General features: G+C 43.0%; 2 protein-coding genes across 2 annotated transcripts; both read right to left on the bottom strand.

The window, feature by feature from the left end:
- Nucleotides 1–5,344: 5,344 nt before the first annotated feature.
- Nucleotides 5,345–8,790, bottom strand: SPMIP10 (sperm microtubule inner protein 10). Its single transcript, XM_068422943.1, is given in 3 exon segments — nucleotides 5,345–5,488; nucleotides 5,490–5,600; nucleotides 8,735–8,790. Coding segments are annotated over 3 exon segments (297 nt in total). The 5' UTR covers nucleotides 8,777–8,790.
- Nucleotides 8,791–11,250: 2,460 nt separating this feature from the next.
- PHAX (phosphorylated adaptor for RNA export) lies at nucleotides 11,251–23,585 on the bottom strand. The gene is made up of 5 exons (XM_068423623.1): nucleotides 23,467–23,585; nucleotides 20,538–21,154; nucleotides 15,904–16,024; nucleotides 13,901–13,984; nucleotides 11,251–12,243 (listed from the first exon to the last, which is right to left on the bottom strand). The coding sequence occupies exons 1-5, from the start codon at nucleotides 23,569–23,571 to the stop codon at nucleotides 11,974–11,976; spliced, it is 1,197 nt and encodes a 398-aa protein (XP_068279724.1). The 5' UTR covers nucleotides 23,572–23,585; the 3' UTR covers nucleotides 11,251–11,973.
- Nucleotides 23,586–63,086: the final 39,501 nt, after the last annotated feature.

Genomic DNA, 63,086 nt, shown 5'->3' with positions numbered 1-63,086 from the left:
TCCGGGAGCACCCAGCGCTCCTGCAGCCCCTTCTGCCCTGGGTGTCTCGGGAGCTGGGGCTGATATTTGGGAGATGGCGTTCACTGGCAGCCATAGTGGAGGACCTCGTCATGACCCTCCTGCGCCTCTTTGGGCTGGATGAAGACCTCCTGGTCCAGCTGCTGGGGGCCTTCCTCCAAAACCACGCGGCGACATTTGTGCAGCAGCTTATTGACGTCGCCGTGCAACGGTGTAGCGGGGAGGCCCACCGTCTGCTGTGGCTGGAGGACGGCCTTGCTACCTCCCAAGGAGGGTCTCCCACACATGGCCCAGCCCCCTCCGGCAGCCCTGAAGGAGCCAATGCGGACGGCCTCCCCAGCACCTCAGCAGCTGCCCTTCGTGGGGGTCCTGGCAGCCCTCCCTCTGCCCCCGTTCCTACCCCTGCAGTGCAAGAGCCACCCCAGGAGGAGCCCGAGGAGGCCGCAGCATCTCCATCTACTTCCAGCCAGGGCAGGGAATGCTCCCATGGGGGGCCACGGTGACCCCCGAAGAGGAGGTGCAGCAGCCCCGGGGCCTCTTCTCCACCCAAGATGAGGCCACCCCGCCGGCAGCACTAGAAGAACGCCCCAGCTGCTGCCAAAACCAGGTCTGGGCCAGCAGCTGGGGCATGCGCCGGCCCTCAAGGGCTCCCGGCCCTCTGAGTCTCAGGATCAGACAGTGAAAGAAAATAAAGGCCTGAAAACCTCAGAATAAGTGTCGGTGTTACTAACAGTGCAGGTGGCCTTGCTATCCCCACCCGTGCTGCTTTCTCCCCCTTGTCCCGGGGCTGTGCCCACCGTTTCCTCTTGCTGTCCTTAGCAGAGTGCCATGGGCCTTCTCCCTCTGGTCTTACACAGCCTCGTTGCCCTGCTTTGACTATTACAGGGCTGGACCCCTGCTCTCTGGGTGCATCTCTCCCCAGAGCACAGTGCCGTGGGTCTTGGTAATTTCACAGAGATGATTTAGCAGTAGTATTAGTTCCAGTTCACGGCTGGAAGGCTTAAGATTCCCTACACAAAACTGGCAGCTCCCAAAATCTCCAGAAAGGCCAAAGGAGTATTGTGTGCCATTCTGTGTGCAGTTCTGGGCCTCACAATTTAAGAAGGATGTTAAGGTACTTGAATGCATCCAGAGGAGGGCAACAAAGCTGGTGGAAGGGCTGGAAAGCATGTCCTGTTAGGAGCATCTGAGTACCCTGGGTCTGCCTGGTTTGGAGAAAAGGAGGGGTAACCTCATGGCTCTCTACAGCTTCCTGAGGAGGGGAAGTAGAGAGGGAGCCGCTGATCTCTTATCCCTTGTATCCAGTGACAGGACGTGTGGGAATGGTTCTAAAGCTGTGTCAGGGGAGGTTCAGACTTGACAAGAGGAATTAGTTCTTTACCATGAGGGTGGTCAAACATGAACAGGCTCCCTAGAAACTGGTCGATGCCCTGTGCCTATCAGTGTTTCAGAGGCATTTGGACAATGCCCTTTTTAATAGGCTTTAACATTTGGTCGGCCCTGGAGTGGTCAGGCAGTCGGACTAGATTATTGTTTTAGGTCTCTTCCAACTGGAAGCATTCTATTCTATGCTATGCTATGCTATGCTATGCTATGCTATGCTATGCTATGCTATGCTATGCTATGCTATTCTATTTCCCACTTTTTTTAGGGCTTGCTGGAGGAGCCTATTGATTTCACTTTTAGAAATTTCTTGGACAGGGACTATGATTTCTTAGATATCAGCAGAGTGATATATTAATTACATCAATAACTTCTTTCATATCTGCTTTAATCTCATCTGTTTAACTGCTCACATAATTGTTAAGGTGAACTCACTCTTAGAATTACTTTAAAGATTATGTCATATACACATTCCTCTATTCTCTGTGGGGTTGCTGTACAGAGAAAATTGCAGCAGGCCTATGTCCCTTCCACATGTGAAATAATTTCTCTGCTAAGGATTCATGTGCCTGGGGGCTGCTGGAAAAAAGGTAAACCAAACTGCAGCAGGGAGCAAGGAAGATAAGGAGGAAAGAAAATGTTTTGCCGGGAGGCAAGGCTACTTGGCATGCTGTTTATCCCATATATGCTTTTGTATCTATCTACAGGAAACTCACGGGGGTGTTAACACTGCCAGAGATAGCTGCTGAGCACAGAAAATTCTTGAGAGCGGAGGCAGACTGCTAGGGCAGGGAGAGTAATGCAAGAAACAAATCATTTATTCATTTACCTGACTATGATGGATAGGGAATCCTAAAGCCCCCTCTTTTCCTTCTTGCTTGGCACCCTCTTCTTTTTATTCAACATTCTGAAACGTGCAAAGATTATTACAGCTTCGTAACTGTAATGCTCAGGTATTAATCTGCTCTATACTCTTTTGGTTAAAGGGGGAGCATAGAAACTTGCAATTGCATCAGAAATTGAAGAGAACCCAAGAACATCTTCAACTTGTAACCCTCAGAGGAAAGAGACTGAGATATTAAATTGTGTTTGCAGATACTGTCAGACAATTTCTGTGGGAAATTTCACACAAGGGTGCTCAGTATTCTCTCACTTCCGGTTATAAGTATTTTGACAAAAGAGTAGGTATAATTAATCCTTAAAAAACCAAAGGAGTGTGACACTATTATTCTCCTTCCACACGTATGCATTCTGATTTCTGTAGACATAGTCATCCCACATTGATAACACTGAAATAGAGCACTATATAATCAATAATGCATTGCAAAATGACAACCTAATCACGTAAAAGGTTCAGTTTATCTCCAAAGATTCTGTTAAAATTAACAAATGACTTCACTGAAGCATCAGTCTTTTGAGACATATTGTAGATGTTCTTGCACAGAAACTAATCTTGAATGCCTTTCATTGGGGAAAATCTGGACAGCGTAAGAAAATAAGTAGTTTGCAGAAAATAGCTCAGAGGAATAGCATTAAAAATCAAAACAAAAAAAAACCATAACAAAAGAACATGTTACAAGTTTTCAGAGCAGGGAAATAGACTCACTTAGCATTAATGGCAATGATGCATTAGCTCATTTTTATTGCCTTCTATAGAAAAGAAGGTTGTATCAACCATAGATTTTTATCCACTGTGACAGAAGTTCTGCAGGGAGAAACAATAAGGTGCAAGACATATTCTATATATTTTCCTAAGTAAATATAAGTGCAACTTAGATTTGAGACCATTTAAGGAAAAACTAAACAGACAGTAATTATGTAGAAATCTTCAAAGTCTTTCTCATTTATTTCCACAGCAATTTTGTATTTCTATAAATAAGTACCTACAGCTTTGAATCCAGGTTCTGTCCATTGGATTTAATAGAGTTATTCTACCACAAAAAAGAATATGAAGATATAGTAACTTGGAATAAACTACATTTTTCAAGAGAGTAACCTAAAATAAAACCTTAGGGTATCATATTTTAAAAGACAATAATAAAGTGTCTAGACAAACATAGCAATAGACAAACTTAGTTTCACCATGTAAGGCAAAAGTCGAACAGGTATCCAGGACATTAAAAACACTTTATAGAAAACTTAGAAAATACTCAAATCCTTGCAAAATTAAAGTTTTTTCCTTTATATTTCCCACTTGCCACTCTCCAGCTTGACAATTTGGTTTTTACAGAATGAGGAGGTTGCAAGAGAATTGCAAGACAAAATTGAATGACAGCTCTTCATAGACATATGCATCTGCTTTGGGCTGACATCTCTACAGGGAAGGCAACAGGATGCTGAAACCAACTGCTGTCATTTGTGGAGTTTATTTATTTTGTACCTTCATTTACTTCAGCTTATTCTTCACTTAGATCTTCAGCACATTTTCCCTGATGGCCTGTGAGAATCTTTCTGCATTTGCCTCCTTTTCTTTTAAAAGGTGTTGGGGACTGTAGATCAGAAATCCTTCCTTCAGAAAATCTTAGTTTGCTGTAGTAGGCTTGGGAATAATTTATCCCTGCTCCAGAGGAGCTGAGTGTTTTATTTATGTTTCAGTTAGGCAGAGAAACAGAAGTACTGATTAAAGTTTAAAAAAAAAAAAAAAGGTAAGATGGGTCACAGAATATCTCCAGGAGGACAAGAAAAAAAATGAACAGGGCCACTGTGGTGGTGCACTGCCCCTTTCAACCCCTGGGCCACTCTGAGATCTCAGAACAAGCCCCATTGTGTTGTTATCTCAGCTACAAGTGCAGTGACTTGGGCATCAGGCACCCTCTGGCCACACCTGGGCCAGCTGATGCCCGAATGGTACATCACGACTGCCCTGAGGTCCCAGGATGAGCTATGTATGCTTTGGGAAAACCTCCCAGGTGTGCTGTTACCTTGGCTGCAAGTACTGTAGCCTGGGGCTGGGGTGGCCAGGCACCCCCTGGCCCCACCTGGGCCATCTGCAGCCTCAACTGTATACCAGAATGACTCAGCATGAATTGCGGTCAGAATGGAAAATACTGACCAAAGCCAATCAACTTGAGAACCTATAAAGAGCGATGCAAGGTGAGACCTTTTGAGCTCTCGGGGAACACAGCAGGCTGTGTGACCCAGTGTCTCCCCCTGAGCTGGGACACGTCTCGGGGTGGATTTTATGAGGATTGAAAGATCGTCTGTTGACGTTCGCAAGGACTCAGAGGCCTGATTTCATGAGGCTCACCAACTGCCCGTTGATGAATGCCAGCACATAAAAGTGAGCAATTCATTAAACTCACAAAAAGGGAAATTTTAATCATAGGTTAACCTCTATGTGTGTGCGTGCGTGTGTAATTTGATTCAGAACTATTTGCCCGTCTGTGTGTGCCTGTGCAATTTGGTTCAGAACTGTTTGTCTGTCTGCCCATATGTGTGGTTTGATTTAACCTCTGTGTGTGCAACCCTGCTGTAAGTTTCGGATGACCCTTGCCATTTTTGGCTAAGTCAGTCATTATTTTGATTGTAACAAATTCCATTAAATCACTCTATTAAGCTGGCTGATAAGATTAAGTGCTGTTAAAAATTACACAACCTAATCTTCTGATCTATCTCAAAAATATTAATAAACCCTAAATTGCTGTTAAACCAAAGCTGTGTAACAAAATCTCATTCATGACAGTCAATTCCAGCAGATGTAGGAGGAATAGAAGGAAGTCATCACGACTTTACAAGAAGGAGACAACATAGGATTGGTCTCCTGCCTATCTCCTGTACATCTACATGGACATTCTGCTTTTCCACCAAAATCTTCAGTCCAAAATATTTTGGGTTCTCATATTCTTTATGATGGACAGCAGGTCAAGTTTTAGGCAAGTTTTTCTGACTTTTCTCTATAAAGAAAATAGTCCACACAACAGTTTGGTGCAATTTTGTATGCCATTTAAACATACATATCATTCCAGCTTGTTTGTAAGAGGAAAAAGCAGGTCACGAGTTTTCTGCCTGCAAGAGCAATCACAGTTGCCCACTATCTGGAAACATGGGAATGTATGAGGATATCAGCAATTAACATTTCCCAAGGCATCTGTTTTTTCTTGGAGGCTTTTTCTTTCATCTCTATGACAAAGCCTTTCCTGGTGCTCCAAGAACAAACTGTCTTCCAGAGCCCCAGTATATATTTCAGTAAGTTCTGCATGCTGAATAAAGACATTCCAGTGGTTGAAGGCTGTCAATGCAAAACTCGTCAGTGGTAACTAAACAACAAATACAAAATAATTACTGTAAATAGCTGTACTATTCTTTGAATACACCTTTATAGAACAAATAAAAAATTCAGGAGGCAAATTAAAGAAGTGCAACTTCTGGGGAAAAATGAGAATACCTTTCAAAAGGATGATGTTTTAAACAAGAATGCTGATATACTGAATCACGAATGATCTTTCAAGGGGAAAAAAAAATTCTTTCCAGGGAAAAGTTTTAAAGATAAGAAAGATTTTTCTGCATTTATTTAATGATACAAAAATGTAGGTTTGCCTTTTTTTAATAACTGAAAAATTAACCTCTCTGCTCAAGGAAAAAAAAAAATAACTTAAAAGGTAGTATCTAGAATACCTAACTTCTGTGCAGAGTCTCCTGTTATAACTTCAGATATCTGTTTCTCACTTTCATCAGTATTTAGGTGTGGATGTTTATGATTCTAGAAATGTGTTTGGCTTGGCCATATTAAATCTGTCACAGCTGAGTGTTCCTTCCTCCTTCCACAGCTCTGAAAAAGTGGCATCTATCAGTACTGCAGATAAGGAGATAAGAAAGCTTCAAAAATTCCACTCTCACCTCGGTGCCTGGCAAGATCATGGAGCAGATCCTCCTGGAAACTATACTTAGGCACACGGAAATCAAGGAGGTGATTGGTGACAGCCAACATGGCTTCACTAAGGGCAAATCATGCCTGACAAATTTGGTGTCCTTCTACAACAGGGTTACAGCACTGGTGGATAGGGGAAGAGCAACTGATGCCATCTACCTGGACTTGTGCAAAGCATTTGACACTGTCCCACATGACATCCTTGTCTCTAAATTGGAGAGACATGGACTTGACGGATGGACCACTAAGTGGATAAAGAATTGGCTGGATGGTCTCACTCAAAGAGTTATGGTCAATGGCTCAATGTCCAAGTGGACACCAGTGACGATTGGCTTTCGTCAGGGGTCGGTATTGGGACCGGTCCCGTTTAACATCTTTGTTGGCTACACGGACAGTGGGATTGAGTGCGCCTTCAGCAAGTTTGCTGACAACACCAAGCTGTGCGGTGAGGTCAACACACTGGAGGGAAGGGATGCCATCCAGAGGGACCTTGACAGGCTTGAGAGGTGAGCCTGTGCAAACCGCATGAAGTTCAACAAGGCCAAGTGCAAGGTCCCGCATGTGGGTCGGGGAAATCCCAAGCACAAATACAGGCTCGGCGGAGTACGGATTGAGAGTAGCCCTGAGGAGAATGGCTTGGGGGTGATGGTTGATGAGAAGCTCAACATGAGCCAGTAATGTGCACTTGCAGCCCAGAAGGCCAACGGTATCCTGGGCTGCATCAAAAGCAGCGTGGCCAGCAGGTTGAGGGAGGTGATTCTGCCCCTTTACTCCACTCTCTTGAGACCCCACCTGGAGTACTGCGTTCAGCTCTGGGGCCCCCAACATAAGAAGGACATGGAGCTGTTGGAGCAAGTCCAGAGGAGGGCCATGAAGATGATCAGAGGGCTGGAGCACCTCTCCTATGAAGACAGGCTGAGAGAGTTGGGGCTCTTCAGCCTGGAGAAGGCTCCAGGGAGACCTCATAGCAGCCTCCCAGTACCTGAAGGGGGCCTACAGGAAAGCGGGAGAGGGACTTTTTACAAGGGCATGTAGTGACAGGATGAGGGGGAACGGTTTTAAACTGAAAGAGGGTAGATTTAGATTAGATCTTAGGAAGAAATTCTTTCCTATGAGGGCAGTGAGACACTGCAAGAGGTTCCCCAGGGAAGCTGTGGATGGCCCCTCCCTGGCAGTGTTTAAGGCCAGGTTGGATGAGGCTTTGAGCAACCTGGTCTAGTGGAAAAGTGTCTCTGCCTGTGGCAGCGGGCTTGGAACTAGATGATCTTTAAGGTCCCTTCCAACCCAAACCATTCTATGATTCTATGATTCTATGATTCTATGATTCTATGAAATATGTCCTTTCTAAATATTGGGAAGCTTCGTTCTGCAAGAACTTCCTAGGGCCTGGCTGGTCACATGAGATAGGATGCAGTAGGTCCAAAGTATCAAGAGGCCACAGTTGCTGCAAAGGTTGCCACTGTGTAAGGTTGCCACTGTGCAACATGCTCTCCAGCTGCCTGCTGAACCAAGAGGTGGTCCTAGGAAAGTGCAATCATTGTCTCTGCCAGGTTATTGAAGCCCTTAAACAAATTATGATGCAAAGGTGCTAAGACTGGTTATTCCCAGAATCACAGGGAAAATCACTGAACAGTAGTTCAGAAATAACTTGTATCTTTGTCATGCTGCTGACCAGTAAGAATTAGGAACTAGAGTGGGGTACCAAGACCATATTCACTGGAGTCATGAATACAATTCTCCTCTGTACATTGAAATAAACTGAGCTTTAAAAAAGTGCCTCTGGCAGACTTTTCTGTGACAACAGCAGCAGCAGAGGATGGCTTCATTTAAGGGGATATATAATGAGAGTTGTCATAGTGATGTTTTACGATAGATTGAAGAAAACCATCTTTTGAAAACTCTGATTTTATTACCCAGAGCCTACCCCTCCACACCTTTACTCTGATAAAATACAAGAAATTCAACTTCTCCATAACAGTGAGTGTCATAATTAATATCGTCATCTCCTTTTCATTCACTTTTCCCATCACCTTTATACCTTATTATTGCTGTTTTCCTTTTCTTCTTCCTCCATGGCTCCTCATAGATCTTTCAGAAACCATGCAATCCTTCACAGACTTATCTGTAGAATGAATAACCCCATATGAGCCCAACTGCCTGTCTCTATTTGTTTCTCATAATGTAACAAAGGAGTCAGTCACACTTTTTAAAATTATGATCAAAATACAGAAAAACAGAATAGAAGATTTAGACATCTTTTAGACAGTAATAAGCTTCAGGACAAAATGTCTCGCTAGCTCTATGAAGATGGTACAGAGAGAATAGCAAAGCATTGCCATCTGGCCTGATGTTTGGAACTGAATTCAATACAAGTTGCTGCAGATACTCAGCAGCACCTTGGGGAATAAGGGACAACTATTAAGCTGCATACAGTACAAAAGCACTTTCTGATCTCACTATCACTACCTTTAAGCTAAAATTCTTTGTATCTTCTTTCCAAGGCATCATAGTAAGCACTGGGTCATTCCATGTTTGCTTGAGAATTTTGACAAATAGGAGTTAATAAGCCTGGAGGACATAACAAACATTTTAATGAGATCATCTACTTGGAAGGGGGAGGAGAATCTGTAATACTGTAATTACACTTAAAGTGACGCTTTCATGACCCACTATAAAACTGAATCATTAATTAATTTTCTCTGTGATACCAAAAAGCATTGTTTTCTTATTCAAATTTGTGATATAAGGAAGAAAAACATCTTTGGTTACAAACAAGCTTTGTGTTTTCAAACTAGAGCACATTTCCTTCATTTTCATTGTCTGCTTCAGGCATGACAGAGATGGCTTATTCTGCTGCTATAGCTTAAGGGATGGAGGGTGGTATTTGTCCCAGTAGTATGCAGTGTATGTTTGCAGTAAAGAAGATGCCTAAATAACATCTGCCCATGAGAGAAACTTAAGAACACAAAACTCAACCCTTATATTTGCATTTTTGTCTGTAAAACATCAGCTACTAAAATCTAAAGAGCCAGGCATATCTGTTCCCAGACAAAACACAGCCTACACAATCCAGTTTGGTCACAAGCCATTATCAACTAACAAGCATCTCAGAGCTGCTATCTCTGCAAGTACTGGCTCAGGACAGACTAAACAAGTTGAGTATGTGGGAGCTGAGAAAGAAAACCTCTAGCCTTACCCACGCTTCCTACTCTTGCAGTACTTTTGGTGGAAGAAAATAAAGAGGAATGAAGAGTTGTTTGATGAGAAAGATCAAAATGACCACCACTGTATCCTCAACACCTTCCAGCAACCTCAGTCAGATACAGAGCAGAGAGCCAGATCTATAGCAATATGCAGGAATGTCACAGCGTGTTCTTTCTCACCCTCGCACATCTGCACCAGTTCCTTTGGAAACTGGCGACTGCAGCACCAGACTCCAAAGCCCCGGGCTCCTCAGCTCCAGCACAGCCCATGCTCAGCCCAAGGCTTGTTGACACAAGCCCCAAACTCTGTTGCACACGGACTCATGATGTGGCCACTGTTGGGCCGCCACCACCACACACCAATACAAAGAGGTGCACCCCACAGAAGAGTGCAGGGGCCTGTGCCAGGCTGCAGAGAGGGGAGGATCAGCCCCGCGACTCCACTAACAAACCAAAGCTCGACTGCAGCCACTACAGTGCTACACGAAAACTGCTGCTACTTAATGCAATCTTTTTGATACCAAAGGTAAACAAAAAGAAATCGCTGGTGTAATAGGAATGAAGACTAGTTGCTCATCATTTTGAACAGGCTTCCTTTTGAAAGGACTCTGTTGAAAGCCAAAGAAAATAGAAAAAAGAGAAAAAAAAAGAAGATGAGCGAAGGCCATCTAGTCAGACACTGGAAGGAAGGAATAGGCACTTTGTACCACCTTCCTTTTGTTAAAGAGAAGACTTTACACATTGTTTCAGTATCCCTTAACCTGGGAAATCAACATTAAAAATATTAACCTTTAAGAAATACACAGTGCTCATTAGCAGCAAATTACATAACAATAAAAAATTACTTAAACCACCATTAAAATTTGCTGATTCTATCCAGAAAATTGTTAAGATATCCCCAAGCAGTTCCCAAGCCTAGGATTAAATGCTACAGTCCCAAACTAATTAAATAGTACAAAATTCTGTTTCCCTTATATGAGTTGTTGGTTTAGTACTCCGACTATCACAGGTTTGTTAGGAAAGTTAATGAACAAATCACAACTTTTTGTTATTTCAGCAAGAGCAACTACTACTAGTAAAGGCATGCTGCACATCTGATTAGTAACTTCTTAACAATAAGGAGCTCTGGCACATGAACAGAAAAATGCAGAAAAGTCAAAACTCTAAATTTAGTAAAGCATATAAAGGAATGTGCTATATGCTTAAGAACTCTTTCTTCAAATACTGTAGTCCTTTTCAAACAGCAGTTCTTGACAGTACCAAAGTGTTCAATATTATAACTTCATTATGTGTTTTAGTGATATGCTTTGCTTCTGAAATCCAAGGACTCCAGGTGAACAAAACTTATGTGCACAAGTTTGTTGTTGGGTTTGAAAGTGAATGAATTCATTAATATTTCAGAAATATTTTATACTGGAAAACAGTGCCTAGTCACAGAAAACACAACTGATTAGTAACAAAGTATTTTAGACATCATACATATCAGTGTCGCACATATTCTTCGGTTATATTAAAAACAACATTCAACATAAAAGTTGTCTTCAACTGAACTTACAAACTATACAACAATCTTCTGCATCAAGTAAAAAAATCACCTTTTGTATAATACTGTTTTCTTAAGAGTCAGCATAGAAAAACTTCAGAACTTCCGCAAGCTGCATATTACTTTATCCTACTGCACACACGAGAAGAAGCATGGAAAAAAGAATTGCAAAGGGTTTACACCTGCACAAAGAGTCTACAAACCCTTGAGGGGAGCACAGATTAGTAAAATCTCTCTACTCATAAAGTATTCAGTTATATTTGTTTTCAAACAAAAAGATCTGTACAAGTTGTGTGTCTGTCTAATCATGGAAAAAGTCTAGTCAGAACAGGTAAGGAAGGTCAAGCGACTAATATAATATGAAGGATTAAACTGCTGCAGAAATTTAAAACATACATTGCTCCACGGTGCTTATTTACCAGGTTGTTATTCAAAGGTCACTGACCATTAAAATTAAGTTTATTTCACAAACCAATCTTTTTACAGGTCTTAATCCTATACACTGCTATTCTTGTCAACACACTGCCATATTAAGAATACACGATCTTTTATATCAAGATTAACTTCACACTGTTTTTTTCTGTTCAACTGTAATGAGTAGCATTGCTTGCTTGATGACTTTGTTAGCTTCAGCGAATTAAATATGATGTATTTGGTTAAAACACAGCCTTAATTCCTAAACCTAACGTGGCTAAAAAAGGAAGGAACTAAGGAACAAATATGGTGATGCAGAGCTGTTATCTAGAAAATCTTAACAGTTTTTGAGGACTTGGCAAAGAAATAGCAGGACAATTAACATCTTTCCATGCTGTTAAACTTAGATAAGAATTACATCATGCTCTTGAGCATCCAATATTTCCCATGTTTCTTCAGCTTATGAAAACAAGAAGCCACGGGATTATAAAAAAAGCCTCATTTAATACGTTTTAAAGAGACTTTGTTATCAAGAATATTAGTAACTAGAAGAGCTCCAAATCATGAGCATTATCAATTTCAATAATATCTTCAGGTTCCATCTTTGCTTCACGATGCCCCTCCTGTAGATCATCTAGGGAAGCCAGAGCCTCATTCGTATCGCTAGCGAAAGTCTCACGAGACGCATCATCATATTCTTGCAGGTTAAGCCCTTTAATGGCTTTTTTCATCTTCTTTCCTAGAACTTGTGTTCTTCTCTTCTTAGCAGCTTTTTTGTTTTCATACTCCTTTTGGTTTTCCAGATAGAATATTTCCTTGAAAGAAAACAAAAAAAAAAGTTTGGCATATTCTTTTTACTAGTGTTTCCTAAAGAAAACATAAGTAAAAAAGTTCAAAAAAACTGTTCAATAATATTTAACTAAGATACACATTCTTGATAGTAGAAATATGATAGACTGCACTTAAGGAAAATGCCCCATAATTTTATTACATAATTTCTCAGTGATTTCAAAGCATATGTAAATAAGCACCACTAAGGTTTCATTTCAAGTTTGCTGATGATACAAAACTGTGAGGAATGGGTGGCAGACCAGAGGGTTGTGCTGCCATACAGAGGGACGAGCAGAGAAGATACAACCGAAGGTTCTACGACAACTTGAGAAAACTTTCCTCCATGATTGAAATTTGAGTGCATGTCCCATGATCTTCACTGTCAAACATTTGTAAACCCCACTAACATCTTCTCTACTGTAAAATATGACTGTTACAAGTTTCCTCCATATTTAAAGGGGGAAAATATAACGTAGCAGAGCTAAATGCTGCTACATGCCTTTCTTTCCCTGCTTATTTTTTAAAAAACAAATTGCATACAGAAAACATTAATGCTTTTTTCCTCCCCAAAAGCTACAAGGATATGCAAATCTGTAACAGTTGTACATGAACAACCTCCATGATGACAGGACGACACATACTTTTTCGACAGGTTTGTATGACAAATGATGTTTCATACCATCAAAAAAGTTTGTTGAGTGAAAACTGCTGCCTCATTAAACACTTGCCAGTATCAGCAAGAGAAGAATGAGACACAATTACAAAGACATGGAAGAGGGTAGCAGAGCAATTTTTTTTTTTGTAAATGAGGTAATGCCATCAAACTTGCAACCTTTTGTGACCACTGTAAGCTATGAAAGGTTGTTTTTTGTTTTGTTTGGTTTTTGGTAATTTTGTTTAAAACATAAAAGACAAAAGACAATCACAGTTTATGCTGATTTGCTTCTCAATTCCCAGTACAAGATTCTAGGATGGTTTACAGAGTGAGCTGTAGCCACCTAAAAGCAAAATAAGTCTTTCTTGTAACAAAAACTTTAATAAAGTTGCAAATACCATGAGAAAAAACAAGTTGTTTTAACCGAATGAAAACACCATCTCAGTGTATTTCATGGCCTAAAAGAAGAGGCAATAATATTTACAAGCTGGTAAAACTAACTTGGTGAGCACCACAGATGAGGCCAGTGAGCAATTCAGACTAGGTTCAGACCAGTACCTGACTTAATGGGAAATACTGCCTGGCACTGGAGCTATATAGGACAAAAATATTCTATTAACAGAACACCATTCAACCCATGCACAATGACACAGAGCTGCAAAGGGAGAAACACAACTGCAGATAACACTGCTGTAAGGTATATAAAAATTAAGGAAAATCCAGCGTTTATCTCTTCAGACTCTACAGTCTCATCATCCTCAACATGTTTTTGTGACTGATAGTACGTAAAAGGTGTTCTCTCTGCCCAGTGTGAACGGCAATTCATCAATTTTTTGGTTTTTTTGCTTATAATTTGAATGTGAAAAGCCAGTTTCTTTGGAATACAAATTTGCTAGAAGTTATGAAATAGCTAAATCATAACATTTCTAGTAGAAAAAAAAACAAAGTTTACGTTGGACAATCATCTGCACTCTTGACAATTTTACCTTGATTTGCTCTTCTTTGATGCTAGGTGTGTTCTTCAGAAGGTTTAAATAAACGCCCCCTGGTGTTCTTCTCCTAGTGCCGTTCTTAATAGTGAAACAATAAATTAGTAATAGTAAGCTAATATGTAAGTGTTGATAGAAAAACAGTATCTAAGACAATACTTTGTATTGAGACAGAACAAAAAAAATTAAGTTCTCCTACGTTAGGTATTACACAAGAACAACTCTGGCTACGTTTTATTTGTGATTGAACTAGTCATAAGAAGACCAACAACCAGCTTGCTACATTTGGACAGGTAAACTATAAGGTTATAAAAAATTTGCTTTAGTACGTAATACCAAACTGTTCCACTCCATACTAAATCTGATTTTGGTAGTGAAGAAACAAAACGCGAATAGTATTCTAACTACTCTCCCAACTATCTGCAATAATGTGTATACTAGGTTAAATATTAAGAACATTCCTAACACATAAGCCCAGTCAAATGTCAAAAATAAATTTCATAAAATTATGTAGATCTCAGGTTTTTTTAATTGTGCTCAACAATTCTACAACTTATCTGCATACCTGCGGGATTTTGCATTTCTGCCTAAGGCATATGAAACACAACATGTACGTTAAAGTTTCTACCCACAACATATCAGTTCCATGCTTCAACAGTTTTCAGCGTAACAGCAGTGGTGCAATGAATGTGCCATACTGAAGCATGAATGGACTCAGCTTTGAAACCTCTGTAAATTATAAGTGCTAATTATCATACTATTATTCAATTATCATTCATAGTATACTAAGTCGAACTGTTACTCCAGTGCTCTGATATTGTACGAAATGTGACACTTTTCTGCTAAATAAGAAAGTAAAATACAATCCAAAAGTTCTAAAGAGAAGGCAAATTTTTAAGTATGTTCTTGAAGCAGCAGACGCCACATACTTTCATCATCCTATCAGCACAACACTTCAACCAAGAAAAACAGTATGATCTGCCTTTCAAATGGCATACTCTGATCTGCAGCCAAAGAAACCTGTGCCACCAGGAAGCTGTGTCCTTTCATCTCCTTGGAAAACACTTGTTAACAAGTACTCTAATCTTGCAAGACAATAGATTGCTTCTAAGACACACTGCTAGCTGGAAAGTTGTTGCTTATTTTTTTTTTGGGGTGGGGGGGGAGATGGTGGTGGTTTTTTCTTTTTCTTTTTTTTTTTTAATTGTTTGGTCTTTTTTTCCTCCTCTCTACTTCCAATGATGGAACTGAAAAGATGTAAATTATAAACAAGTGCCTGAAAGCACTCACTAGTTCCCTCTCACTTTTTTTCCTTCTGAACTTTTGCACTGAGGCTCATTATTTAACAAAAAAAAACCCCAAGCATACTCAGAAATTGATAACCTAACCATTAAGTATAGGATTTTTACCATGATTTGTAACAGAAATCAGTACTCAGTTTTGCTCTACTGATACACAAGCTGATGGTTCTCTAATAAAGCTAACAGATTCCCTTTTGAAAGTTACTCTTCAAATGTAACATTAGAAATGCTCACGACTGAGTATGTAGACCTCTGATGGCATGCTGATTAACCCAGTAGATGGGTCAGTGCTGTCAAACATCTGCCAGACTTATTGAAGCAATGGTGCCAGAGGCTCCAGCTGAATCCTAACATTACAAGCTTTTTATTCAAGCTTCAGAATCCTTCCCTCTTAAGTCTATCAGAGAAAGACCCCAAGGGGAGGCAGAGTAACAGATACAATGTTTCACCTCAAATCAGATACTAATCTCAGTACAAGAAGTTGGGCAATTTCCAGGTTCATTCATCTCATTGTTCACTCAAATCCTGCTGGAAGGTTACATTAGTATTTATTAAGTGAGTTTCATAGTGAGGCAAGGCCATGAAACTCTGAAAGAACCTGTCCAACGTGAAAGCTATGCAATAGTACCATGAAAATATTCTACAAGTAAAAAGTTGTGTGTGTCCCCCTGCAAACCCACAATATCACATTTTTCTTACCACTATGAACAGTCCACCATTTTGTTCCACTTCAGCTGTTTCCATAAGCAGTTCGATTGCTTTTCTTTTCCCAATTATTTTCACTACTCGGGCAATTAAATCTTTCTTTGGCTCACAAAGCCTGACAGCAGGGAAAAAAAAAAGGCACATTTATTGTCAGTATAATTTTAAGTAAAATTGACCATAGAACCTCTGTAACAAATAATTCATTCTGTGGGACATAAAACTGTGCTAAAATTAAAGAGTCTATACATTTAAATGTGTTTCAATGGCTTCTTGAACCAGATTTCAAAACACTGACCTTCTGAGGGACAGTCTTTTCTAAAGCATGCATTTTAAAAATTTATTTCAACAAATATGCATTGAGTGATTATTTTTCTCCTATTGCTGCGTGAAAGATTAAACCAAATAAGAAACTGCAAAGACCTGTACAAATCTCTGAAATTAAAGTATAAAAGTCTGCTGTGCATTTAACAGTTAAAATTACAGCAGCTTTTACAGTTAAATCAACAATTAACTGAAGACAAGAGTAAGTTCCCCTGTATCATGTGCCATTCAGACAAACCTACATAATAAAAACGAAATCAGTCTGTTGATTAATCTATGATAAAATGCAGGCAAGAAAAAAATTGCAATATTACTGAATTAAATTGTATTCTTTTGTTAGAAAAAATCTCCACGTACAGAAATTTTCATTGTCAGCCTGCACAGAGAGGCTTATACACCATCAACTCACTGTGCATAAGGCCACACATCAACATCACCTGTCCAGAGCAAGAGTTCATACGCTAAATTCTCATTTTTTAATGACAAAGCTTCTCATTACAGCTGAGTGGTTTTACACTTTGGGGACCAACAGACCACCACCATTACCAAAATTTCTCAAAGATCACTGTCTCGCCTAATTGCTTCAAGTGACATTATTATGCTATATAGTTGCACACATTAGAATGATTGTATAATATAAGGTGTCTAATCACAGATGTGAACAACTGTTTAGAACAACTAGGCTAGCCTCAACTGCTTCAATTGTATGACTGAAGTTACCCGAAATTAAACGTTAAAACTCACATTTTAGTGACAATCATCCTAGTCATGGAAAGGATTACCTAACCTGCTTAACTTTATACTTCGTGCTTAATCTCACTGAGTTCAATGAATGCTAAGGCACGAGAAGGTAAATGCCGCCTTAAATATTTATAGGATTGAGTTCTAATTGTAAATTATTGGAAGAGATGGAAATGTTTCTCAAAGGTGCAGAGAACTTTAAGATAACCAGGATTCCTTAGAGAGCTGGTTAAATAGACATCCTATTAGTAGCAGCGGCAGCTTAAACTGTCAAATCTTCACCTAGTGTTCATTCTGGCCCTGCATAATCCTCCTGTGTGCATGCTTTAACAAGCAGCTGCGCACTGCATCAGGAACTGAACGAGGTAAAGGGCAAAAACAGGCACAAGATGGTCAGAAAAGCTTTTATTTCAGTTCACCGTGTGGGCCAGCACAACAAAAGGTTATGAATCCAGGTACAGATGGCACAGCACAGATCAAACAACAGTGCTGTGATGTGTATAACCACAATCCTACTGATGCAGTTCAGCACCACTACTACTATAAACAATTAGAAAAAAGAGGCTTCTGCCCTATTTTGATGAAGCTCAATATAACAAAAGTTTATTATAAGAGACGTGCTCAAAGTTTTCAAATTCATAAAGGAGAAGCTAATGAGAACTGACAACAGCATTAATAATTGTCTAATTGCTGTATTATAGCATCTGGCAATACTAAGTATCACATACAAGAAATCAACAATGATGAATAAACCCAGGTTTTATTTAAACATCAAGCTAACCACCAGTAAATCTTGTAACTCTTATTCCCTGCTTAACATAATTTTCTTCCCTTGCACCTCTGAAAAAGGATTGTGGCAGTTTAAGTGAATCTAAGTAAGAATGACTGCAGTCACGTGCTCTCCCTCACACTACCAGTCCAGGGCTGCCAGTGCCAGCTCAAAGGAAACTGTGCAGCAAATTGGTTCAGGAAACGAATCTGTCCACAAACTAACTCTTTAAAAAAAAGCAACAGGCTTTTGGACAGGTAAGTCTTCTGACTCATCTCAGTTAGCAGGACTGTGAAAAGAACTGGATGGTGGTAAGTGCGCATACGGCTGGAGCTTGGTAACCCCAACACCGGCTTCCACAAGTTAGCACAGAACTGCAGCTCAGTTTCACAACACAGAAAGAGGCAAGGCTTGATTTCAGTGCTGGTGTCTAACCTTGGCACAGTCCTTGGTTACAACAGCAGCAAAACGTTTTCTTCAAAGCATGTGCCCTGTAAAGAATCTGTGTATTTCAGAAGCTGTGCTCTCCAAAACACTACACAGTGAGCCATCTACACTTTCAAAGATTTACAACTTAGCCAAATTTTCATGGTGACCACAGCAGGTGTTCTTTGGTGTCCAACTCCAAACATGCATCTTTACTCATGGGCTATCTCCTAAAAAAGCCACTACTAAATTTGTATCGTGAGCAACAATATTTTTCCTTGCCATTGTTCTCAAATAACAAACTATTTTCGTGGAACTTTAAAAAAAAAAAAATTAAATTAGACAGTATTACTGGATGCTTCTACAAGATACCAGCCATAACACTGCATTTTAATGCTAGGATTTTGGAAATACACACAAGGCACTCCCGCTTTTTTTAATCTGGTATGACTCCTTACATATTTAGCAGTAAGAAAGCTTTTTTTCCCCCTATTCTTTTCATAGAATCATAGAATTGTTTTGGTTGGAAAGGACTTTTAACATCATTGAGTCCATTTGTTAACCTAGCACTGTCAAGTCCACCACTAAACCATGTCCCTAACCACCACATCTACTCATCTTTTAAGTATCTCCAGGGATGGTGACTCCACCACTTCCCTGGGCAGCCTGTTCCAACACTTGACAACCCTTCCAGTGAAGAAATATTTCCTAATATCCAATCTAAACCTTCCCTGGCACAACTTGAGACTGTTTCCTCTCATCCTATCACTTGTTACCTGGAAGAAGAGAACAACACCTGCCTCGCTACAACCTCCTTTCAGTGAGTTGTAGGGAGCGATACGGTCTCCCTTCAGCCTCCTTTTCTCCAGGCTGAACAACCCCAGTTCCTTCAGCTGCTCCTCATAAGACTTGGGCTCTAGACCATTCACCAGCTTCGTTGCTGTTCTTTGGACACGCTCCAGCACCTCCATGTCTTTCTTGTCGTGAGGGGCCCAAAACTGAACTCAATATTTGCGGTGTGGCCTCACCAGTGCCGAGTACAAGGGGACACCCACGTCCCTAGTCCTGCTGGCCACACTCTTTCCGATACAAGCCAGGATGCTGTTGGCCTTCTTGGCCACCTGGGCACACTGCTGGTTCATATTTAGCTGGCCATCAATCAACACCCCCAGGTCCTTTTCCACCAGGCAGCTTTCCAGCCACTCTTCCCCAAGTCTGTAGCGGTGCATGGGGTTGTTGTGACCCAAGTGCAGGACCTGACGCTTGGCCTTGTTGAACCTCATGCAGTTGGCCTCGGCCCATCGATCCAGCCTGTCCAGATCCCTCTGCAGAGCCTTCCTACCCTCAAGCAGATCAACATTCCTGCCCAACTTGGTGTTGTCTGCAAACTTACTGAGGGTGCACTTGATCCCCTCATCCAGATCATTGATAAAGATATTAAAGAGAACTGGCCCCACTACTGAGCCCTGGGGAACACCACTTGTGACCGGCCACCAACTGGATTTAACTCCATTCACCACAATTCTTTGGGCCTGGCCATCCAGCCAGTTTTTTACCCAGCGAAGCGTATGCCCGTCCAAGCCACGCGCAGCTAGTTACTCTGGGAGAATGCTGTGGGAAACAGTGTCAAAGACTTTACTGAAGTCCAAATAAACAACATCCACAGCCTTTCCCTCATCCAGGAAGCAGGTCACTGTGTCACAGAAGGAGATTGCGTTAGTCAAACAGAACCTGCCTTTCATAAACCCATGCTGACTGAGCCCGATTGCCTGGTTGTCCTGTATGTGCCCCATGATGGCACCAAAGATGATCTGCTCCATAACCTTCCCTGGCACTGAGGTCAGACTGACAGGCCTGTAGTTCCCCAGATCATCCTTCCAGCCCTCCTTGTAGATGGGTGCCATATTTGCTAACCCCCAGTCACCTGGGACTTCCCCTGTTAGCCAGGACTGCTGATAAGTGATGGGAAGTGGCTTGGCGAGCACTTCCGCCAGCTCCCTCAGTACCCTTGAGTGGATCCCATCCGGCCCCATAGGCTTGCGTGTGTCTAAGCGGTGTAGTAGGCTGTTAACCATCTCCCCGTGGATTCTGGGGGTTTCATTCTGTTCCCTGTCCCTGTCCTCCAGCTCAGGGGTCTGGATATCCAGAGAACAACTGGTCTTACTACTAAAGACTGAGGCAAAGGCGGCACTAAGCACCTCAGCCTTTTCCTCATCCTTTGTCACTATGTTTCCTTCCACATCCGGTGAAGGATGGAGATTCTCCTTGGCCCTCCTCTTGTGGCTAATATATTTATAGAAACATTTTTTTTTTTTTCATCAACGGTTTACCAGTACTTAAGGAAGTGAATATATCCTGTTATTAAACTCACCGATAAGCAATTTCATCTGCCACTTTTTCCTCTGAATCTTCTTCTGTTATCTCATACCTTCCTTTATATATCATTTCTTGTCTATCACCCAGCCTATCTTTTACAGGCCGCTTTCGTTTGAGAAAGCCTTGCCCATTTTCTTCTTCTGCTGGAAATGTTTTCTTGTCATCCTGCATGTATTCATCCAGTTCTTTATCTAAAGTCTCTGCCTCCTTCTGCTGAGCTTCCTTCATCAGTTTTTTAGCCAGTAAATAATTGTAAGTCTCAGACTGCCTGCTTCTGTCAATACTACCATCCATGCCTAGAATCCCAAGTTCAGTAGCCACCGCATCCTGATTCTGCTCCTGGAGCACCACACCCCAAATGTTGTTGACCTTCTTGCCACCTACGGCAGTTTGTTTTTGGTGGCTCTGGCTAAGTTGAAAAGGCTCAGATTTAGCAGAAATGTTGAAACATTTCTGTCGTTTTCGTTTCCACAGACAGCTGTCATCATCAGATTCAGAAAAGCTTTCGTCACTTGAATCCACGCTTTTGGTTGTCCGATAAGGAACACTTGGTGCACATGATGAAATGCTGCTCTGGAACGGTCTGTCTGAATCATTGCCATCATGTGATTTCTGAAATGAAAAAGTAAATGTCTGTTAATTAATTACTCTTGTAAAATAAAGGAGCTATGAAGTCACACCAAAGATTTGATTAGTTAGTAAACTTCATTCTGACTCATGTGAATGGGCAGTCCTCTATGAGCATCTTTTGGACTACAGTTGACAGGAGCATCCTATGGAACTTCTGTATTTTGAATGCTTGTACAGGAAAGACAGCATGGCTGCTATAGAAGACACATATCAGGAGCTGCTGATCGACTTAATGTAATATTTGTTGAATGAAATTAAAATTATTACAAGACTGGAAAAGCTATTAAAATTCCCAAACTGGACAAAGATACAACATGCACAGCAATTCTAAGAAAGATTAAAAAAACAAACTACCATGGCAACTTACCAGAAGATTTTTTAACAAGCACAGAAATTAATATTTTGTCTGGAGTCTGAAAGGGGTCCCCAGACTAGTGCAACCATAATATTGTTTCCAGAGGCTCAAGTGAGAAGAAAAAATCACCAAACCACCCAAAACCAAACTCATAAAACTTGGATGTTGCTCAGACTTGGAGAAGCTAACAGTGTATTGTGATTCTGGTTCAATCAGGACAGCACATGACCAGCTGATGTCAGTAGTACCTTACAGTAGAACCTTACAGTAGAACTGGGGTTTTCTTCCTTTAAACCAACAAGACACCACAGACTCACTATGGCTTCTTATTAATTAGGACAAAAACTTAAGGGTTTCAACATGCTTTACAAAAAAAGTCCCACTGCTATTAAAATATTCAAGAAATGTCTTTTCCCCATATACCTAACAGATAACCAAAATATGAAAGCCAAGCCTGCTCAGATCTGCATACCCTGTGAAAACACCGTGGATAACATCACCCAGAATTCTTATTCCTAATTCCTGGAAACTTTTGGCCACGTTGTCTGTGCTAATCTGTGGTAAGCATTTTCACAGGATAGAATTCATAGAATGGTTTGGGTTGGAAGGGACCTTAAAGATCATCTAGTTCCAACCCCCCTGCCATGGGCAGGGACACCTTTCCTCTAGACCAGGTTGCTCAAAGCCCCATCCAGCCTGGCCTAGAACACTGCCAAGGAGGGGGCATCCACAGCTTCTCTGGGCAACCTGTGCCAGTGTCTCACCACCCTCACAGGAAAGAATTTCTTCCTAATACCTAATCTAAATCTCTCATCTTTCAGTTTAAAACCATTACCCTTGTCCTGTCACTACATGCCCTTACTCATAATTCCAGTTTTTCCCTAACTGATTTTCCTAACCGATAACTTTATGATAGCATAAAGTTATATGCTATGCCATGATTTTTAAACATAAAATCTCTTCCTTCAGTTTCAGATGACATAAAAATTATTTCTTTAACCTTACTGCTTTCACCAACATTATGGCACTATTTCTTCTTCCTCCTATTAGCAAACAGAAAACAGAAGTCTTCAACTTATTTTATCATATTATGAAATACAAACCCTTAATTTAAAGTGTATTCCATATGCAAAACACTAACAACTACATAAAGTAAAAATAAAAAATTCCCACGCGTGTAGTAATTTATTTTGTCCTACACATCCCAGAACTACATTGCAAATAAATCAAAATAACTAAAGAAAATAAAAATCCTTACACGTACAGGGTCATACCTGATTTATCTTATTTTGAAATCTTTTCCTGCCCACACACCACCATAAATTCCTCATAAACTTCCTAACATACTCTAACGTGAAAACAGTATGAGAGACTTGGAAATAACATCTCTTCAGCAATTCACGGATGCAAGAGACTTGTAAAGTCAAAGGGAAAGCAGCAATCGCCACCCGCTGCTTTCAGCCGTTTTTACAACGGCTCGTTTCTATGGTTCTCGAAACGCCCAACAGTACCGGTGAGCACTCTCCTTTGCTCCTCAGACTCACCGCCCAGCAACAACAAAAGCCTCCCCCGCCCCGCGACACCACGCGGCTTTTCCACGCGAGCGGACACCAGAAAGACAAGCCGGTTCCCGGGCGCATGGGAAGCCGTCCCTCCCGGGGCGGGCCGCCCGACCCAGCCGCCCGGGCCGTACCGTGCCCCCCTCCTCCCGCACGCACCGAGCACCGCCCCGGCTCGGCCGCCCCCGCTCCCCAGCGGGCCCGTGCAGGGCCTCCCGCCCTCTGGCCGCGAGCGGGGCACCGCGAGCGGCGGCGGCGGCGGGGGCAGGGCCCCTGCCGCCTTCTCCCGGCTGAGCCTTCCGCGGCCCGCCGCCACGGGTGGGGTGGCGCGGCTCCGGCTGGCGGCCGGGCCTCGCCGCCTGCCACCTCCCCTCCCTCACCTGCTGCGGGTCGCCGGGGGAGCCGGCGCCGGGCATGTCAGAGTCCGAGCCGGAGAGCTCGCCGTCCTCCACGTCGCCCTCCATCCTCCGCGCCTCCAGCGCCATGTCGCCGCCGTGGGGCGTGCACAGCTGTGGCGCGCAGCCACCCCCTCTCACCAATAGGGAGAGCGGGTGGCTGTGACGGAGGGCGCGGTGCGTGTCGGGAACGCCGGCCAGAGGGCGGGAAGGGGAGGGGGGGAATCGCGCTGCGCCTCGCCGCCATCTTGTCCGCGCTGGGGAGGGCTGTACCGCTACGGCGGCGGTTAGTGCCGCTCTCCCGGTGCCTTGTCTTGTTGCTGCGGTTGTGGAAATGGCCGGTGCTGCACACAGAAATAAGTTTAGATAAAAGTCCGTTCCGATCGGCTTTACTGCCTACCCAAGGCGGCTGGCAGGGCCGTGCGCACGCGTCGCCTCAGTGGCCTCCGCAGTCGCGGGGTCGCCCGGTGCCCTGGGCACGGACCGCGGTGTGAGGCTCTTCAACACATGGTGGAACAACAACAACAACAATAAAAAGCTTTTTTATTAGCGAGTTAGTAAGATGGCCAGTTTTGATCTCTACAGCAGGTTCTTGAGATATTTCTTAACAAATACTGGAAGAAAAGCAATTCGTATTTACACAGTGTTATCTCAAAAACCCCCAGAAGCCTGGAGAAAACGTCTGTTACCTGCTAGTCAGCAGGGACTAGGTGACCTCCCAGGGTCCATTTCAACCTAAATGTAGTCCTATATGTTAATTTATGTATGACTCAAGCCATCATTTGTGCACTGCAAAGCTAGAATGGCACTCTCCGAGGGTGTATATATGGATCTATAACACAGGACACTGAATATTTGGTAGTAGTTTGATTAGGAGATTGATAATCTGAAATGGAGCTATTTTTGTTTATCACAACAGTCCAGTTCAAGTCAGACAGGGAAACTTAAATCAGTGGAAGGACTCTCCCCCTGCCCCCACCCAAAAAAAAAATCTCGGACTGATAAGAATAAAGCACAAGATAGAACCTGCCATAATTTCTAGGGCTGTTCAAAATCCATGTTAAGCAACTAAAAGAAGTCTAATCATGAAGTTTAAAATATCTCCTTACTTTCTGTGAGTAATGACACATAAATGTAATGGTATTTGGTGACATAAGAACAAAATAGTGGAGATGTGAGTGAGAAAGTGGTGAATGAATATACACAGCATTGGACAGATGGACCAAATGTCCAGTATCCTCAGCTGGTATAAACGGATGTAGATTAGATAATTTCACCTGAGGACAGGTCTGCAGCTGTAGAAATTAAAATACACTGCACATTTTACAGTATTACATGTCTGCTCGTGGAGACAATGAAGTGTTATGCTCACTTATATAAGGAAAAAAATCCATTTGATTGTCATTTCTTGATGAATTTTCATGGATACTGATTCTTCAATAATGGGAAAGAAATCCTGCTCCCACATTTTGTCTAAGAACAGATGTTTTTCGGAGTTGGTGTGCTACATAAATGGAAAGTGTTCAGAGACTGCTGGTAGGCGTCCTTCAAACTGAACTTGAGAAAATGATCATTTACTTCAGTTATAGACTGTGATGGTCAATAACTTCCCATTTGGCTATGCCAATTAGGAGTTCAAAGGAGGTCCTAGTTGTTCTAGCTCTGATTAATGCCAGATAGATCAATTTAGCTTATGTTTTCCTTCAGTAATTCATATATTTCCTTTGGTAAGTAATATATACACTGTCCCCCTCAGCTGTGTACACCAAGCAGCGGGGCAGGGTTCAGCGTAGCTTGGAAACGCTTACTATGTCTCTGGGTGGAATATGAAAATCTTGAGTTAGGCACTGGCGCTTCTCATGCAGTGGAGAGCTAAGCAGAAATCCCTTCACTATCACCCAAAGCAGGGAGCTGCAAAGATCTACCTAATGAGAACAACTAAAATGAGGGAATGGTCTTTACTGTTACCTGACATCTCAGACTATTGTTAGGTCTATCACTGTTGGCACCACGCAGAGAAGCAGTGGTTCAATCCTGCAAAGTAAGATGCGTTACTTGCCTAGAAATATAATTTTCTGCAAGACTTAAGAAGACATTGACAGTTCTTGCCTGTAAGTATATCTTGTACCCTCCTCCCCTTGGTTTGAAGGAGGAGAAAATAGGAGGCTGTTACTGAGTAAATAAAAAATGATACACATTGTGCCATACTGTTCTAAATCTAGATTAAGTTCAGACTGATGTTAGTTAAAGTTCTAAGTAGCTGGCAGTGTGGGATGGGATTTTTTTTAGAGCCTCAGAGAATCTTCACAGAATTGAGATGCAGGAAACAGAATCCAGCGGTTACTGCCTGATGGATAGAAAGTTAGTATGATATCCCTTTTTTATGTAGGAGAAAATTAGTGCAAATTAGAAAGGAATTATAATTAAAAGTAATATGTGGCTTATTTGACTTCCACAACAATTGCAAGCTGAGTTCTCCATCAACAGCAATACAGGATCTGTGCATATATGGATATGACAAATTATTCTTGAAATATGAAATGAGGTCAATATTCAATGCAATATGAATATATACAATATCTGTAAAACACAAGGATTCTGCACAAGAATCCAGTCACATAACACACAACACATTATGTGGGTCACACAACCCATGCTATGCAAATTGTGTCATAAAACATCTGACATATCCCGTCGCACAACACACAATGTGCTAATTATATCATAAAAGTTGTGCAAATCTCCAAAATGACAAACTGGAGAAGCATTTCCATGCTCTTGCTTAGACAGCGTTAGACTTCGTGTGGCAGGTGACACAAGAATTACATGAAGAAAATGATCCAGCTGAAAACTGGCTTACACAAAAAAGAGATTGTTCTTTAGCCAGATCAGTTCCCTGGGTCTCTTTTACCAACAGTGACAGTGCAGGCACAAATAACAGAGAGAAAAGAAAAGCATCCAGTTCTACTTCTTTTGGCAGCGTGTACATTCATCCTGCAGGTAATGGCAGCAAAGGTCGTGGGGTAGACCAGTTACTAAAGTGCTCAAGGTGTTATTTGCTGCAGAAAAAAATCTGCATTGAATTCCATCCACAGAGACTTCAAAACATTTTTATTCCTACCTTTCTTCTTGAGCATATAGCACTTTGATGGAGCTTTTCAGTCTTCAGAGCTCTTGTTCTGGCTCCAGAGACCTTCCGTTTCCCAGGGATCCAAGACAACCCCATCACTGAGCCTTCTGGCATTTTGAGTGGTATTTGTTTGGTTTTTAGCGTTTTTCTATAAAACTGTGTGTTGTATGGCATTTTTCTCTAAAACTAGATAATTTTCTGAGCAGGTGTGAACTGTTAATTTTGCCTAACCTCAGGATAAAGATTATAATTAGGAATGCGGTCAGGACCAGTTAGGTCAGGAAGACCAAAAAAAACCCTCTAACCCGTGCACTTTTCTTTCTATCCTTAACTTTAGCTGACCTTAAGAGAATACAAATTTCTCAGATTTGAAAACTTAAAAACCTCAGGATATGTTGTTATTCTTGTCAATATTCTCCAAATGGTAGAGAGCTGTGCAGGTGTGACTCAATAAAATTAATCACTAAGGTTCTGAGACCTTGCCATTCCTTGCCCTTCTAAAGTGTACAGCATGCAGGAATGTAAAGTCTGAAACAAAAGAAACCTTTGTTCAGTGCATCTCTTTAATAGCAGACAATTTCTTTGACTGTTCTTTTCTGAGGCAACTAGCAGTGAGTGGGAAATGCTTCATAAGGATGATATTCATGGGATCGTTAGTCCAGACTGTGACACAGCAAATAAATCCATATAGTGGAACTATGCTGCCCTTTCAAAGTAATAAACGAGTTAAGGCTTTCAGAACTGTAAGAATATATCCAAAAGATACTCAGCATTACAAAAACTTCAGGAAAGCATAGGACTAATCACTCTACTCCATGCAGTTCTTCGCGTAACAATATTACACTCAGCAGTGAAGTTTTTCTCTAACGCACATGTCTCTGTATTCATACCCAGGTGTTGCCGCTTGTCTGCGGCAAGCTCCATTTGGTTGCTGGCTAGCCTGAGGCTATCCGCACCCCAGGGCCATTGAGCACTGACACCAATGTGAGGATGCAACAAATGGCGTTTATTTAACTGCGCAACAGCCTTATATAGTCGTCTTGTCCCGTACGAACTCGCGCGATACTTGCACTTCCTGCTCCTTTCGCCACGCCTACCTTCCATTACAATGCGAGATTTTCCGGTCGCCGTACCCTAATCTACCTACATTTCCCCCTCCCCATGCTTCAAGTCATGCGAAGTAAAGCGTATTGCTGATTCTGATGCCTTGCGTCAAAGCGTAAGCGTAACTAGCGGATACAACATCCTAAAATAGGAAAACCAAAACATGTTAGGAGAATAACTCTAACAACAACAGCAACAACTATTATGAGTTTGTCCCAAGAAAACCAAGACATTAGCCATCCGCAGACACTAGCTCTGATATCAGCTAGCCATTGCCATTTAACTGGATCCTCCTTAGCTATTTCCACAACGAGGGAATTATTTACAGTAGCGTTCCGCCCTGGCTGGAAACATTCCCCCCAGAGCTTTGGTCCTCAACAGTACTGTGTCTGGTTATGTACCCGAGCCCAGGTTCTCCAGTAAGATTCCCCTGCAACTCCTGAGATGCAAAGCAAAAGCAAGCTAATCATGAGCGCATTGTTCAAAGCTTTTGTTTCACTCAGCAACGGTCCCCGTTCCTCATCTTTCTTGGTGCCCCACCGCTTTACCAGACTCTCTGTGCTGCCGGGACACCTCCTTTCCGAAGGTAGAGGCTGATGTTGCTTTGGCTTTCCCCACGGGTACTCCTGCAAAACATAAAGCTCGGACAGCATACCTATTACTTCGGGTTAGGATTTTGTTTTAAATCAGGGCGCAAACAGCGTGTAGGGACCCACTGTATAAAATCATCCCGTTTGATGGCAGCATACCCCCTCCCATGATGTAGTAGCTCCCAACCTGTTTCCTACTCCGCTGTCCCAGGGAACCGAACCTTGACTGGGGGGCCCACTTCTGGCACCCCTGGACCCCAATGTCGCTCAATTGGGGCACGCTCTTGGTCTCCCCAGGCAAAATGATTTAAAGAATAAAGAGCGCGATGTAAAATGTGAGATTGGTAGTTGACAGGAATTACGTCTGGGAATCCTTCCCCCTCCCCAAGAATCTTAATTCTGTGTTTTAGCGTCTGATTAGCGTGCTCTACAATGGCCTGCCCGGTAGAATTATATGGAATGCTGTGTCTGAGCGTGATACCCCACCGCTGACACCACTGACGTGTGGCATGAGCAATAAAACAGGGGCCATTATCAGTTTTGATCTTGACAGGTAGGCCTAGCCAAGCGATTGCAAGATTCCAATGTAGCTGAATGGAGCGTGCTGTTTGTTTCCGATGCAGGGTGGCCACAGTCATCATACTGTAAGTGTCCACGCGCCTCTATATTAGTTCTGATTGGCTTATGCTAAAAAGCTATGTCTTGCAGGTGCAGCATTCTTTCTTATTTTTCAACTTCCCCCATATCTTGTTGGTCTCATAGCCAAGGCCCTTGTTCTGTATTATGATTGGCTAGTTCATCACCACCCCATTACCACCCCCTGGACATGCCTGAACATAGCTCGTTCAGTAGCTCGTTCCCACCATTGTCCCGTGGGAACCCCACAATTCCCCCGTTTTGTTTTTGAACGAGCTGTGTCCTATCTCGTCCTTTTTGTTTTTGCTTCTTACTCAAACCCGGTTCCCTGTGTCTCGCAGAGCCCAGTCAGAGAATCCCAGCCTTGGTTACCCATAAATCCTGCTCTCTGTTGTTGTGCCAAAAAGGCTGTATTGACCATTCGTTGCACAGTTTTCTGCAAACATGCAAACAAACAGTGTAACACAAGTAGGATAATGCCTATTATAAACATTCCCATAAGCAGACTCTATCTACAAAACATGCAGTTTGCTTCAGAACACACTGTTATTCTCTGTTATTCTAGCTGAAAGGAAAATTACTGACAGGAAAGCTGATTCTGTGTAAAGGTAACACAGAGCAGGCCTTTTAGAGCCTACTCTGAGGCCTACTCTTGCTAAACCGTTGCTAAACCATCCGGTATCAATTTCCCCCTTTGTAAGTAGTTAGATTTATTATCTCACTACTTCCATATACTATTCTCAATGATTGTCTTAACACAACCCACGCAGATCCCTATGATAACTATAATCACAACTACATAAACTATTCCCTCTAATAATGTGGCTAACCATCCTTTTAGAGACAATCCACCGTACTCCTGTGCCTGTAGAGACAGAAGCATAACCTCGACCCATTAGTAATAGTTCCCCTGGTCCCAACCATTCGTTAGTACCTGGTTCCCTATACCACACTTTGCCTTTGTTTTGCACATAGCTTTGGTTAAGTACATAAACAGCTTTTGCAAGTCTCTCAGAAGGTTCAGTCACCTCTCCCCCTTTTTGTTTTTGCAGAAGCTGTTTCAATGTACTATGAGCACGTTCCACAATCGCCTGACCCGTAGGCGAATGAGGAATCCCAGTGACATGTGTAATACCCCGTAGCTGACAAAATTGACGAAAAATCTGTGAACAGTATGCTGGTCCATTATCAGTCTTAAGTTGTTGTGGAACCCCAAGACTCGCAAAGCAAGCAAGTAAATGACGTTTGACATGACGACCTGTTTCCCCAGTTTGTACTGTTGCCCATATTACATGTGAAAACGTATCAACAGATACATGAACATATTTGAGCCTTCCAAATTCTGCAATGTGAGTAACGTCCATTTGCCACAGTTGCAACGCACTCAATCCTCGAGGATTTACCCCTATTCCAATTCCCATGCCAATTTTCTGACAACTAGGACAAGCACTAACTAATTCACGTGCTTGTGCCATGGTGAGGCGAAATTGTTTCGCTAACATTTTCGCTGATTGATGAAAGAATTGATGGGATAGGCGCACTTGTTCAAATAAATTTAGTGATATTTGCATATAGGACACAAGTGTGTCTGCTTTATTATTTCCAATGCTCAAACCTTGATCAAATTGATGACTACGAATGTGAGTGACAAAATAAGGTACCTCTCTGAGGTTTATTGCCTGATGCAATTGTAGCAAAATGGTGTAAAGTTGCATATTTTTCACTGGTCGTATAAAAGCTCTTTCAATTAGATTTACAATGCCTGCTGCATAAAGAGAGTCTGTTATAATATTGACAGGTAAGTCCTTCCATTTTATAAAGACCTGGTATATTGCAAAAAGTTCAAGTGTCTGCAATGAGTCCTCAGTTTGTCCTGAGAATTCACAATGTTTCCACTGTCCATCCTCTTGCCAGGTAATGTGATCACTTTCCTGCATCAGTAAAAACAGTTAGTCCAGTCACAGATATCTCTGATCTGATAGGTTTTTCTTCCCAATCCTGTTTTCAAATAAACTGTAGCTTTTTATCTTTTGGCAGATGTGTTAACAATTGTCCAGTAAAGTCCTGTAAGGCCATTTGAAAAATAGTTGACTGATTTGTTAACCACTGTAGATATTCCTTCTTGATAGGTAAATAGATAACATCTGAGTCTAGTCCGGTAGTGTCTGTAATTCTTTTACGCACTTTGACAAGCAATTGTGCTATTGCTTCCACTCTGGTACAAATTGTTGTTTTAGGATGAAAAACCAAAGAGTCCACTCGAGCATTGCCTTCTGCAATAAACCCAGGCAAATTAGTATGATTTCTTACATATAAAACATAAAACAATGTAGTTCGGATTTGAATTTCTTGCCACAGAGCTCGCAGCAATTCAAAAACACACTGATTACATGTATGCTCTGTAACAGATCTATCCAATTGCTTTACAATGCCAGCTACATATGCTGAATCAGTAACCAAATTAAAGGGAATGGGAAAATTCTGAAATACTTCTAATACAGCTCGTAAGTCTACCACCTGAGGTGAACCCTTTTGTTGAACTACCATAGATTCCCACTTGCCGTCAGAATACCAGACAAGGCCCGCCTTGCCTGTGTTCCCAGATCCATCCGTAAAAATGGTAATTCCATCCACAGGAGTGTCTGCGCACCACACTCCTGTGGCAATTGGAGGTTCCGCACTCAATTTTATAACAGGATGGGAGGGCAAGTGGTAAACAACCTGTCCCGAGAAATTCTCCATGGCTGTTTGCAAAGCTATTAGCCATACACCACTCAAAATATTGAGCTGCAATAGGAACGGTTAGTGATGCAGGATCTCTGGCCACAAGCTCCCGACATCGCATCCGTCCTTTGATGAATAATCTGTGCCAATAGCTCTGTAACGAATATGATCATTCTGAATTCCATTGACCAATTATTGCATACAGAATTTGCCTATCAAACAAAGTGATAATTTGTATTTCCTGATTCAAATCAATACGATGTACAAATTTGGAAGGTAGCCTGTTTTCTATTTCTGTAATCAGTTGCTGTACCTCTGCGCTTCCCTGCGGTTCGGGCTGCGAGTTGACTGCTTAGGCCTGGAACTGGTTGGGAAGATTCATTTGTGTCAGCACACAGTTCCTCCCCGCGTTCTTTCTCCAGTTTCCCTGCACTCTGCAGCTGGTTGTTATCAGCTGACCTTGAGCATTATACTTAGACCTAAACAGCTTCACAAGATGCCCTAGCTTCCCACAGCAATGACACATCAAAACAGTTATCTGTCCCACTCAGCTTTGACTTCTTAAGGCAGTTTTTCTTAAAGTGACCTTCTTGCTCGCGTGTATAACAACGATGAACTACCTTAACTGCTGCTGCAAAAGTTTTTGCTAAATGCTCCATCTGAAACGTGGTGGTTCCTACTTTCCCACAAGCATCCATTAGCTCGGTTAAGGTGGGGTTACGGTTTGCCATGCCTGTAACAACTTTCCTGCAGTCCTCATCTGTGTTGTCCCTCGCTAACTGTAGTAACAATGCTTCTTTTACAATTTTCCAATCTAATGGTTGCCAAATATTTCTTCCCTCAGGACCCGCATCCACAATCACTGGATATGCTTGTGGAATTATAACTCCTTCTAATAACGCATCTCTAATGATCCCTTTCCATTTCACTCCTCCCTCACCTCCCCCCTCTTCCCCTGTATTCGCGGGCGGACGCTGACTCTCTCCCTCACCTCCCACATTACCAGATGGACACAAACCTCCCCCCCCCCAATCTAAAGGTGGAGTAGGGAATTGCAAAGGAGGTTGAGGTGGCCCTAATACTTGTCCCGAACACAGAGAGGGGTTTGGGGGAGACATAGTCACGTGTCCCGAGGCGTTGGCTGAACGGTGCTGCTGCAATTCCTTCTTTAATTCTTCCAGTCGTCTACCAAGCTCTGTCATGTCAAGTTCGTGTCCATTTCATGATGGTAACGGTCCTTTAAGTCCTTGTGACTCTGGTACTACTAAGTCCGTAAATGTCGAATCCGGTAAAGGTGGATATGAAGCAGGTTTACACTCCTTCTTGTTCTCCTGCTCAGCCTCATCTGTAGAGAGATCAATGAGAGGGAGGGGGTTTCGGAGGGGGTTTTGGCCAAGTCTCCTGTTCAGCATCTGAATCAATTAGTCCAAATCGAGTTTGTGTTTTAGGGCGCACTACCGGTTCTGATGGATCTGTATCTATTTTACTCACTCCCCGCTCCTCAGCTTTTTTTGGAGCCGTCCATACCCACGGTGATAAAGGAGCTGCCACTGGTACAGCCACCGGCACCGTGGGAGGTGTGGGTCCCGCAAACAGTGAGGGGGTAGTAGACGTCTGCGGTCCTAAAGCCATAAACGCTGAATGTGTGACTTCCCTCTCTGCTTTTATTCCTTTTAACGCTTCGCTAACCAGCCTCCATGTAGCAGACAATTTAAAGGCTTCCTTATCACCACTTGACACAGCATTCCAGAGAGAGTCACCAATCTTCTCCCATAAAGGCACTTCAAAGACATCATTAAAGGTTGTAAAATGTCCTTTATCTTTTGCCCAAAACAGTAGCTGCTTTAACGCAGCTTCGTCGTATTTAATTCCTCTCTCAGAGAGTATATGTTGGAGGAGTTTCACCACTGCCACTTCTGTCTTGGTCAGGGTAGAACCCATGTAAACACGCCCGAGCCGCATCCCATGTCGCCCGGTCCTCCCGCGCAGCCCGTAGCAGCTGCAAGATAACTCCCCATTTTTTTAATTCTTTGGCAGAACCCGCTGCCATAGCTCGCTCAGCAAGCTTCATCGAGCACTGCTCCCAAGCACTCGGCTGTAAACAATCAGCTGGTCCTGCCACCGCCCCCTCCTTAACGAGGCGGTCCACACACTGGGCTACATCTTTCAATTTCACAGAAATCTTAAATTCCCCACCCAGTAACGAAATCACCTTTATCAAGGCTTCCATGGTTCACGAACCCACTCCGACCGCCTGCGGTCCGCCAGCCCAGCAATCACATCGGGGTCGCCATTTGTTGCCGCTTGTCTGCGGCAAGCTCCATTTGGTTGCTGGCTAGCCTGAGGCTATCCGCACCCCAGGGCCATTGAGCACTGACACCAATGTGAGGATGCAACAAATGGCGTTTATTTAACTGCGCAACAGCCTTATATAGTCGTCTTGTCCCGTACGAACTCGCGCGATACTTGCACTTCCTGCTCCTTTCGCCACGCCTACCTTCCGTTACAGCCCGAGATTTTCCGGTCACCGTACCCTAATCTACCTACACCCAGGCTCCAGAGTGCTCCAGGTTATTCCAAAGGCTGTTGCAGTGTGAAGTGTATCAGCTCAGCCCAGGAGTGGTCCTTTTGCTGTTCCCTTCTCAAGCTTTCATGGCCATTTCTTCATCTCAGCAACAGGTTCGTTTTCTTTGTTGATGTATGAAGTTGAAAGGGAATTACTCCCTTACAGTGCAGCAGTATGCAAATGTTTTACAATTACTAAAACTCTCATTGATATCATGCCTCATCTTACTGAATCTATTGTCTATGAGAGTATAAGGTTGTTTGAAAGCCAGTCTCTCAAACAGATATATATACATCTCTATACCTGTGTGCACATATGTCTGACTTTTATGCATTTTTAGATGATAATGAAAAAATTCTTAGAAGAATATAGGAGACACTATGAATTAGCTTTCATCAGCAGAAAATGGTTTCAACTGGAAGGCAGTAACATTTATGAGGGGAAAAATGTGGATTTCTTCCTTCGCTCACTAGTTACGTACAGCAAACGTTGTATACTTTAAAGTTGATCTTAATGGCCTCATTAATTTTCTGTAAAGGGACACAGTGTATCAGCAGAACAACACTTGGGTCCCATGGAGAAAGTCTACAGATAATACTCTGAAAACATCCAGATATCTGTGTCATCATTCAGTTGTATTTTCTAGTGTGTAAGCAATAGTACACATTCTGCTCATCAACACAAAACTCTTTGGCTTCAACAGTGTAAGATTTCCAAAGTGTTGAGCTTGACACGTTCAGGAATAGTAGAGTAGATAGTTCAGTTGCCTCCTGCTCAGTACCATACAGCTGAATCTGGACACCAGTGGCACCTTGAAGTCATTGTGTCAGCATGGCTCCCTGAGATACTCAGGCATTTGGAAGATGTATTGGTGAAAATTGGTATGGAGGACAAGTGTATGACCCTTTCCTTGAATAATGTCAGTAGAACAGATTTATCTTCTCCCCCAGGATGTATGTGAAGCAGCTCAGGTGGTTAGCTTGGAATCATGTGTTCTGTCCCACTGTTCAAATTTTGCATAAATCTTTTTGAAAAAAAAGGTGAATCATGACAGGCTCAGTCCCCGTGTCAGGTACAGCGTTCATCATAGTGCTCTGGAAGAGGTGACAAAGTTTGCAGATGACACTAAACCATGCAGAACAGTAAAGTAAGGTCTAGTTGGGAATAACTGTGATAGGACCTCCTAAGACTCATGCTTTAAGGACCACATCAGGAAGCTTAGTGTAGATAAATGACGAGGGATACACATAGGAAAAGAGACACACACAACTTGACATACACATCAGTGGACACTGAGATGGTCATTATAATAGCTAGTCCCATGAAAACACAGTTCAGTGCTCAGGTGGAGTTCAAGAACAACTGAAATGTTAAGCGTTATTAGGAAAAGAATGTAGCACAGAAAACAAAATTTTCACACTGTATAAGTCCATACCGCATCTGCAGTTCGAATACTGGGTACTGCTTTGATTCCTTTCCTTTCAAAATGTAGAAGAGCAGGAAAAAATAGGAGTAAAGTATGACAACAATGTAAAGCCTTTAAGAAAAATAAATGAAGGACGACTGAATAAGTGAATGACAGAGATCTGTAGAATAGTGATTGGAGAGAGAAAGATGCTTTGGGGATATTTGTTCACTATCTTACCTTATAGAGGGAACATGGGGCTAGAGTGTGGCAGGTTCAAAACAAAGAAAAGCTGGTGGTGGTAACCTAAAGCTACACTGCCATTCTTTGTCACAGGGTGCTGTAAATGTCAGAGGATTTATTTACATAAGATCAAAAGGGATTCAGAACATCGGGAAAAAAAACAACCAAAAAGCTGTTATCAATTTGAAGATATCTTTGGCTGGGCAAGGATCTGAGCACAGAATCTGAGCATAGATCACACGCCGTGATAAGGACTAGGAAAGCTTTCTTTATCCATCCAGTGCTTCAACACTTTCATAGACGGCCACTCTTCATTATTTTCGTTAGAAGTCAGCCTGCACTAGTATGGCCTTTCGTTCTTCTGTGTATGAGAACATACGTATGTATGTTCTCATGTGTATGAGTGGGAGAAAGAAAGACTTCTCTCTTAAAAGTAGCTGTTTAAACTATTTTTAGAAGACTTTTAAAATATCAGTGTTCATTAGATTGTCAAAAGGTTGAGACAGATAGGCAGTTATTTAGTTTAGATAATGAAAATGTAAAAATTGTCAGTGAAAATACAGTTTTGGTCACATTTCATTTTACTCCAGAGCTCTTTTTATTTTCTGGGAGGCATTAACACCTAAGTTGCATCTTCCTTGCCTTTCCTGTGAAAGAGCTAGCTTTATTTTTTTCCTGTTGGCTTCAGTAGGACTAGGTTTCCATTTTCAGAAGCATGTTTGCTTTTGTAAGGCTAGATTACCATTGTTCAGAAGCATATGTAGAATCTTCAGAAAAGCCCAGTGTGCCATATCAAGTAAGCATTTTTTCAAGGTAAACAAATGCTTGTCTCCTCTTCATGTTAAATAGGTATCTTGCTATATATGTTTAAGCATGTTGTCTTTAAAGAGTCACTTTAATTTTGCTTGTGTCTGTGTAGCCTGGCTTTTTCACTGAAAGCCAAGGAGGATTTTTATATATATATATTTTTTTTTTTTTTTTTTTTTCCCTAGCAACAAACTGGATGGCTTGAACTTACAGCGGTGAATAGAAGTAGTAGCACCATAGAAAGTCCAGTATTAACAAGGTGTATATTCAATTTAAACTTGTCCTTTCTTCAATTTCCTAGAGTTCTGAAGCTTTCTTTTAAGCACTGTTGCTTCACCTTTATTATCTTGTGCTCTCAGGGGAAATGACTAATCTGTAAGCTCCATTTGTGTTTCTGTTGTAGTCTGTGGGAATTTTGACATTGTTTTCAACAGCAAGAGCAGCTAACCTCATTTCTTTTCTTTATTTTTTTTTCCTTTCACTGGTATGTTTTGTTATGATGGCTCTTCAAGAATGCGATTTATCTTCTTGAAAGATAATGGCCTCCAATTCTAAGCCTTTGCAGCTCACAGAACTTCCACACTCCAGAGGGGAGCAGAACTGTCCACCTCAGAGGCTTTTCAATCTTATAAAAGACTATATACAAATTCTTCATTATTTTAGTAACGGGACAAAATAGATGCAGGAGTTGCTGATGATTAACACACTGTCACACCACTTTTGAACAAACTGAAGAGGCAGTAGAGAATGGAAGACAATGAAAGATCAGTACTTTAACCTTTGCATTTGCTGGATTCTTTTGTTTTAATTCCACAGCCTCAGTATCTTACTTGTGCGTTTTCTTGTTTGTATGTCTATGGATATACTTGTCCCTGAAGAAGTTACTCAAGATTGTTCTTGGAACTGTTGCCTTTGATTTCTCAGTTGATTTCAGAACTGCAAAAGCTAATGTAAAAAAAGTACATAACTGGAATTTTTCAACAGCTGTGGGAGCCGGCACAGGCAGGATGCAGGAACAACCCCAAAATCATGGATGAAATGCAAAGAGTCAGTTTATTCCTGTTAACTTGCGAACTGGGGGATCTCGAATCAGCATGTGGGGCAAAGGCGTACAAGCAGGGACACAAGCACCACGGATCTCGGTCCTTGCTAGGGAGAGAGAGGTATATTTAAAACCTGTTGCTTTTGCCTATATATCTTTATTTTTTTGCAGGCGGTAGTTTTCCACTGTGCTTTGATCTTTCTCACAGCAGGGCAGGAAACTCAAGCAAGTTCAATAAGGTGCCTCTGAGTCTCTCATGGGCCTATGTTATCTAAATGCAGATGTTCTACTTGTCAAGCACACAAGACTAAACAACAATTAGTAGTATGATATATGTGTTTTCGACACTCCAGGTGCAAGTCCCTTGAGCGTGTTTACAATCCTCCTCACCAATCTTCCGTTACATTCCCACATTATCTCAAAATCCACTTTGGAGAAAGCAACTAGTATTAAACACTGGACCAGTGAGAAGTATAATTCCTATGAAACTGTTGGTGTTAGCGCCACTCCTAGCCTTTTGAATTATTCTGCAGGATATGCTGAACCCCTCCCTTCCCCCTTCCACAAAACCAAAAATTAGCAGTTGATTTTGCTCTTCATTATTTCTATTGCTTCACCTTGCAAGGAGCTTAAGCGTATCAAATAGAAGTTGCATTTACCAAGAGTGTGTGTGATTGACTGTATCACTAATGAAAGCAAGAAAATTATCTGAGTGAACCCTGAGGTGGAACTTTGAAGGCTACTTTCCTTAGCCCCCAAGAAGTCCTCTTTTTCTGTGCTGACTTAGAAAATTGACCTCCAAGTTCAAGGGTTGTGACTTATTCCCAGGGTGCTCAATAAGCTGCCACCAAAATGTCACCAAAATATCAGCAAAAGCTTTCATAATGCAGACTCCAGTTTAACAAACAGGTGTCCCCACCCAGGAGAGAGAGACAAAGAAATTTGCCACTGAAACCATTTTCAGCTATCCTAAACTCAAAAGGTCACCATCTGAACCCCAAAAGAGAATATGAACAGGAAACAGGTACAGCAAAAAATGTGTACCTCATACTTCTGTTGGTGAAAGTACTGTGCAACTACATTGAGAAACCTGTTAAAGCCATGTGTCTTGTCAAATTTGTTCCATATTTCACAGTAAACTCGCAAAGCAGAAGCTCTAGAAAAAGGGTATGCTTGTGTTTGTTATGAGGACACCACTACCAGCTTTTGCTTTGGAAATAAAAACACATAGTTTGGTTCTGATTTTTCTCTTTGCAGATCTCTCCATTCCGCTCACCAGGACCTCAGGACAAGGGGACTCTGGCCATATGGACCAGAAAAAACCCCCACCACTAGAGATTCTGGTGGTAGGGTTTGAAATAAGGAGGATGTAATTTTCAGAAACTGAGGTTTCAGACAGTTAGCCTTGACATTCTCATTCACATTTAATCATTCCTAAAGTACTGTGAAATTCACTTGCCAATAAATGTTTAAAGAGTACTCTGAACTGGGTTTGGTCATCTTTCATGTTACAGTTACATCAGAGCCTTTTTTAGTTCTGAAAATTTCAATACTCTTTTCTCACGAATCTTTTGAAGCCTTTTCTGTTGCCAGCCCTGGTACCAGCTTATGTTCTGTGATCCAAGCATACTATCTCTCAGAAAAAAAAATTGTGACAATATTTCTCCCTCAGCATCATTTCTCACTTACTTGAAATAATGAGGAGCAGAGGCTTTGAAGTTGTCAAGCTGATGTACTGCAGTTTAGGATTTGGCCCTAACAGTAAGGATGAGGTGCAGACAGTGAAGCTGTTTTAAAAAGAATCAGAAGTTTTGCTGTAAGAAATAACAATTTGTACCAAAGTGCTCTCATTACCTAGGCAGCTAACATACCTGTTTTGTGACATGTTCCACAGGAAACCCTCTGGAGGCTTAGGTGATGTCTTTTTCTCCCCGTCACGTGCAGAGAAGCAAGCCTGAGCCTCCAGACAATGTCTGACCTTGATGCAGACCACTATCAGTTCCTCACCAGCAGGAAGGACCATGCCGGTGGCAGAACAGCATGGCTTTGCCTTACCCAGACAGTCAAATGATAAAGCACAGAAAGCTTCCTGTTCACAACACATTGAACAGAGAAATTATTTTCTATGATTTTCACTCAATGTTCAGGCTGTACACTTTGTATTTTCACTAATGAAATTACTAGTGTTTTAAACAAACTTTTTGTATCATCTGCTCTAGAGAAGTTATAAGTACCGTAACTTTGTGAAATAAAAAGCACAGGAATAGTGAGGTACCAAGAGAAAATTAGGCCTGTCCTGCCATGACTCAAATAAAATCTGGAGTCGTAAGAGGTGGAAAACCAACATTGAGCAGTACAGGAAATGGACTGGGGTGGAATCAGCTGTAGAAGTAGGACAGATGCTTAAAATAGGACTTGTAGAGCTTAAAAAGCTCTGACAGTGTCTCCCCAAATTTCTTCCATTTTGAAATACTAATTGGATTATATGACAAATTAAAAATAATGTAAAAAAGTCACTCCTCTTTCCTCCCCCTTAATTTTTCATTATTTAAGAAGCATACAAATACTTAAAAAGTAAATAATCAATTACGTAAATGCAGAGTACAAATTGGTGTGACCTGCAACAAGGAATTCAGGCAATTTAAAGATTTGCAGCCAATGGGAGAGAAAAGATGAGCCTGAAGAAATGACTTACTGAAGTATAGAGTGTTTTGAGCTTTGTATGGGCTGCTAGGGAGATGTCACTTACTTAATTTTCTATAAAGGTTTACACTTTTCGTCATAAGCACGATGCCTTCGTAGTTGTTGGATTCACAGTCCTTCTGAAAAGTGGTGTCTTCCAAAGAATTACCTGTGCACTCTGGTATGAGCTCATCCGCATGGAGGAGGAGAGTGTGTTGACTTTCCTGAACAGACATTCTGGTGTCAGTTTCATCGTGATGCAGCTAGCTCTCTGTCGTGATATTAGTGCCATGAAGGCAGTAGCTAAAACAGAGGCAAGACCTTACTTTTATGTTATTAGTACTAAATATGTGAAAATGCGAGTTCTTGTGGGAAAAATAGCACTTTCAAAGCACTCTGCTGAGTTTAAGCTGTTTTTTTTCTTTGCTAAAGCTTATTTTATTAAAATAATGATGCTACAATTAGAAGCATAATTATCAAACTAAGCAGTTTTTCTATAGGAAGAATAACACAATTTAAAGGATTAAAGTTGGGAGCAGTTACACTATCATGAGCAGCCATGCTCAAGCTTTCTTGGTCAAGCCAGCACAGCTTTCTTGTTAAAGTTAACAGAACCAGTGGCATCAATTAAAATAGGACTGTGCCAAAATACATGAAGAACTAATGTATGTGAAACTGGAAAATATGGAGAACACCGGCAAAGGTCTTTACACCTTTGAAGAAATATGTAATACCACAGTGTCCACTAGTGGAGTCTGCCTCTGGAATATCTGGGAGATGGCTGCAGTGAAAGCTTGTGTGGGGAAAACTGTCCTGCTGGATCAGACCCACCGCACACCTGTTCCAGAAACTTGTTTCTAACAGAGGCCAATGATCTCTGCCTCAGGGGAAGGTGGAGTTCTCTCTCTCCTTCCTCCTGTCCCTGAGATCTTCAACAACTATCAAAGAAAAGTCTCTTCCTTGCCCGTGGTGGAAGGTGGCATAGACTGTAGAGCAAGAGGATATATTAGCTTACTGAAAAGCACTTGGGAGGGGGTGGTTAAGGGGTTTTTTCAAACCTCTTGTCATTTTATGTTCCTCATAACATTATCTCACCCTATTTTGAAGTCTTTGCTGCAGCGAAATCTGGGGTCAATGAGACCTCCCAGCTGACTGTGGGTAGGGCTAACAATTTTCTTTTTACATTTGAATTAACATTTATTTTCACATTTTTATGTTTTCCTTTCCAGTTTGTGTTCAGTTTCTTTTTCATCCTACCTTCCTTTTTGAAGCTTTTCTGAAGGCTTATTTTACAGATAATTCAGGTACACATAGTGCGGAGATGGTAGTTTTCTTCTCATGAACAGTCTAGTAATGTAGTAATCTATTTGGCATTATAATTATTCAGAGGCACTTTTGGTAAGGAAGGCAACCAAAAGTGGCCCAACAGAAAAGAAGAGCTAAATGGTGTCATTAGACAGTTTACTACTAATGGTAGAACACATTCTGGGGGAAATACATTTTCTAGCTCTGTCTGCACTGACTTGAATCTGAATGGACTCTGAATGGAACGAGAGCAGCTGACTTCAAGTGGAAGTCCCCAACATCTCCTTGGTTCTTTGAGAAAATGCTGCTTGTCTTGGCTTGCCTATCCATTCAATACACACACTCAAAAGTATCAAGATCAAGAATAAATTTGCCTTTTACATTTCTGTTGTGTTCTGTATGTTTGCGCTGTGCCATGAAAAGCCATCTGTCCCCGGGGAAGGACAAGGGCAAAACCAGAACGCAATTCTGTTCTCAACGTGGCGTCAGATGAAATGCCAAGAGACCAAGTATTGGTTTTGAATACTGTTCCTCTCTGGTTTCAGAGGCAACTCTATTGAAATGTCTGATGAAAATAACAAACGTGGGAACACAGAAATAATTAGAGGCCACACTATTCTTTCACACTCCCTATAGCACACTGTACTCGTGTGTAAGTGGAATGGCTTTAACCCCTGAATAGCAATGTGGCCCCCACTCCCAAATCCTGTGTGAGCAAGAAGGGCCATGCAATACGATAAGTAATGTTACCCTTTAATTGTTTAGATCGTGTTGCACCATTGGTCGGTAGGCAGTTTGTGAGGGTCTCCCGAGGCATTCTGGGCCTTGCAGCCCAAAACCTCTGTTGCAAACTCTATCAACAAATCTCAATAATGTTGCAAAGTTCAAAGCAAGGAGGGGAGGGAGATTTTTATTGCAAATCAAAACTGATTTCACCCATCCACGTGCGTGCTGTCGTATCCACTTATTTGCAAGCAGCTAAATGTGTTTTTCCACTTAGTCTGGACAGAATGATCTGAGGTGAGACAGAGGACACGAGACACAACCTTTAGAGGCCTCCTCATGTCTCCTGAATTGTCCCTGCCTGGGTGCCCTGAGAAGCGGCATGTGGGTGTGATCCTGAGGAAGTACTCGTGTGAGGGCCATCAACACCTGCCATTCTCACAGCCCTTTTTCTGCCAGTCTGGAGGCTTCCGTGCTCAGGTGTTCCACTTCATGCTGGGTCATAGCAATAACCAAAGCGCCGAACCACACCTACTAGAAGGGGACTGAGGACGTCTCTTGTCCAACCATAGTCTCAGGACAGGGTCAGCAATGAATATAGGCCTGGATGCTCTGGGTTGTGGCCACTCAGGTCTAGGAGATTGACCTCCAGGCTCAGGGATCCCACCTCCTCTCTGGGCAACCCATTCCAGTGCCTCATTATCATGACAAGGATTTTGGTGTTGATTCCTTATCTGCAGCCTGAACCTCTCTAGTATCAGAAGGTGCCACTGTCTCTCACACTCCTGCCAGGCAGTGCTGGCAAGAGCCTGTCCCTGTCCCCTTGATGCCTGCCCCATAGGCACTGGGATGTGCTGTGAGGTGCCCGACACCTTCTGTGCTCCATGCTGAACCAGCCGCAGCCCCACAGACCCTCCTTGCCTCCCCTGAGCCCCTCTGGTATGTCGGCCTCCCTCCTGCCCAGGACCCCAAATGGGACGTAGTGCCTGGATGAGGCCTGATGGGTGCTGAGCAGAGGGGATCACCCTTGTGCCCTCTGGCTAGGGGAGAAAGATAGGAGAAAACCTGTCAGTGTGAGCCAAGTGCTGCCTCTGACCCGCTGTGCGAGGAAAAAGGGGAGCCCAGTGGGCTGGCCAGCAGTGCTGGGGAGGGGCGAGAGCCTGTGGCACTTTGTCCTGCAGCCTCCCAGGGAGGCACGAGGAGTTACCGAGTGAACCCTCTTGCCATGTGTGCCTGGAGACGTCTGCCCCAGCCAGAGAGGCCTGAGAGGGCCCTAGAAAGACACAGCTGAGGCCTCGGTGACTGGCATGAAACACCGACGCCGAGCACAAGACAAGCGATGGGGGGATGGAGTGGGCAGTGGCACTGCGGTAACTCCAGACACGTGTGCTGGGGCTGCAGCGCTGCCCGGGAGAGTGCTATGGGCGAGGATGGCCCGTCGCGACGTCCCCGAGCGATGCCCGGTGATGTCACCTAGTGAAGGACTGTGACATCACCGACCGATGCATTGTGACGCGGCGTCCCTCGCTGCTATAAATTCGGGCGCCGAGTCTCACCCGGCCGGCTTGTGCCCACACTCCAGCTGAGCGAGGTCACGAGGTTTGGAGTGCTGAGCGAGGCCTTTGGTGCTGGTGTCGTGCTCGGGGAGTTGTTCGTTGCAGCTCTCGGTGCCCGACCCCAGAGCTGTCGGAGGATTTCCCCTGGCCCTGCCACGTTCAGGCAGCCGGGGCACCCAGCAGGCGCGCTCGCAGCAGCACAGGTGAGCTGGGAGGGGACAGCTCACCCTGGGTTGCTGGGAGCGTTTTGTTCTTGGGGGACCTGGCCATTTCTTCCAGCCCTCCCTGGGCCAGCCCAGGACCATGGCCACTCTTCCCTTTCTAGCACAACACAGAATCACAGAATCACAGAATCAACCAGGTTGGAAGAGACCTCTGGGATCATTGAGTCCAACTGCTGCCCCTACACCACCCTGTCAACTAGACCATGGCACTAAGTGCCATGTCCAGTCTTTTCTTAAACACATTCAGAGATGGTGACTCCACCACCTCCCTGGGCAGCCCATTCCAATGGCTTTCTAAACACCCGCTGCTGCAGCCCCTCAGCGTCAGGGGGAGCGGCCCGATATCCCCAGCTCCCCCCAGCCCACCGCAGCCCGTGCAGAACATGGCCACGGAGCTGGACAACCGCTGTCCAATGTGCCTGGACAGCTGGGAGGAGGTCAGCTACGCGATGCCGTGCCTCCACCAGTTCTGCTATGCGTGCATCTCACAGTGGGCTGAGAGCAAGCCCGAGTGCCCCCTCTGCAGGAGGACGATCACCTCCATCTTGCACGGTGCGGGGGGATCACAGCTTCCAGGAGCATGTCATCCCACAGTCTGCAGCACCAGAAGTTGCTAGTGCTCCTCTGGGCGGCCTCCCTCCCTACGTCTGGGCGCTCCTTTTCCGGCAGAACCCAGCTGTGCTCTGGCCCTTGCTGCCATGGCTGCAACAGCAGCTGTGGTTGATCTTCAGGCGTGGCCGCTGGGAACGAGCAGAAGCAGTGCAGAGGCTCATCCTGTTCAGCCTGCAACTCTTTGGGCTGGATGAGGAAGTCCTGGTCCACGCACTGCGCGCTGACCTGGGCCGGCACACGAGGGTCTTTGTGCGCCGGCTGATTGTCACCATTGCGGACCGGTGCAGTGGGGAGGCCCGACGTCAGATGGGCCTGGAGGACGCCAATGCTGCCGAGGAGCGGGCGGGCAGCCCTGTGGCTGCCCTTGGCCCCGCTGCCTCCCGAGGGGGGTCTCCTGTCCCCAGCCCAGCCCCCTCCAGCAGCCCCGGCAGATCTGAGGCAGAAGAGCTTCCCAGTGCTTCATCGGCTGCCCTTGGTGGGGATGCTGGCAGCCCCTCCTCTGCCCCCGTTCCCACCCACGAGGAGCAAGAAGAGCCACAGGAGGACCCAGAGGAGGCTGTGGCCGGGCCCTCCGCTCCTGGCTGGGGCAGTGGACACTCCCCTGGGGTACCCCGGCGAGCCCCGAAGAGGAGGGCTGGCAGTCCTGAGGCCACCTCACCTCCGAACAAGAGGCCACCCCGCCGGAAGCAGTAGCAGGCTGCCCCAGGAGCTGGTGAAACCCGTGCTGGGCCAACAGCTGGGGCACCCGCCAGCCCCCAAGGGGACCAGGAGACTGTCATTATTAGTCTAGCTCTAATGATCAAATCATACAATAAATGTGTGAAAACTACAGAAACAGTCTTGGTATTTCTAACAATGTAGTTGGTGTTGCTATCCCCACCCGTGTTGGTTTCTCATGTGGCCAGAGACGGCTACCAAGAGGACTCAGTCCCTACTTTCCCCCGGGGCAGAAGCGAGGATGACTGTCCTGGTCATCCTCTTGCCTTTTCTAAAGATGGGGTGCAACATTTCGTGCTCTCGAGCCTTTGGTGCCTCCCCCAAGCTCCACAACCTTTCCAAGATGACAGAGAGTGGCCTTGCAGTGACCTCAGCCAGCTCGCTCAACACCCTCAGACAAATCCCATGGGGGTCGATGGACTTGTATGGGACACGATTTCTTAGGAGTGCCCTGCGTTGAACGTGTTCTCATTCTGGAATTCCTCTGCTCCTTGATCCCTGCCTCTGGGCTAAAATGCCTGGGAACAGCGTTGGTGAAGACTGAGATGAAGAAGGCACTGAGTACCTCAGCTTTGCCCACATTTGCTCTTGCTGTATCAGTCAAGCCATTTGGCAAGTAGGCACGTACTTTCCTTGCCTGATTTACTATTGATGCAGCAGCAGAAGCCCATTCTTGTTGCTTTTCACACCCCTGGCTAACCCCGGCTTAGCTTTGGTTTTCCTGATCGGATCTCTGCACACCTCAGCAGTGTGTCTATATCGTCTTTCAGAAGCTGTCCTAACTCCCACCACCCGTATACATCTGTTTTTGTATTGCCCTGCCATGAATTCCCTGTTTAGCCATGCCAGTCTCCTGATATATCTGTTGTGTTTTTTTTCTTGAGCATCAGCATGGGCTTTTCTTGTGTTTGGAGAAGATTATCTGTAAAGGCCTGCTAGTCCTTTTGAGCTCCTTTGCCGTTCAGAGTTGGCTCCCCTCCCACAAGAGCTGCCTCCCACTTACCTCTTTCCCTGAATGAGCTGCAGCTTTCTCTGGTGAGGTCCAGGGCTACTCACCCTCCTAACCTGCCCCAGGATCTTGACCTCCTCTGTATCAGGATTGCTACAGTCATGGCTCCCATTCACTATCACGGCCCTTCCTTGTTCTTAAGCAGCTCGTCCAGGACAGCATCAGCCCAGGTTGGTCCATCCAGCAGCTGTGTTATCCCTGACACCTCCAGAAATCTCCCTGATGGCCTTTCGCTTGCAGCAGGTGCCAGGGAGGTTGTTGTTCTATTCATGAGGAGTATTTTCTAAATTTTGATGCTGGTTTTCCTGTGCAGGTGGTTCATAGTAAGCATTTTCTTAAGATTTTTTTTCCTTTTGTGGTTGCTTACATGTGAGGTTTTTTGGTGGCGGTGTTGGTTTGTTTTTTTTTAAACAAAGCATACTTATTTTGTTTCTCCCTGTGTTACTTACCAGGAAAGTGATTCTGCATCTCAGACAACTCAGAATAACTTTCTACACAAGTTCAGTATTTCCTCTGTTTCAACTGCAGTAATTTTCCCTGTCGTTCAAATGTACGCTGAGATGATCTTCACTGTATTCAGCTGTTGTTCAGCTGCTGGTCATGGCTATGTGCTACACCCTCATCACAGCAGGTACTTATTCTGAAAGTAAATCTCTTTTACTATTGAGGTCATACACTGTAGTCACAAGATCATTATACAGAAGCCAGTAACAAATTGGAAAATTGCTTTTTTTCATGTAATCTTGCAAAAGTACTTAACTGCAGTTTGGGTAAAGATTCTTGCCAATGCATTCACAACACATCTGTTCAAATTCTTTTCTGAACATCTTATCTGAGACTCTGTAGGTTTGATTCATAGTGGTGGAGAGAGGTAAACAGTACCTAGAGCTCCATGAAATGCTGATGGTCATCCCTAGAGTCTACCGTCCTTGAAAACTGGGCTTCATCTGGCCAAAACTGTCCACCCAAAAATTAAAACATGGGAAAGTCTAGTAGGTCGTGATCATTTTAAAGAAGGTTGCATGCATAAGGCAGATGAACCAGATCAGAAATTTCCTACAAAACCTCCAGCCTCATCTAAAGCTGATTTAGTTTCTTCTCCACTGAATTTGGGAATGAGTTTACCAGTAAATTAACTCAGGGGATTATTTCAATACACAGCAGAGAAAACTATCAACTAATGACTTGAAATTTATAATGCATAATGCTCTATCCATTATTCCCAAATGATTAAACTGAGTCTTCAGGTCACCCTGTTTGTCTTATTCCCTTTCTCGCAAATACCATCTGACTTGCTCCTATAAAATCCAGAATATTTGAATTTTCTAAGATCTTCTGGATGTTGAGGCTAATAATCCTTTCTAGTGTTACAGTGATATCTTCATAGATCACATTTTTAGCTCAAAAACTGAAAGCCAGCAGCTGTTTGGTTTTGATTAATCTTTCTTGTCAGGCTGTAAGGTACTTTTCAGTAATATTACTGCCAAATCCAGCCATCACTATGAAATAGAGATACTTCTAAGCAGAAGAAACATGCTACTCTTTTTTTTTTCTTTTTTAAATTCCCTCAGGAAATCTTGCTTTCTGCTTCAAAACTAAAAAGTATCTGCTCTGATGTTTGTCAAGTACCTGTGGAAAAAGAGAATGGCTGCATGGGAAATATGGAAAAGATACCATAGTTTCATTAATTTTAACCTTAATCATTTTAAGGCTTAGAAAGGAGGTCTTTTATGTGGATTTTTTTTTTCTTCATATATTCTGCTCTTCAGAAAATAACTGAAAGAAAATACAGAAGAAATACATTGCTCAATTCTTGGTGGGTCCTGGGAATGAAATAAAGAAAAAAGAAAAAAAGACCAAAGAAAGTGTGACATTAAAGCTTTTACTGATTTTCACTAGTACTTCATAAACTTAATCTAGAGATATTAATTTGGCCAGGCATTATGCTTTCTTATTGTTGCAAATGATTAATGAAACTGATCTAACATAGCTGATTTTTTGGGAGGAGTAGGGGATGGGGACACATACTCTTTTAACCTTTAGGTCTCATCTAATTAATATTTTTTTACTCAATGCTCCTGACATTTCTTCATTTTTCCCTCTTGTGTGGCTCAGTAGTGCCAAATATAAAAGAGATTTTTAAGCATTTTCCTCCCATTTTATAGGTAAAGCAGTGATAAATAGGTGCTCAGGAATCACACAGCTCTGACAACGATAAGGAGTAAAGAAACCTATATAAAAATGACAGTCCTGTCTTGAAAGACAATTTTAAGTAAAATGCAGTAAATTATACGTAAAGTTCATACTCATACAGACAAAAAATAATTTTGTGAGAACCAGCTGCCTCAGGCACTAACTGAGACAGAAGTCTCAAGAGAAACCTGCTTGGGACCAAGTCACTAAGGACTATCATGTCATACACACACAACAGAGCTGAATCAAGGTCACTCAGGCAAGTTTAACTCTGACATTTGGTATGTCTCAAATGATCAATTTAGCATTTAAAACTGCTAAAACAAAATAAGAATAGTGTTTCTGAATTGCATCACTGTAATTGCCTCCCCTCTTTGATCACTGGTAGGATTACAGGCTTCCAGTCTGTTTCTGATAGAGACTAACAACTACTGAGTGTCTCAGAAGACTGTTTAAGGGAATTCACATAGGAGCAATCCATGTCTACAGCAAAGCAACATTTGAGAACTAGTTTTGCAAAGGTCAGAAGAGAAAGTGTCTGTGATGAACCAGAAGGATCTGAAATCCATTTCAAAGCAAAGACAACAACTCTAAGATGAAAAAAGAGAAGTTAGTTTAGTGTAAATATAATATAAATTGTACTGAGCAAAGCTCTATGACATATGCCATAGCTAAATGACTAAAAAGTCCCCCTAAACAACATGCATTTAAAGACCAATCTATACTACCCACAGAGGAAAGAAAGAGTCAGGCTGGAAGAAGAAGGAACAAAATCAAAATAATGAGATTTTTAGTAGTGTGATTGATTTTATGCCCTGCTATTTCCTCAAATAATCTATGTCTACAATGTAGCAGTAACAATTTCGATATTCAACAAAAATTATCTTATTTAGCTCCAATCCAGGATATATCACCTTCTCTGTGAACCTATTCACAATTAACACAACAGAAAGCCCAACCGCCTCAATCAGCAACCCTCCAAATAATTGGGTTTGCCATCACTTCCTATGCATTACACACATTTAAATGTGTATAACGTGTTCTGATGTCAGCTGCAACTGTTTCTGTTTACAAGATGTTTACTATTATGTACTCAGTTTTGTGTTGTGATGTGTCTCCAGGTGAGTGCTCATGTATCAGGCATTTGGTATTGAAATGATCCATCCTTTACCCTCTGAGAAAATGCATGCAAATGAAGAAGCATGCTTTGTACTCTGCTGCAGGTAGCTTGGTCATCAAAGACAAGTCCACTCCAGATCTGACATCCATGAACCAACTAAACAGTGGAGGATAATGAAACTGCTGTGAGAAGAAGTTCTAGGCATTATATACAATGAACAAACATATTTGTTGTCTGAAGCATTTTATCCACACACACTCCCCTCCTCGCTGGCCAATACAATTGCAAAGCTTGCTTCAGAGTAGGAAAATTCTGTCATAGCAAGAGGTCTCCAAAGCCTCCAGTTATCACTGCATTTGTGTAAACTGTGTTAAGCCTACTGTGGAGTGACTACTGGGGGCAACTTATTGAAACCAATTATTGGAGGCACACTTATTGAGAATAAGTAAGTAAAATTACATCCACATCATACAGAACTAAGAAAGCATCTAGGATGGAACATGGTTGGCATGTAAGGAATCTGCTCTGTGATGGTTCCCCAGGCAACCTTGCCTGCATTCTCAGATGTTCAGCACCACTGGAGCTTGGTGTGCTAACTCAGAGAACGAAGGGTGGAACAGTGTGGAGATAACTGTGGCCAGGCTCTGTGCTAACGAGTCACATATGGGAACCCAATGGTTCCTCGTAGCAGATAAATTATGTAGCTACTGTCAAATGAGAGATAATACCCCGTTCTACCGAGAATGTTGGTCATTGAGCCAGCGATTGTGATGAAATTGTGTCCTGTGGGTCAAACTTGCTCATTATACTCTCATTATAATACCAAACCACACCTCCATCCCAAAAGCTACCTGCCTTCCTCTACCACTGAGCATGCTCTCTGAATTTTTCTGAGCCTATACCTTTAAAATTGAAGCGAGAGAATTTTACACCAATCAATAATAAAGGTATGTATGACTACAGTCACTGAAACTCCACCTAAACATAGGAAAATAAAGATTAAAAAATCCTTAAGAAAGAGGCAGGGTGGGGGAAGATACCATCACTGAGAAGTCAGGGAGACATCACTACGGACTTCTGGGAGTAGTCAACGGGTTGAACCTCTCTTCCCCACCCATAGGGACTCCTTTGGGTAAGATTCGTACACTTGGTTATAACAGGTGCTTCCCCAGGAAACTTAGAAATCAAGCTTGTATTTTTAATCATATTAATAGTGCTATATATAGTCATCCTGCAACATGTTTATGTTCATAGGTACCTAAGCGTGCTTTGCAGACAGTGTATTCATCACCGGCAATCTAAAAGAATCCGTATCTGTTGCTTGAATAAATTAGCTGATCTGTGGAACTGGTCACGAGGATTTTATTTCAGTTGACGTGCCCAGATTTATGGCATAATCTGGAACCGTGTTAGTTCATTGACAGTGACTGGGCCCTGCACTATGAGTGCATCCGGACCTGTGTTAGTTCAACATATTAGCTGTTGAACACAGCCGGACTGATAGTGCCAATCTTGGCCTATTTCAGCCAAAATTTAAGGTGTCAAATTGGGCATCACTCAGAGGCTATGCTCAGCTGCCCTCAGCCCCTCTGATATCTGAGGACAGGCTGGAATGCAAGGGGGTTCAGCTTCTGCCAAATTAGCCCTCCTAACGCAACACACCTTAAACGCAACACACCTTAAATGGAACACCTATCTACAGCAGTACAGCATCTCTTGCACCACTCCTGGTCACAGTGAGCCACCTGTCTTTAGAGTAAGGAGGAAATCAAAAGTCCCTACAGCAAATGAGCCAGGTGAGATAACTACCTGAAAAAATACCATAACATCTTTCCAGCTTTCTTTTCAAAAATTCTTAGTCCTAGAAATCCATACTAGGAAGCGAGAAGACACGTGGCATTTGAGGAAACAGTATTCTCTCACTGATGAAATTTCCTAAAACATCACCTGTCTTCTGCTGTGTAAGGAGCATTCTGGCAACTTAGATGTAGAGTGTGTAACACTCATAATAAAGAACAGAACTGATGTGGAAGAAGGTTCTGTATGTAAATGGAGCCCTGCTTACTCCTGCTTTGTCCCTCAAGAGGAAGCGGAGAAGGTAACCTACTTCAGTTGCTTTTTGTTCCCATATATGTCACCTTCTTCAAAATGATTTACTAAATGGCCTAAGCTACACAAATGGGGGAAGGTTATTTTAACAGACTTTTCCACCCTTAAAATGTTGAAAATACTCTACCTACAAAATGTGTACAGAGCTGTAAACAAATGCCGGAGCTTTCTCAAGAGTAAAGAAGCAACAGCTTCCTCCCCACCCCCATGGTGGATGTGATTTTTGAAAAGGGTCTATGCCCTTTCCTGAGAGGAAACTCAAAGAATATTTGTCAGCCATCCCTAGTATCATTTGATTTTGTGATGTCTTACTGAAGTCTTAGTGTTATTAACTCTGATTTAGATTTTTTGGGTGACTTAATCCTTACCAATACTAAAAAATGCCCAGTTGTCATTCTCTAATGCTTTGATGTCTGACTTTAGTGACCCAAAGTGCCAAGCAACTTGCATCTTCCAGGACAGTCTTTTCTGCTTTGCCTCATACTTCTGTTCATCTTGTTCACATACTGTTTGCATTTTTCTTTGTTTTTTTTCAGAGACCTAGAACAAACATTCCCCAGATTGAAATGGATTTACACTCACAGTAACACGAATGTCACACGGTCCTTGGTATTAGAAGTTCCTAGGAGGACAGAACCAAATTTCATGACCAGTTTTCTGTATTAGGTTAAATGTAATATTAATTCTAAAAACAGTGATATCATATCACAGATCTGTTAATGTTAGAAGATAAACTTTCAGCACACTCAGATGTTTTCTGCTATTTGTAGCATATTGAGATTTAGGACTCAAAAGTCCTAAAAGTCCTTTCTAGCTTGGCTGGATTTTATACGAAATAATTAATTGGTTCCCTTGGTAATCAATTGGCTTTAATTGAAAGAGAAAATTAAGCTCACGCATGAGTGATCATGGATATGACCTGACAGCATATTTACATAAGGGAAGTTATTACCCAAATAAAGGTCAAAGGATAGTAAGGGTATAGACGGCTATATGGATGGGAAAAGTATTCTGTCTGTAACTTATGGAATACAAAAGAGAGTGGCATTTTAGACAGTAATATAGTAAGATAGACTAGCATACTGACCACGTAGGATAACTGGATGCAAGAGAGACTGAGAAGACATGTGGGGCTGAATAAGAGCTGAAGTTCAAGAACTTCTAGTGAAAGAGAGAAAAAAGGGAACAGAAAAAGATTATACCAAACCTGTCACCTCTCCAGTCAAAGAATCATCTTAAGGAGGACATGTATATACACACATATATATTAATATATGATCCTCAGCCTTTTGGCATTGTGATATAGAAACAGATCAGCTTTACAGATGTGATCAGCCACCAGTCTGTCAATTGAACACAACCACCTCTCCAATCAAAGTGCTTGCTACATATTCCTCTTGGAACTAAAAGCCATTGCCACTTAGCAATGTATCGTCCATGTCACCCCTGCAATATCAGGAAAGAGTAACTTCATTTTGCAAATGAAATGTGAGAAAGATTATTCTTAATAGGGAGCCTGTGTCAAAAAGAGTACTACAACCAAGCTTTCCTTTTCCTGGACCAAAGCCTTAATGATCAATCCATCATGTAGCCGAGAGTTCAACCATAGTAATTTTAAATAACTAGGTGATAAGCAAGTCTGTATATCGCCTATAGAAAGATCAAAGAATGAGACAAGGGTTGAACAATTAAAGACTACGTCTCTTTCAAGAGATGCTTCCTCACACTTTCTGCATATTTGCATGCACTAGAGAGGGGATTTTGACAAGAGCTGTTAAATGCAAATGTGAAATCAGGCTTAACAAGAGCAAAACCACTGAGCCTCAGATAGCCATTCATTATTTAAGAATTATCCTAGCACAAAGGTGTCCTGGTTTCACTGGGGTTTGGTTTCAGTTTGTGGCCAGCCGTGGTGACCAAGGCCCTTAGAAGTTAAATGCAGGGCAGCTGACCCTGGCTGGCCCACAGGTGTATTCTATATCATTGACATCAAGCTCACTACAAAAGAGAGGGTTTGCTGGGAAGAGCTGGGTTTTTTTCCTGCTCTCTTTGCCTCTCATCACTTCTCCCTGCTGGTTGTTGTGATTCCTGGAGCAACTTACCAGTGATTTGTGGATGAGTATATTTCTGTCTGTTTGGTGTTGTCATTTATATTGATTTTCTTCATTTCATTAAATCTCGCTAAATTCATCCTATGAGTCTTCCTCTCTTTTTCCCCATTCCCTTCCTCATTTGGGGAAGGGACATTGGGTGAGAGAAAAGATGCTATTGTTTAGTCCTGGGTGTCGGCTAACCGAAGACAGTTTATTTGGTGCCCAATGTAAATAGATCACCTGGGAGAACCATAGACTTTTGGTTTAAGTCTTTGAGGGTTCAAGTTTTCACAGATTTGACTGGTTTTGGTACGAGTCTTCATCATGTTGGTGTCGGTAGCAGGGCCACGGGGTGGTGTTCTCAGGTGTTTGGTTTTACAGTCACTTTTGGGATGGCTAATCAAGTGTGTGGTTTGGCCATTGTTTGTTACCGGTTTTGTGTAGTTTGTAACTTCTGGGCATGGACTTAAAGGTATTAGTCTGCTACGTGGTTTAGCATTGGTTTATGGTGTTATAAATTACTTTGGAACTGGGACCATTTCTGATTTCTATGGAATGGGAATGAGTGACCTGTATGTTCTTTTTCCCTCAAAGCTGATCTCACCAGCTTTTGAAAATTTTGAATACCCGTGGGATGTTTTGACCATCATGCTCATATTGTCAGGCCTTTTGAACGTTGTTCAGTTCCTGCTCTCGCTTCAATGTCTGTATAAGAGCAGATATGGCACAGCTGCTGCAACTACTGTAACAGACACTGCAGCTGCCCCGGTCCCCACAACTGGAATCGCAGATTCTCGGACCCTGCCAGTCCCTACAGCAGGCACCCCGGCTACCCCAGAGGCTATTCAGATCTCCGCACTGGGCATTGCGATTGCTCAACTCCAGGAAGCACTTGCTGCGATGACCTAGACCTTGGCAACAAGGGCTGCAGCTCATCAGCCCCCAGTGACGGGTGATGAGGCTAACCTAGGGACTCAACCAGTGCTGGTATCTGTCGCCCCTGTACAGAAGACGAAAACCACAAAAAAAGTGGGTTGTGATGGCCAACCAGGGACATCACAGGAGGCCGAGCCAGAGGTGACTACTCGGTCGCTATCCCTGAGTGAGCTGTGAGACAACCGTAAAGATTACAGCTGTCATGATGGTGAGCAGCTTGTTACTTGTCTGCTCCGCTGCTAGGATAAAGGAGCCAATGGTCTCAAGCTAGATGGTAGCAAAGCGAAGCAGCTGGGACCAATGGCTAGAGAAGTGGGTATTGATAGGGGGTCTTGCAAGTGGTGCACAGCCCCTCGCTCTCTGCCGGCGACTCCTGCAAAGCGTAAGGAACAGGTATCCCTTTGGGGATGATGTCATATACCACCCAGGCAAGTGGACAACCATTGAGAGAGGAGTTAAGAATCTCAGGGAATTAGCTGTGCGGGAGCTGATTTTTGCTGATGTAGATGACCTGCAGATGCCACTAGATCCAGATGCACTCAAAGTTACTGGACCTGTGTGGCGCAAGTGGGTACAGACCGCACCACCATCATATGGTAACTTATTAGCGTTATTTAGCTCGGCGGATGCCGATGCACCAACAGTGGGCGATGTAGATAATTGTATGCGGCAATATGCAGACAGTCTTGTTTCTTCCCCACAGGCCAGCATCTCTGCTGTAGAAAAACCATCTAATGAATCCACAGAAATGCTTGGTAAGGCGTTGGACAAATTGTCCTAGATGGAGGACTGACCCCACTCCCCACCTGCACTGAAGAATGTCTCAGCCATCAGGAGACAGCATCCCCCTGCAAGACCTACTTGGGAGAGACGGTATACATCACGAGGCACCCTGTGGTTTTTCCTGTGCGACCATGTAGAAGACATGAGGAAATGGGATGGAAAACCTACCTTGGCTTTGCAGAAACGTGTACATGAGTTACAACATGAACCGACTAGGAATGGGGTTTCTTCCAGGAGATTTGTTGCTCCAGTTTCCAATGGGAAGCTCTCCAGACAGCGTAGATAGGCCTCGGATCCCTATTTACCAGACGTGAATAATGGGGATCAAATCTACGTGAGCCGCTCGAACTGAGATGTCGATAATGAACACTATGTTCAGGATTAGAGGGGCCCTGCCTCCAGCCAGGTGGAGGATAGGGACAACCGTGTTTTTTGGACTGTGTGGGTTTGATGGCCTGGCACATCAGAGATACAGCAGTATAGGGCTTTAGTGGACACTGGTGCACAATGCACCATAATACCGTCAAACTATAAAGGGACTGAATAGATTTCTATCTCTGGTGTGACAGGGGGCTCCCAAGAGCTGACTGTACTGGAAGCTGAAGTGAGTCTGACTGGGACTGAGTGGCAGATGCACCCTATTGTGACCAGCCCAGATGCTCCATGCATTCTTGGCATAGATTACCTGAGACGAGGTTATTTCAAGGACCCGAGGGGATACCAGTGGGCATTTGGTGTAGTGGCTGTGGAGATGGAAGAAACTAAACAGCTGTCTACCCTGCTTGGTCTATCAGAAGACCCTTCAATAGTGGGGCTGCTGAGGGTCGAGAAGCAAACGGTGCCTATTGCTGCTAGAACGGTCCACTGACGACAATATCGGACTAACAGACTCACTGATCCTCATCCACGAGCTGATCCATCAACTAGAGAGCCAAGGTGTGATCAGCAAAACGCACTTCCCCTTCAACAGTCCCATGTGGCCAGTGCGAAAGTCCAGTGGGGAATGGAGACTAACTGTGGACTATTGTGGCCTGAATGAAGTAACACCACCGCTGAGTGCTGCTGTGCCAGACATGTTAGAACTCCATTATGAACTGGAGTCAAAGGCAGCGAAGTGGTATGCCATGATTGACATTGCAAATGCATTTTTCGCCATTCCTTTGGCAGTAGAGTGTAGGCAACAGTTTGCCTTCACCTAGAGGGGCATCCAGTATACGTGGAATCAACTGCCCCAGGGGTGGAAACATAGCCCCACCATTTGCCATGGACTGGTCCAGACTGCACTGGAGAAGGGTGGAGTTCCGGAACACCTGCAATATATTGATGACATCATTGTGTGGGGTGATACAGCAGGACTTGTGTCATCAAGTTTTTGAGAAAGGGGGAAAAAGTAATTCAGATCCTTCTAGAAGCTGGTTTTGCCATCAAATGCGGAAAGGTCAAGGGACCTGCAAAAGAGATCCAGTTTTTAGGGATCAAGTGGCAAGATGGCTGCCATCAGAGCCCAATGGATGTGACCAACAAAATAACAGCCATGTCTCTGCCAACTAACAAAAAGGAGACACAAGCTTTCCTAGGCGTAGTAGGCATCTGGAGGATGCACATTCCCCCTTACAGTCAGATTATGAGCCCTCTTTATGAAGTAACTCGAAAGAAGAATGACTTTGAATGGGGCCCTGAGCAACAACAGGCTTTCGAGCAAATTAAACAAGAGAGAGTCCATGCAGTGGCACTTGGACCAGTCCAGATGGGACCCAAAGTAAAGAACGTCCTCTATACCGCAGCCGGGGAGAACGGTGCTACCTGGAGCCTCTGGCAAAGGCACTGGGGGAGACTCGAGGTCGACCCCTAGGGTTTTGGAGCTAGGGATACAGAGGATCAGAAGACTGTTATACTCCAACAGAAAAAGAGATACTGGCAGCCTGTGAAGGAGTTTGAGCTGCCTCAGAAGTAATTGGCACTGAGGCACAGCTCCTCCTGGCACCCAGATTGCCAGTGTTGAACTGGATGTTTAAAGGAAAGACCTCCGCTACACATCATGCAACCGTTGCTACATGGAGTAAGTGGGTTGCATTGATTACTCAGCAGGCCCGAATAGGAAAGCTTAATCGCCCAGGAATTCTGGAAGTAATCATGGACTGGCCTGAAAGCGAAGATTTTGGAATGGTGCCAGAGGAAGAGGTCATGCATGCTGAAGAGGCCCCACCATACAATAGGCTATCAGAGAATGAGAAGCATCATGCCTTGTTCACCAATGGATCTTGCAGCATTGTAGGCAAGCAGTGAAAGCAGAAAGCTGCTGTGTGGGGTTCTACATGATGAGTGGCAGAAGCAGCTGAGGGAGATGGTGTGTTGAGTTAGTATGCAGAAGTAAAAGCCATCCAGCTGGCTCTAGACATTGCTGAGCGAGGAAAATGGCCAGTAATCTACCTGTATACTGACTCGTGGATGGTAGCAAATGCCTTGTGGGGATGGATGAAGCACTGGAAGAAAAACAACTGGCAGTGCAGACGCAAACCCATCTGGGCAGCCAAATTATGGCAGGATATTGCTACCTGATTAGAGAAGCTGGTTGTGAAGGTACGTCACGTAGATACCCATGTACCCAAGAGTAGAGCCACTGAGGAACAACAAAACAACGAGCAGGTGGATCAAGCTGCTAAGATCAAAGTGGCTCAAGTAGATCTGGACTGGCAGCATAAAGGCGAACTATTTTTAGCTCGGTGGGCCCATAATACATAGGGCCATCAAGGCAGAGATGCTACATACAGATGGGCCCGTGACCGAGGCGTGGATTTCACCATGGACACCATCGCACAGGTCGTCCACGAATGCGAAACATGCGCTGCAATTAAACAAGCCAAACGGCCGAAACCCCTGTGGTATGGAGGACGATGGCTAAAATGTAAGTATGGAGAGGCCTGGCAAATTGATTACATCTTGCTTCCATGAACCCGCCAAGGCAAGTGCTACGTGCTCATGATGGTGGAAGCAAGTACCGGCTGGTTGGAAACATACCCTGTGCCTCATGCCACTGCCTGTAACACTATTGTGGGCCTTGAAAAGCAGATTTTGTGGTGACATGGCACTCCAGAAAGAATAGAGTCAGACAAGGGGACTCGTTTCCGAAATAGCCTCATAGACACCTGGGCTAAAGAGCATGGTATTGAATGGATATATCGCATCCCCTACCATGCACCAGCTGCCAGGAAAGTGGAATGATGTAGTGGGCTGTTGAAGACGACACTGAAAGCAACGGGTGATGGGACATTCAAAAATTGGGATGAACACTTAGCAAAGGCCACCTGGTTAGTTAATACGAGGGGATCTATCAACCGGGCTGGTCCTGCTCAGTCTGAGCTGGTGCGCACTGTAGACGGGGATAAAGTCCCTGTGCTTCATGTGAGAAATATGTTGGGGAAAACAGTCTGGATTACTCCTGCCTTGAGCAAAGGCAAACCCATGTGTGGAATTGCTTTTGCTCAAGGACCTGGGTGCACCTGGTGGATGATGCAGGAGGATGGGAAAGTTTAAATGTGTACCCCAACGAGATTTGTTTCTGGGGAAGAATAGCCAATAACTGTATGATGCTAAGTGTCATTTATTATAGTAAGAATCACCCCAGACCCTGAACATGGGGTGCAGCAGATACATGCACTGCAAGATCAAGATGCAATACACCATCCTGCTGTGCCAAACTTCAACAGTCCGTAACACCATATGGAGGCCTGGTCCTGAGCTCCTAACTGAGTGAATCCCATACCAACTTTTTTCCTGCCCTGAGAAACACTATGAGAAATAGAACCTATGTATTTGGATTGCATTGATTCAATGGACTGGAGAGAGTATCTGTGTGGTTGTGTATTTATGTTGACGGGTGGGGAAAAATGGTAGTGACTTGATGTAAATGATGTAGAATGAGGGGTGGAATCCTGTCCTGGTTTCACTGGGGTTTGGTTTCAGTTTGTGGCCAGCCATGGTGATCAAGGCCCTTAGAAGTTAAATGCAGGGCAGCTGACCCAGGCTGGCCCACAGGTGTATTCTACATCATTGACATCAAGCTCACTACAAAAGAGAGAGTTTGCTGGGAAGAGCTGGGGAAGGGACATTGGGTGAGAGAAAAGCTGCTATTGTTTAGTCCTGGGTGCGGGCTAGCTGAAGACAAAAGGTCCACCCAGTGTATGCTAATCTTCAGCTGCCTATTCTGCAGATTAGTTGCTAAATTGCTCCTTATTTTTAAGACATTGAATATTTCAGTATTGATTTTGAGAGATGTATGTGGACATGGCATTTTTATAACAATTGCTGCAATGGCAGCCAGCTCTGCAGTGTATGCAGGTATTCACCTTTGTCAGAAGAACTTTCTGATGTGTGCCTGCCACAGAAAATGGGATGGAGAAAGAAGGCAGGAAAGGCATCCAGTAGCAAAGCTGTGCTGTTCTTTGCATCTTATGATAATGCTCTATACAGTTCCAGTACTCCACATATGGTCCACCATCACTTATAAATGTTTGCTTGCTATTATGAATGAGAGCACACAAAAAATATAGGGTGTTATTTTTTTCTTCTCAATTGTCAATCAGCACTATTTGAAAAAGATATGAGGTCTTCCTTTTTTTCCCTAATTCTACAGCAGTTCTTTGCATTTGTGTTCTTTTTCAATGGACAGAGATCATATTGCAATGGGTCAATGATATTTTTGCCTGTAAAAGCATTTTCAGAAATAAAACCACTTGTCAAGTTCAGCATCTCATGGTCTAAAGGTCAGCTTCTGGAGCTGTAGAAGCAAAGAGCAAACTGTCCTGATCATCCTTGATAAGTAGAAGATAATACTAAGGAACAATCATCATGACTGACAGAAAGCTTGCGAATGTCACAGCTATTTCTGCCTGGTTTTAAAGATCTCTTCTGTTTGTATCTATTACTGTACATTGGTAGAAATGTTATGAAGGGGATCCATGGTAGTACACGTGTCTGAAATAAAGTTACAAACAAAGAAATAACCTTTTGAACACAGATGTTTGTGAAGCCTTTCTGAAGTCAGTCTGATTACGTAGAACTGACCAGCTGCTACATTTCTTTAACAGGACACTGATTCTTTATGCTGTGAGATACTTTAATACTAATGGTTACTTAATATGTTTTAAGCGTTTTGACTGTTTAGTCTTGCTGCTAAAGGTTTCAAGCATCAGAAATATCTTCTCTCACCAAAAATTAGCAGACAACACCTACTAAACAAAAAGGGGGAAAACCTAAGCAAACAGAGTCAGCATTAAGATTCCTTAGAAGATATGTAGAAAATTCTCCAAGCATACTGCAAAAGACAGCTAGCTCAGTTCTCAGTTTTCTCAGCTGAAAAGGCAAATCCAGCTTTCTTATCATGGGGTGAAAATCTGAGAACAGGGGAAACTTTCTAGAACAAGAGAATAGAGAGGCTGAATTCAGAGGGCAAACTCTTTTTCTTGTTACCAGAGGAGGGATGGAGACAGTGTCTCAAAATTTCAGAGGCAACAAGAAACAAGGCTACTTCAGGGACTATTTTCAGTGCATACAAGTGGTAGATTAAGATGTTTATTTATTTGTTGGTTCCATTTTCCTCCTGGAGCAGCTGGGTTGCAAATTAGTGCTATTCTATCAACACAGAGTAGTTAAAGGCAGAATCAAAAGCTCAGCCAGAAAAATAATTCTCAGGACAATAAACTGAAGGAATTACATGTGCTACCATACAGAAGTTGGCCCTAATCAGATGAAGGACCTCTGGGCAGGCTCTGTCTATTGGAGATATGTCTTAGGCCTTTGACTACTGCTGTACACAGAACATTATTATCACAGAAATGCAACTACCTTAGGTCATTAAAAAACAGCAACTGTGTATTTCTACCTTATTTTGTACTGAGAGACAAAAAATCATTGCAAGCAACTTTTTTTATGATCCCTTCACTGGAAGAACTTCCCCATGCCTTGTGAGATTACAAACATCCTAAAAGGAACAGTCTCCATGCTGAGATAAAGCAGCTGACTCAGAAGCACAGGGATTGACTTGGAAAGTAAATATTACAGACCACTTGAAGCCTCAGCAACAGCAGCTCAGCCTGGTGATATACAGAGTTCCTCTTAAAACAGTCATAATACACGTAGGCAGATTCTTGGAAAAGATGTGCAGAAGTCATGGCAGACCAGCAAAAACCAAAACTGAATCCAGGACAAGACCAGTGGCGGCAAAGATTTCCTAATACACAGCCAAATCAAGTTATACTACCTTTTGAAGTGCAGATAAACACATTTTACTGAAGGTACCCTTTGTCAAAATGGATCAAATGGGTAATAATTTTTCCCTACAAAGTTAAATTTTCTAGTGTAACAACATGACAGGAACAAGGACACTTACAATCCTAGTCCCAAATCTACCAGAAGTCAGCTGCAGGCATTGTTAGTGCAATCACTTTGCTTGGAAGTACCTCCTGGTATTTTGTCAAGGTCTTCGGGCAAAAGTCCAGTTTCCTGTAGTCTTCACATTTTGGTGAACATTATTTTTCCCAATTGAGGCCTCTTGGCACTGTTTAATGAAATCAGGTGTGCGTGAGTACATTTTTGATGTAAAGAGTTGACTACAAAAGGTAAGTCAACAACACCAGTGCTCTACATCTCATATATGAAAGGTTGGCACAGTAGTTAGTGCAGTTCCTGAGAAGAACGTAAAAAGTGAACGATACAGTAATGTAATTTTCTATGCTTATTCCTCAGATAAAAACTCAGAGGAGGTAAGAAGTAATTTTAAAATAGCATTTCAGAGAAAACCTTTTTGAAAACACTTAAATGCAGAACCATTTCAGCAAGAAAAGTAAGAAAAAGGTAGCAAAGATTATGTATCAGCTGTTCTCTATTAAATCAAGAGCTATGAGAGGCCTCAAAAAAAAAAAGGGAAGTAAAGGTACTACCATTACTGATTACCGTTAACTGTTAAATATTTTTCTATCCAGTAAGAATTAAAAGCAAGCAGTTGTAGTGACAGCTAGTGCTATGTGCATTGAGATTATGCAAGTTTCCACCTCCACAAATGTGCATACGCACACAAGGGAAACACAGACACATACATCCTTAATATTAATTACAGCTTGTAAAAAAAAAAATCCAAACAGATATCTCATAATTCTTCAGCACATATCAGCTGCTGGATAGGGACATTTTACTAAAAAATAAACCAGCCTAGTTGATAAATCACTTCTACTGGGAACATCTTTATGCATTTGACTCTAGGGAAACAAACATAGCTGTGATTTCCCTGAGAAGTGATAC

This window comes from Nyctibius grandis, chromosome Z (assembly GCF_013368605.1).
Source record: "Nyctibius grandis isolate bNycGra1 chromosome Z, bNycGra1.pri, whole genome shotgun sequence".
In the NCBI taxonomy this organism is placed as follows: Eukaryota; Metazoa; Chordata; class Aves; order Nyctibiiformes; family Nyctibiidae; genus Nyctibius; species Nyctibius grandis.
This window is presented reverse-complemented; position numbering and strand designations above follow the sequence as displayed.

Excerpts from the sequence above, each read along its gene's own strand:
- PHAX (XM_068423623.1), bottom strand. The coding sequence starts at position 23,571 with ATGGCGCTGGAGGCGCGGAGGATGGAGGGCGACGTGGAGGACGGCGAG. Across the intron at positions 21,155-23,466 it reads CCCCCGGCGACCCGCAGCAG|AAATCACATGATGGCAATGA; the intron begins GTGAGGGAGGGG and ends TTTTCATTTCAG. Across the intron at positions 13,985-15,903 it reads ATGGTGGACTGTTCATAGTG|AACGGCACTAGGAGAAGAAC; the intron begins GTAAGAAAAATG and ends TTCACTATTAAG.